We start from the raw sequence: 69,043 nt of genomic DNA, 5'->3' as shown, positions 1-69,043 counted from the left end.
GCAGTCTAAGAGACAGCTAACTAAGTCGCCATGGACTTTTGTCAGAGGTCTCCGCAAGGGGCCTGCCGGGTTGTCTGAACTCCAAATACCCCAAAGAGGTGGCTAGAACTGGTGCCAGTTCCACCAGAAACAAAATGGTCTAGTGTCTTAGCTAGCTTCTCATACTATAACAAAATACCCAAGGCAATTAGCTTAGAAAAAAAACGGGAGGGTTATTTACCACACTGCACAGTTCTGGAGATTCTAGCTCAAGATCTAGTGAGCTTATTGGTCCGAGGCTCTGACAAGGGTGCACACCATGGCAAGAGCACTCAGAGCAAAAACAACCACATCACAAGCCAAGGATGCCGAAGGGGAGGGAAGGGAGAAGCCAAGCGTCCTGGCACACACCTGTAATCCCAGGCTTGAGAAGCTGAGTCAAGAGGGCCAAGAGCTCAAGGCCAGCATGGAGAGCATGTCTCTCCCCTCCAAGGTGCCCACTACCTTCTGACAGTGCTGCCTGGGAACCATGCCTTCACCACACGGCTCTTCTAGGAACGCTTACCCAAACCATAGCAACAGGGGCGGCATCCTTTATCCTGGGACTGCTCTGAGGATTTCAGGAAACTGTGAAGTGCTGGTGTGATGCTGGGGTGCCAGAAGGGGCCATGCCCTTACGGTGGTCACCACAGTCCCAGGAGGTGGTCACGAACAATGAGCTTGGGGCAGGGCGGTGGCTGGCGCTCAGGTCTCACCCATGGGCCTGGTCAGCCTGTTCCCCACATCACCAGGAGTGCACATGAGCTGGGCTCACGCTGTCTGTCACCTCCCTGTCCTTGCAGATGTCCTGCGCTTTGACAACACCTACAGCCTCCTGCACACCAAGAAAGTCGGCTACACTGCAGAGGTGCTGCTCCCGGACAAGGCCTGTGAGGAGAAGTTGCAGGGCCTCAGGGCAGGGAGCCCTCCTCAGGACAGTGAAGACTCTGGCCGCCTCTGACCCTGCTCCATCCAACTCCTTCACACACCCCTGCCCCTGGCCCCCTAGGCAGGGTGGTGCCGAAAGGTGGCTTCAGAGATCTCCAACCCCCATCTCCATCCAAGCCTCCCATGGGACCACTTAGACACAGACCAGCACTTTCATTCCTGTACCTAGAGAATGGGCCCGAGGGTGACACCACACATCCACTAGGAAAGGACCCTGCCCTTGTTCTTGTCCTCTTGAAGACACATACCCACCCAGGATTCAGTCATGCCTGGTATCCCAGCTGGGGTCCAAGACATGAGTCCTGTCCCTCACATGGAGCACAGCTGCATGGTTTCTCTCCAACTGGAGGTCAGCAAGGATGGAAGGGCCAGCTGGAGGCAGCTGGGCAGCCTGTGAAGAAGGGATGAGGTCCCAGCTCCAGCATAGCATCAAGGCCTCTCTAAATTCCGCCGCCTTTGGAAGGAATAGCAGAAGTGGAGAGGCAGGGCGTGGCAGGAGAGCCATTGGAGGGAAAGCCACACTCAGCTTTACAAGGTTGAGCAGGCTGTTGAGTCTAATGAAGAGATACACACATGCGCACATGCGCAATGCACCTCCCCCCACATGCACATCTGCTGAGATCCTGCTGATACGCAACTTTGGCTATTTCTTTTTTCTTAAGGCAGTTTCCCCCTGCCAAGCCATCTTCAAATTCACCATGTAGCCCAGGCTGGCCTTGCATTAGCCTGCCTTCTTCGGTGTCCTGTGTGCTGGGATTGCAGATGTGCACGACTGTGCCTGGCTATCTTTAGTTCTTTCTGGCCTTAGTGGAGCTCAGAGTCAAAGCTAAGCTGCAGGGAGATATTGGTACTGGTGTGCAGGGTGAATCACTCTGGGGGTTCATCCTGACTTCTAACATGCTTCTTGGAGAACTTTCCAGCCTTCTATACATTTGCATGACTCTAAGGAGAGAGTTGAAAGGCAGCTGCCAACATCCCTTCCCTGTGTGACCAGGAGCTGGCCAGTGACAGCTTCTGCATGTAATATCTCAAAGGCTGGTCCTCCTAGCATCCATAGGTAGTCAGCCAGCCCACAATTGCTCTGTTGGGTGGACTGAACCTAACAGAGCAGACACTGCCAAGCTTGATCCAGTGTGGATGGCTCACGGAAGCATTACCTGGAGCCTAGTAGCCTGGGCTGTGCTGTACTGCTTCATTCTGGGCCTCTGGCTGGGACAGAAGACTTGTGTCCCAAGCAGGGTGGCTCAGGATCACTGATAATTGCCTCCTTTGTCCTTCTGTATTGCTGGGCCAAATGTCCCTGGAAGTGAGTGATGAGATGCTCCTGGAAAGGGAGTCCTTATTTCAAAGTGCCCGTCATCCTAGAAGCCTTAGCAGATGCCACCTTGTCTAGGCATCTTGCAAGCACAGGGCCAGGCCCCGGCCCCTCTCCTGCTTCCAGATATCATTTGATTTTCTCTGCTTGCTAGATGTCATCATTATCGAAGACATTTTAATGGAGAAAACAATAAACCTTGAAGATGAGGAAGGGGCTCTTCAGGGTAGCTCCTAGCCACTGCATCTGGACCATTTACAGTCAAGGTTTAGAGTCTGGTAGGAGGACAAATGCCAAGGGGCAGTGCCATGAGAAATTCCTGCCGAAGATCAGCTTAAGCAGGTTGGCAAGAGGGAAAATAATTCTACGGTTTTGCTGGATCCTAAGAGAGCCTGGAACGGTCAGGCAAGAGTCCCAAGGCATTTCAAAGTCCAGGGCTGCTCCTGCATTCATGGTATGGCAAGCACGGACAGCCCTCTTGTCTCTCTGAGGCATTCCAGCTTCTTGGGGTCATTTCCTCACATCATTTGGCAGACTGAAAGGGCTGTCACTGAGTGTGGTTAGGATTATCGTGAGTTCATTCATCTCAGCTCATGTCATGATGAGTACTCAAAACGACTCAACGTGGTCTTCAAATAAAAGGCTTCCGAACTCGAACCCTGACCCTTGCCCTTCTAACCACCCACAGCCAATTTTCCCTGAGACAGAGACAGACCTGGCCTGTGCACAAGGACAGTTGATGCTCCCGTCACAGAGAACAGACACGCAGCATTGCTGGGAGCAGAGGGGTGGGCAGCAGGCACCAAGGAGAAGCTGCAGGTACCAGCGGCTCTGGATCCCAGGGCTGGCACAACATGCCTTCTGGTTGAGCAATGACCACCTGAGGTCACCTGAGGAGGTGATGCAGAACCTGCCTGGCAAGTGGATAGGGCGTTGAGAGCTCGGGAAGTCATGTGTCCTCAGCAAACCTCACTCTTGCAGGCACGTCCAACTCTCTGGCATTGCAACATGATGCTGTCATCTACAAACTTCTTAAGTGAGAACCATGCCAGCTGAGTTACAAAACAATCCAAAAAGCCACGGGAAACACCCACACAACATTTCATGCAATTTTACGGGTTTTGTTTTGGGCCAGGTTTGTAGAGACCCTGGGCCTCACGCAGCCTGTACAGCCAGGTTGGAAACCCCTTACAGAGTGTCAGTTTGTTTTTTTTTCTTTTTGTGGTTCTGGAGCTAGAAGTCACGTCCTTGGACATGCTAGACAAGCACTCTGCTTGTGGGCTGCATCCACAGCCAAAAAACTGATAATTCCTTACAAAAGAAAAAAAGTTTGTGTCTTCACTTATTTACTCCTCATTCTTTAGCATTTGTTGAACATCTGTCCAGCACCAGGCCTTGCAGGCCCTGGGGGCAGTAAGGAGGCTCTGCTGATCTAACTCCGCCCACAGGAAGCTTGCCCACACTGAGGAAAACAGAAATGACCTCGATGATCAGAAATCAAATGTGCATGCTGTCTTCTGGAGTCTTGTGGGGGCAGGAACCAAATTTGTGGGGCACACCCAGGAAAGAATGAGCTTTGGCTCAAGAAAATGACCATGGAAGGACTTGGGGGAGAGGGGGCTAGATGGAGGCACACCTCCAGGGTGAAGAATGGGATGTGAGTGGCCATAAGGTGTTTGGGGCCAGAGGAAAGTTAATAGATATCAATAAATCACACTTTGACGTAAGTTACAAAATGGCTGTAAGAGTGTGTGGTTTGCCAGGGATGGGGTGGCATTTTTGACAAGGGGTTGTAGATCCAAGCTCTTCAAATAGGTACTGGGAACCCTGAAGCCTCCTCTGTCTAGGGGACAGAGACAAGGCTTCCCAGACCACCTCCTAGAGAAAGTCTTCACAGCCTTTGGAAGAAGGCACATGAGGCATTTGTAGGGTGCTTTTCATGGCGGTTCCCCTGGGGGCAGTACCCACCCCCAGATCCCACCTCAGCCAAGCTCATGAAGTTAAAAGGGACACAACAGTCCCTGGTGTTCAGTGCAGGTTTTCAGCTATGTTCTACGGCCTAGCCCTCCACAGTTTACACAGCTCCTCGTGGGCCGCCCTGAAGCAGACAGAGATGAAGTCCCATTTTACAGGCCAGGACATGGAGGCTTAGCAAAGTGGGGGTACTCCTTGAACAAAGCCTGTCTAATAGCAAACTGGGGCAGGTACCCAGGTCAGCCTCCCAATGTGTCCTCATTGCCTCCTGAGAGGAGAGGGTTGACTTGGACACATGGGCCTCTATGAAGGAAGACTGTGTGGGGTGGGGCTTCAGTGTGGGCCAGAGGGAGACACGGAGTTCCAGGGGCTAGAAAAAGTCTAGCTTACTCTGAACTTACTCTGTGCCCAGGACAGTCTGTGGCAGGAAGGTTTATGTACCATTATAGGTGCAGAGATCCAGGCTTGAGGTAGGAAGTGACTTGTCCTGAGATACAACGTAAGACAAAGTATAGCCGGGTGGTGGCGCACACCTTTAATCCCAGCACTCAGGAGGCAGAGGCAGGTGGATCTCTGATTTCGAGGCCTGCCAGGGATACACAGAGAAACCTGTCTTTAAAAAAAAAAATGAGAAGGTAAGATGTGAACTTGAGGAATTAGGCAAGGGCAGGGATACAGTTTGGTGGTAGAGCACTTGCTTAGCATGTGCAAGGCCCTAGGTTAGATCCCTTGGACCACCAAAACAACAACAAAATCCCACAGACTTAAGTCCATCTAGCCTGTGGAAGTGGGAGGGAATAGGCTTGGTGACTTCATAGAACAGCCTGGCCAACCAGGCACTGAGACTGTTCCCGAGCTCCCGTGCTCAGATGCTCCTGTGCTCCCGTGGCCTGTGACCTCCATCTTCCTCCACCAGGGGGCAGTGTTGGGCCAGACATACCTCTGCTCACCAGGAACTCAAATAAGAGTCCATTTGCCTCATGAGGGACCACTCTACCTCACAGGGTGGGGTCCTGGAGGCCAAGCTCACCAGCCCCAGCTGTTTGAGGCTGCTCAAAGTGGCAGGAAGAGGCGGTCCGATCCCACTTCAGATCCTGCCTCCGTTGCTTGTTCTAACTGGACCGCGTCTTCCTCCCACAGGCCCTGCCCTGTCACCTACACCTCCAGCTTAGGTGACTGGCCATTGCTACCTTCCCTCCCAGACTGCAGAAGCTGTAAATGTCCCTGAAATGACAGCTGGATCGCATGTCTCTGTGTAAGTCCTTCCCTGGCTCCTCAAGTGACCCTGTGTGTGCACACACGTCTTATGAGGCCCTCTGTGGCCGGCCACAACCCTCCTTCCTGTCCCAGCTGCACCTGATAACCTGAATCTACCAAGCCCTGATTATCCAGCCTGCTTGAGCTATGCCCTCAGCCCAGGGCTCCCTCTCCCAGCGTGGATCTGTGGAGCCCCCAGGCCTCAGGCATCCCACTTCCACCTTCACCCCGCAGAGTGCGGGTCTCTTTCCCATACTGTAGAGCATCAGGATCAGTTTTCAGCACAAGACAGCACCATCATCTGCCTCAACTCTCTCTCCTACTCATCCTAGCAGCTAGCCTGGGCTATATGCCCTCTACGTCTGGCCGTAGATAATAGTCACCATTTACTGAGTCCTGCCCCGCCTGGTGGCCATCTTTCACTAGGGCCTCAGAGACAGTGACCGGTTCAGAGGTCATACTTAGACTGCAAGTAGGGACATCTGACTCCATAGCCATGGGCCTCTCTTAGCTTTCCACCTCAGTGCCAAAATATCTAAAACAACTGACTTACAAAGAGGCAAGTTTTCCCTTGGTCCATGGTTCTGGAAGTTCCATTCTAAAATCAGGTGCCCCCTTGCTTTTCTGGGCTTCTGCTGAGGGAAAAGCAAGTTAGTTCACTAGTGTATCAAGGCCTGTCTTGGGCTTAGCTCTATTCGAGGTGCCCTGTGGCTGGTCCATTAATATACTGTTTACCTTGGAAGCATGAGGACAGTGTTGAATCAGAAGGATACATGTTCAAAAGCTGCACATGGTGACACAGGCCTGTAATCCCAACATGGAGGAGACAGGTGGGTCCCTGGGGCTGGCCAGCCAGCCAGCCTAGCCTGATTGGTGAGCTACAGGCCAGCGAGAGACTCTGCATCCATAAAACAAGGTGGACGGCCACTGAAAAACAACACACATGCAATTCTGACACATGTCACTGATTGTTTAGTGGGCAGAGAGTTTCGGCTGTTGGTAATAACTGCGTGGCAATTGGAATGTAGGTAACTAACTGAAAGGACTGAGCCGACACAGGAGATTATTTGCCCTAGAGGGACAAAGTGGGGGGTGGATAGGAGACAAGGGAGAGGGGAGTGAGGGGGCAAAGCAGGGGGGGGGGGGCTGGGGAGAGCATATTTGCCCCAGAGGGACAAAGGACTGCCTCTGGATAGAGGGGAGACAGATGTGGCCCGAAGGCCAATGACAGTTTATAAAGGGAAAGGGGAAACCCAGGTTGGAATGAGTTGGTTTGCTTTGATTAGACATGTTAATTAGGGTAGTCAGAAGAGGCCTTTTGACTGCTGGACTTCAATACTTTGATACTGGACCTTGGTGGTCAGCTTCAGGAGGAGGAAGTGGCCAAATAAGGCAATAGACCTTGGTGCCTAGCTTCAGAAATGCAATCTCACTGTTCAGCAAGGACAAGGGAAAGGGGGAGAGCAAGACCTCTCAGAGCCATGTTTGCCATGCTCGGGCCTGCTAGAGAGAGCCCTTGAGTAATGGTACTGAACTGTACACTGAAAATTATTGAATTGGAGCCAAACATGGTGGCACAGGCCTTTAATCCCAGCACTCGGGAGGCAGAGCCAGGTGGATCTCTGGGTTCGAGCGAGTTCCAGGACAGCCAGAGCTACATAGTGAGACTCTATCTTGAAAAAAAAAACAACAAACAACAAAAAGAAAAGTAACGAAGCAGAGTCACATTGCTGAGGAATGCAAGGCTAGGCTGTGCGAACTTGACAGGGGATTTATACAAACGCAGACGACACAGCCCATTGTTTCCAGGTCACAGACAGGCTTACTGAATGAACACTACAGGCAGGTGTAATATACAGCTAAGTATGTCAATCCCTGACTGTATCTAAGTATAGGAAAGGATGTAAAATGCTAGGATTTGGGGGCTGGAGAGGTGGCTCAGTGGCTAAGAGCACTGATTGCTCTTCCAGAGGATCTGGGTTCAATTCCTAGTACCCACATGGCAACTCATAACTGTCTGTAACTCTAAGATCTGACACCCTCACACAGACATACATGCAGACAAAACACCAATACACATAAAAATAATTTCTTTTTTTGTTGTTTGTTTGTTTGTTTTTTGAGACAGGGTTTCTCTGTGTAGCTTTGGAGCCTTTCCTGGAACTCGCTCTGTAGACCAGGCTGCCCTCAAACTCACAGAGATTCGCCTGCCTCTGCCTCCCAAGTGCTGAGATTAAAGGCGTGCGCCACCAACACCCGGCTAAATAATTTCTTAAAAATTCTAGGACTTTGTAAGTTTTCAGCTCCATTACACCCTTCTGGGACTATGATGGTCTGTGCAGCAGACTGTTGACTGAACACTGTTAGGAAACACTGACTGAATTGATACCCAATGTAACTCGGGGGAGCCTCACAAACATCATGTTAAATGAAAGAAGCCAGTCACTGAAGGTCAGATACATTCTGGATTCCATTCATGGGAAATATCTGGATGTGGGAAATCTACAGAGCTAGGATGTTTGGTTTTCAGTCCTGGGACAGGGCAGCAGGGGTGGGGAATGGTTGATGATGGGTTTGGGAATTTGAGGTGGGGAAACAGATGATGTAAATTACACGCCATTACTGGAGTCCTAGACCAGAAGGTCCTAACAGACCGGATTTGAACATTTTCTGCAAAAATCAAATGTAGGGCCTAGGAGGCTAGCTCGGTAGATAAAGTGCTGGCTAAGCAAGCATGAGTTTGGATTACTAACACCCGTATAAGAGGCTTGGCGTGGGGACCCTCATCGGTCATCCTAGCACCAAGGGAGCAGAGCAGGATCCTGGGAGATCCTGGCCAGCCAGACTGATAAACCAGTGAACTCCAGTTCAGTGAGAGACTCTGCCCCAAAGAATAATGGGGAGAAGCCAGGGGGTGGTGGCACTCGGGAGACAGACGCAGGTGGATCTCTGAGTTCAAGGCAAGCCTGGTCTACAAAGAATCCCAGGACATCCAGGGCTACACAGAGAAACCCTGTCTAAAAAAAAAGAAAGAAGGGCTAGAGACATGGCTCAGAGGTTAAGAGCACTGACTGCTCTTCCAGAGGTCCTAAATTCAATTCCCAGCAACCACATGGTAGCTCACAGCCATCTGTAATGAGATCTGGCTCCCTCTTCTGGCCTGCAGGGACACATGAAGGTAGAACACTGTATACATAATAAATAAATAAATCTTTAAAAAAGAAAAAAAGAAAGAAAGAAAAGAAAGAATAAGGTGGAGTTGCCTGATATTGACCTCTGGCTTCCACACAGGCACACACCAGGTGAGTGCATTTGCACACACATGCATATGTACACACACATACATACACACACACACAAAACAGTACTAGTAAGACAGGGGAAGTGTGGGAGACCCGCTCCCACTTTTACCCCAGGGTACTCTTGAGGAGGGAGAAGTGAGAAATATTTAGATAGAAATACAGAGGAGAGAGAGACAGATAGAAACAAAGGATAGCTCTGAGGGCCTGGATCCTTATCCACTAGCCCCTTCTGTCTTTTCTAAAGGGCATTTTAAAGGAATGCCAAGGGGCAGGGCAAAAGACCTCCCCTTGCGAGATCAAAGCATAGTGCACAGCCAAGTGTAGACCCTTCCAAACACCTAGTAACCACGCACGTGATCAAGCAATCCTCTAATGCAGCTCTGCTGGGTAAAGCAAGCTCAGATCTCACTAGGAAACCTTTGTGGGCTCCCACAGGAAGGATTTTATTATCTAGCGTGAGCACACTGGAAGCTGGATGACTACCAACCCATCTTTTAGGAGCTAACCATACAAGGCAATAACAAACTTGGAGGTGGGGGGAGAAGTATGTGTATTATCTGGGCATGTCACAAACCCATAACCCTGGCACATGGGAGGTCTGGGAGGGAGGATCAGGGTCACCTTTGGCTACAGAGCCAGTTTTGGAGAACCTGGGCTACGTGAGACCCTATCTGAAAAAAAAAAAAAATTAAGTATGCATAGTTAGGCATTCTTGGTTAAATTGGTCTGCTTGGTCAGTGTTTCAGTTTTAACTCCTGCAAGGGTCTTCTGGCTTTAAAAACTCATTTCTTGAAGGGACAATTAGTTTCCTGAGATATGATTGTTCTTCCTTGACCAGGTAGCTTCAGTTTCTAACTCAGGCTACTTACCGGCACTCTGGATGAGGGCTGGAACCATCTTTATTTAAGGCAGATCAACTTTGTATTGCCAGTTTTTAGACAGACTCTCCAAGATTGATTGATTGATTGATTGATTGATTTATATTTGATGTTCATTGGTGTTTTGCCATGGGGGTCAGGTCCCCTGAAACTGGAGTTACAGACAGTTGTGAGCTGTCATGTGGGTGCTGGGAACTGAACCCAGGTCCTCTGAAGAGCACTCAGTGCTCTTACCCACTGAGCTATCTCTCCAGCCCCCTAGATTTTTTTTTTAATGTGTGCATGTGCGTGTGTCTGTGTGGGGTATGTGCACATGAGTGCAGGTGTCCTTGGAGACCACAGAGGTCAGATTCCCCCTGGAGCTGGAGTGATGGGCTCTTGTGAGCAGCCCAGAATGGATGCTGGGAACCAAATTTAAGTTCCCTGACAGAGCCTTCTCTCCTGTCCCCAGACAGACACTCCAAACAAACAGCTATGGAGAGAGATGAACTGGAATCTGACCCGACATTTAAGGCAGCCAAGAAGACAGCTACAAAATGAAGGCAGAGATGCCACGGGTTAATCCTTTTAGCTGTTCATTGGGAATCAAAGGCCTGAGTGAAAACTTCATGGATTTTAGCCGAAGCGGCCTCTGAACCTTTGTTGCAGTTAGTCCAGATGTTTGCACAAAACCCCGTGAATATGCTGTAGATGAAGAATGAAGCGTTTCTATTGTGTGTGCGGATCATAGTTCATTAAAATTTTCTCCCGTTTTCTTTGACAAAAGCTCAGCAGTGGTGCTCCCCACCAGCATGCCCTAGTCCTGGGTTTGATCTCCAGCACTGGAAAAAATTATAAAGAAATAAATAGGGCGGCGGTGGCGCACGCCTTTAATCCCAGCACTTGGGAGGCAGAAGCAGGTGGATCTCTGTGAGTTCGAGGCCAGCCTGGTCTACAGAGTGAGTTCCAGGACAGGCTCCAAAAGCTACACAGAGAAACCCTGTCTTGAAAAACCAAAAAAAAAAGAAAGAAAGAAAGAAAGAAAGAAAGAAAGAAAGAAAGAAAGAAAGAAAGACAGGAAGGAAGGAAGGAAGGAAGGAAGGAAGGAAGGAAGGAAGGAAGGAAGGAAGGAAAAGAAACCTGCCCCAGGGTGATAAAGTCCAACAAGTACCCTGCCAGAGGGGCTGACAGAACACCACTGGGTGCATGTGCACCCTCCCCGTCCCCTGCAGTCTCCCTTTCCTGTGGTCAGAGCTCTCTCCTGCCTTCTTCCTAGCAATGTTTGCTCACAGAGAGGCCTCTGCACTCCCTGCAGACTCTCTTAGCTGGTTCCAGCATGATCTACTTAGGGAAGGTGGGCAGGAATGTGTGGACACTGGAGCAGGTGGGGAGCAGCCCTTTCCCATTGCCTAGAAACCTAGGAAGATTCTGGGGTGAGGTGAGGCGGTTCTGTCAGCTCCCCCACCAGTGTTTACTTGTGTGTGTTGTGGTTGTCGCCTTGGTCCCCTGAATCCTTGACAAATGAGTTGTTCAACACAGCCTGGGGGTGTTTACCTGGGAGGGTAACTCTGGGTGTGTACCAGTGGTCTCCTTCCTGGGCTCCTTTGTTTCAAAGGAAGGGAACGTTAAACTTCAGTTGGCTCCACGTACTCTGCAGAGTGTGTGTGGAGGTGGGGCAGACCAACGTACTTCTGCCTGTTTACTTTACCGAACTCTCGAGATGTCGCCAGGCCCGGTGTTAAGGCTTGGGGTGGGGTGGGAGATGGGGGGGCGAGGGTGGGGCTTGCTCTGGTTCCCCTGTAGGTAGCAGAATCAGACAGGCTGGGCTCCAGTTCTAGCTGCACAACTTCTGAAGGTTCCTTGACCTCTGTGAATACCCATTGCTTTGGCTAGGAAAGAGGGCCACCTGTAACTGCTTCCATGAGGACTAATGAGGAAGTGGTCAGCAAACGGGAAGCCAAGTGCTCTGAAGAATCCCTGCCGCCTCCCCCCAAAACAGCTCACGATCTTTAATATTTAGATATGCAGTCCCCCTCCAAAGGCTAATGTGTGGAAGGCCTTGGCTCCAGCTGATGCTATTGAGAGATGGTTGGGCCATCCAGGTATGAACTTCATCAGTGGCTAATAGACTAGTGAGTTCATACAGAATGTCCAGTGGGCAAGGCCTACTTGGAGGAGGTATGTTCATGGAGGATATGCCTTTGAAGGGCATATCTTGTCCCTGTCACCCCCTCCCTCTTCAACTTCCTGGCCACTAGGAGACAGGCAGCCATATGCTACTTCACATCGAGTGACCTCTGTACTGGGTCCCCTTTTTTTTTTCTTTTCTTTTTATTTATTCTTTTCTTGTACAGTATATCCCGGCTGCTGCCTCCCCTCTCTCCACTCCTTCCAGTTCCTCCCCATACCACCCCCCAGATCCACGCTCTTCTGTTTCCTTTCAGAAAATAGCAGCTCTCCCAGGGATGTCAACCAAACATGGCATAAGAAGATGCAACAAGACCAGGCAGAAACCCTCTTATGGAGGCCAGATGGGGCAACCCAGTAGGAGGAAAAGGGTTCCAAGAGCAGGCAAAAGAGTCAGACACTGTACTCACTCACTGCTATGAGTCTCAGAGACACCGTACTCACTCACTGCTATGAGTCTCACAAAACCCCAAGCTAAACAACCACAGCATGTATGCAGAGGACCTCGCACAGACCCATGCAGGCTCCATGATTGTCTCCAGTCTCTGTGAGCCCCTACAAGCCCTGCTTAGTTGATTCTGTGGGCTGTGTTCTCCTGTGTCCTTGACCCCTCTGTCTCCTATAGTCCTTCACCAGTGTGAAGCTCCTGGAGCTGAGGCTGTGGGACAGTCAAATCCCTGGATGAGCTATTTAGCTGCCCCACGTCATGCCTTGATTTACTCATCTGTAGAATACACTAAACAATGGTACCCATCCCTTCTAGGGAGGTTCTAAGTCTGGTAGAGATGCTGTGCTCAGAATTGGACTTGGCTTGAGACATGACTTCACTAAATGTGATCATTCTAGCTATAAGCCACATGGGGGAATTAAAGTTCAAATGAATGCCAGGCCCAGTGGTACAGACCTGTGATCTCAGCTACTCGGGACACTGATCAGGAAGATCACAAGTTTAAGGTTTGGCTGGGCTACAGAGTGAATACAAGGCCATCCTGAGCAATTTAGTGAGACCCTGTTTCAATATAAAAAGTTAAAAGAGGGGCTGGGGTAGTGTAGTTCAGTGGTAAGACACCTGCATAGCCTAGTCTAAGGCCTGGGCTCACTCTCCAGTACCAGAGAGAAAGAAAGGAGTTTGGAGAAGGATTCGGTTAAAAACCACAGGTCTACCAGTCATGGTGCACACTGGTGATCAGCAAGCATCAGTACTGCCCTGGCTAGAGTTTTATGTGCTACAGTGCACACCTGTGATCCCAGCACTTGGGAGATAAATCAGAAGGTTCTCGAGTTTGACGCCAGCCTGGATTACACGGGAAACACAGACTCACAACAACAACAACAAAAACCCAGACTTTGGTTATTCTGTTATTTCACACAGGAGGAGTGGCTACTAAATGCGTTAACCAGGACAGGTTAGATACAGCCCATGCCCGCCATCCCAGGAAGTTCTGTTGACGGCTCATGCACAGTAAACTGCTTGGCACGTTTGTGGTCCAGTCAGAAGGGCTCAGAGTTCCTACAAAGATCCACAGCTCCTGGAAGGACGCTCACCTCTCTTCCTGACCCTCTTTCCCAGCCTGGGGTCCCAGGGCACCTCCCATTAGAAGGATTAGGGAGAGAACAGAGACTGGTGAGAAACAGGCGGGATTAGGAGCTAATGACAGAGCAGCTGTGGAACTCAATCTCCACAGGTCCCCAGCCTGGGGGAAGTGGGTAGTTGGAATGTGAAGTGGGGTGGGGTTGGGCGTGGAGAGTTACCTAACTGCTCCAGAGTGACACACCAGGTCCCCGGACAGAGGGCAATGGACAAAGGTAGCCCCTTCTCCTGTGGACCCAACTGTATCAGGGGCACAAGTCAGGCAAGGTACCAGCAGGCGGCGTCTGGAGCCCCACATCCATCTCCTTAAAGAACCCTGAGATAGCCCAGGGTTGCCCCAAAATTGGACATCTAGGATGCTGAAGGTTAGGAATAGTGGACCTGGGACAGTCTTGAGCAGAGTGGCTTGGGCTAGCCTAGCTATGTTAACTAAGGCTAGCCCAGGATAGTTTCTGCCCATGCACATTCTCTTGAGACAGCTTTGCTTGTTGATTGGTTGGTTGGCTGGTTGGTTCTGAGACAGGGTCTTGCTGTGTAGACCAGGCTGTCCTTGAACTTTACAACCCTCCTGCCTCAGCCTCCTGAGTGCCGGGTTGAAGGTTTTAATAGAGACCGTAATTGACAGGATGGTCTTTCCCTTATCAGGGCTCCAGAGAAGGGGAAGGGAACAATCCCCTAGCAGGGCACAAAAACCCAAGCACTCAGTGTTCTTGTCCATGTAAGCGGGCAGAGCTGGCAGCCCTCTGTTAGGAATGAGTGGCCCCAGCAAACATCAGGCTGAAAGGCTTTACAAGGAAATCCAGAGCAGGGATAGGCCTCAGGCCCATCTGGTGGTAGGATGTCAGAATGAGACAGAGAGCAAACGACACAGGAACCTTCTGGGCTTCCCTGAGCACCTGCTGTGAATGACCTACCAGCTTCTTCTCCCCCAGGTGGATGCCTCTTGCTGGCCATATACGGAAATCCCCCAAAGACATCCTTGCCCCCAAGACCATGCTCCTGCCCCACCTGAACCCTCAATACTAATGGGAGCTGTACATAACCAGAGGCCCCACACACAGGGTTCTAGGTAGACGCTGGCCGGGGGGAGATGTCTGGCCTTTCCCTATGTTCAAGTCTATCGGACCAGTTCCTCGCAATGTAGTTTGAAAGACACCAGGAAAGGTAGCTTTGGCCCTGTGAAAAAGACAGCCTTCACCACGGACCTTTGAGTTCCATCTTCAGCCCTTTTTGCAGTACTGGGACTTGAACCCAGGACTGTGGGTACACTAGGCAAGCTCTACCCAAAATTGCAGCCCATCCCACAGCCTGTCTACCTCCTGACTGTGAGTGTTTGCTACAGCTGAAGCGTGTGAGCTTCTCCCAACTCTGAACATAGTGCAGGGATGCTCAGTAGGTGGAGCACCCTGTAGGAGCCGGGGGAGGCTTGGGGAGCTCCTCCATCAGGAGAACAAGGAGACCGAGCCTTAGGGAAAGGCTGTACCTCTGAGGAGTGGGGCTCATCCGCATGGGACTCCCCCTTCTCCAGGACAGTGGTCACGGCTTGCAGGGAAGGCCAGCCTCCCTCCTCTACAGCTGCCTCATCTGGCAGAGGTCCTGGCACACCCTCGGGTCTGCCGTTTCCTCCAGACCTGTCCCAGGGCCAAGCACGGGACCTCACCTAATCCCAGTTATGTAATGTCCAATCTAAAGAACTGGCCTGGAGGAGGCGCCTGAGCCACACCCAGAGGTGGGGGCAAAAGGCTCCGGCTGGGTCTGGACAGACAGAGGAGGCTGGGCCTCTGCCTGCAGTGGTCACTGCTCCTCAGTCTCAGCCATCACCATGAGTGGCCGAGTCGGAGACCTGAGCCCCAAGCAGGCAGAGACCCTGGCCAAGGTAAGAGATGCCCCTCCTGTAGGCCCTCAGGAGGGAATGACTGGGAGGTGGGGTGGAAGGGATCACCTGGCCCCTACCTCATTCAGCATGTCCTTGACATTGTCTCTTTGCTGTCCCTCTAAAGGGGTCCATCCTACACAGCTCAGTGACATCTGTGTCACCTCTACAGGGGTCAGTCCTACACAGCTCAGTGACATCAGTCCTGACCAGAACAGGTGTTACATGTGCAGAAGTAGACTTGCACTTAGCCAGGAGCTGGACCCAGAGGGCTCTACTTGGCAGTTGCCCACCCCCCCCTGCCCCCTGGGTGGGAGCTGGAAGATGCAGATGTCTGTCCTCTGGTGGATTCTTCTTTCCTGGGACTCAAAGGAAAGCTAGTCTGTAGGATTCAGATGAGAGAGACAGAACAGTGTTGGTGTGCCCACAGCTGAAGGGGAAGAGGACCCTTGATCATGAACCTCTCTCTCTCTCTCTCTCTCTCTCTCTCTCTCTCTCTCTCTCTCTCTCTCTCTCTTTCTTTCTTTCCTTCAGAGACACGTTTTTGTAAAAGATGGGAAGATGAGCGAATGCAGGAAGGGAACTAGGAAAACACCCACAGTCCTCTTTACTCACCCACCGCCCATTTATCTATTCCTCTTTCCACTCACTCACTGTCCTGTTCACCTGCCCATCTCTCCTCTTGCCTACCTATGCATAGATCCATCTGTTCATCCATCCACTGATCAACTGATCCTTTATTTTTTCTTTCTACCCACCCATTCATCCGTCCCTCCATTCTGCCTTTGATCTTACACTCTCCATTCTTCCACTCACCCACTTATGCCACTGTCAGACTGAGGGAGGGAGGGAAGGAGAGGTGATTATCAAATCTTCAAGTTGAGAGGCCAATGCTCAGTGTGAGAAACACATCAACAGGCATCTTTCTTTCCAGTTCCGAGAAAATGTCCAGGACGTGCTGCCCGCCCTGCCAAACCCTGATGATTATTTCCTTCTCCGTTGGCTCCGAGGTGAGGGAAGAGGTGGGGATGTTGAAGATGAGGGGACAGTAAGAAGACCTGGGTCCCCGCAGCTCCATAGCAATCCGTGGCTCTCAGGATCTGACCACACCATCTTGCTTCCCATGCTCAGGTCTAGGAGAGGGGCAGAAGAGGCAGGGTCCTCCTCAAATTCCCAGGGTCCCCCACTGCTTTCACAAGTTAGGGCAAGGCAACGCAGCCCTGTCCCACCTTCCCCTTCCCCCATCTTTCCTCAGCTCGGAACTTTGACCTGCAGAAATCGGAGGCCATGCTCCGCAAGGTAAAGCATCACCCAGGATTTGGAGATGGTATTCATGGGTGGGGGGCAATCAGTGTCTCATACGCCTACCTCCATGCCCTTTTCAGAGTGCTGGGAGCCCCACGGGGCCTAAACACCCTTTCATTTTCAGTATATGGAGTTCAGGAAGACCATGGACATTGACCACATCCTTGATTGGCAGCCCCCAGAGGTGAGCCCCCAACCCTAAACACTTCAATCTCTGTGGACATATCACCCAAGCAGCCTCTGGTCACTGGACACCATAAGGAAAGGACAGCAAGCAGAGATGCCCTTGGAAGCCATTAGCCCCACGGGGCCTTTTCTGTAAGAGTAACACATAATTCCTGCGTCAAGATTTCCAGCCAGCATTGGCCAGGCGGTGGTGGTGCACGCCTTTAATCCCAGCACTTGGGAGGCAGAGCCAGGCGGATCTCTGTGAGTTTGAGGCCAGCCTGGGCTACCAAGTGAGTTCCAGGAAAGGCACAAAGCTACACAGAGAAACTCTGTCTCAAAAAAAAAAAACAACAACAAAAAAAACCCAAACAAACAAAAAAAGGAATTCCAGCATTGGCTGGGCATGGTGGTAGACACCTTTAATTCCAGCACTTGGGAGGCAGAGGCAGGTGGATTTCTAGGTTCGAGGCCAGCCTGGTCTACAGAGTGAGTTTCAGGACAGCCTGGGCTACATAGAGAAACCCTGTCTTGAAAAACCAAAAAAAAAAAAAAAAAAAAAAAAGAAAAGAAAAGAAATAGTCCCAGCATGAGTTCATTTAATCACCTGAACACTGTGAGGCAAGTATTGTCACTCCTTCCATTCAGCAAAAGTCCAGCAACTTGCCCAAAGTCCCACAGTCCCATGATGAGGCTGGGGTTTGAGCTTAGTCCTGTCTGGCCCCCCAAACTTGTATCTGAGCCACTGTGGCCAGTCAGTCCCTCTGTGGCCCCACTCCAGAGTTACAAAGCATCCTGTCCAGGTTAGAAAGCAACAACCTATCAAGGGACTGGTAAGGGTGGTACCCATACTGGGGTCACAGTAACGTGATGGTCACAATGTGGACAGTATACCATGTTTCCCAGCATTTATTACAGAGCAAGAATCTGAGCCATCTTATGCAAGAGGAGGTGGGATGGAGCCCAGAGAGGTGGCATCGTTTGCTCAAGAAGAGGGGAACAGCAGTATCTGTATTTGAACCAGACCTACTGACCTTCAGTATTGACCTTCTCTATCACTAAACAAGACAGAGAAGACATTGCAGGCAGGACCAATGAACCCAGAAGCCTGAAGCCAGGTCTGGCTGGTACTGGGCTTTCGTATTATAGCAATGAACATGGCCCTCCCTTGCAAGACCCTCAATTTTCTCACTTGGGACAGTGTAGGCCAATGTTTTGTCCCATGGCAGGGGACAAAATTTGGGTCTGATAGGTTAGTCAGGTCTGGGGGCCCCCAGAGAGGTGTGTGATGCCGAGTGTCATGTATCTTTCCATGCCTAGGTGATCCAGAAGTACATGCCTGGTGGCCTGTGTGGCTATGACCGTGACGGATGCCCCGTATGGTATGACATCATCGGGCCACTGGACCCCAAAGGGTTGCTTTTCTCAGTCACCAAGCAGGACCTGTTGAAGACCAAGATGAGGGACTGTGAGCGTATCCTGCATGAATGTGACCTGCAGACAGAGCGGGTGAGGTTCTGGCCGGATGGGTGAGTGATTGGATGCAGGAGAAGCTGTCGGGGGCCATGGTCCCAAGAATACACCAGTGTTCTCTCTACTACCATGGTCAGAGGGCTCTCAGGTTAAATAGTGCCACTGCTTATCAGCTGTGTGAACTTGGAAAGTTTCTTAACTCTCTGAGCCTACCTCCTCACCCTTGGCAGGACAGTCTGCAAAGAGTAAAAAGTTGATGACAGTGACGATGTTCCCCAACTAATGATGGGGTTACATCCTAATAAACCCATTCTAAGTTTAAAATACCATTAGTTGGAGATGCACCTAAAATGCCTAACCCACTCAGCATCATAGCTTAGCCTAGCCTGCCTCAAACATGTGCAGAGTACTTTCATTAAACCACAATTGGACATCAGAAGATTACATCGTCCTGAATATTCCTAGTCCATAAAAACAAGGCAAAATTCAACATTCAGACTAAGGATTTGACTGAATTTGTGTTGCTTCACACCATCGTAAATTTAAAAAAATAAATAAATAAGTCCAGCTATTGTCAGTGAAAGGAGGGTGGATGGATGGATGGGTGGATGGATGGATGGGTGGGTGGATGGGTGGGTGGGTGGATGGGTGGATGGGTGGATGGATGGATGGAAGGGTGGATAGGTGAATGGACGGATGAGTGGGGAGATGCGTTCATTCTTGTACTCTTGCTACTCTGAGGACAGAGTGGAGGCTTAGAAGCATCCTGAGGGGTCATGTACTTGGGTCACCAACTCCCAAGACTACACTTTGACCCCATCACTGCCCCTTGCTCATCCTCACAGCTGGGGAGGAAGATTGAAACCATTGTGATGATATTTGACTGCGAGGGTCTGGGACTGAAGCACTTCTGGAAACCTCTGGTGGAAGTGTACCAGGAGGTAAGGAGGCCCAGGGGTAGACAGACGGACACACACACACACACACACACACACACACACACACACACACACTCTTGGGTGACAAGCTTGGCCTGCTTGACCCTTACATTCACTTAGAACACAAATTAATAAAAGGTGGTTTCCTTCCTAGCCCCCGCCCCCAAAGGAAACCTTACTAGGGCTCCTAGAAAGTCCACAGAGCAGACCTTAGGAGAGCACAGGGCCTGTTTCCACAGTCCCAGCCCTGTCATCCCCATGCTCTGAGCCCTGGGCAAGTCATCTGCCCCCCACCGCCCATCTGCCCTGTGACCCCACCATGCTTCAGGTTCCTCACCTCCAGAACGGGGACAGTGAGACCGGAAGGTTTGATGAGGCTGTAAAGCACGTGCACAGTGCTGGGCAGATACTGAACAGCTGACCCGTGTGTAGTCACATGACTATCATCTGCTATTAAAATAATTATTGGCCTTTAATCCCAGCACTTGGGAGGCAGAGGCAGTGGATCTCTGTGAGTTCGAGGCCAGCCTGGGCTACCGAGTGAGTTCCAGGAAAGGTGCAAAGCTACACAGAGAAACCCTGTCTCGAAAAACCAAATAAATAAAAATAAAAATAAAAAACACAATGACTATTGGTTACTATGAGCATTGGTTCTAACAATCCAAGGTGAGGAGGTTCCCTTCAGAGGGCAATGGAGGTGATACCAAAAAAGAAAACTTGTCTAAAATCTTCACGCGGGAGATGGCAAAGGAGGGGAAGGGGAGAAGGTGTGGGCTCTGAGGAGGCTTTCTTGGTTCCACAGTTCTTTGCCCTCCTTGAAGCGAACTACCCAGAGACCCTGAAGTTCATGCTCATTGTGAAAGGTAAGTGAGAAGTGACTTCCCCTGCCCGGGGCCCGTGCCCTCATCATCCACCCTCAAGGTTCAGTGCCTCTCCCAGGGCTGTGTGAGGAGGTTTGCTTGCTGCCTGCATGCAAGCCACTTGGCTCTGGCACAGAGGAAGTGCCCAGGAAATGCCAGCAGCTGGCTTCCCACCTCCTCTAGAAAAGCCTTTCCCCTCTCCCAGCCTGATCAACTCTTCCTTCTTGGACCCTCTCTGGCCCTAAGCTGCCCAGGCTGGCGGTGAACTCACTCCATAACCCACATAGGCTTTGCAATCCTCCTGCCTCAGCCTTCAGAATGGATGAGACTGCAGGCCTGCACCACCAGGCCTATACTCCTATTCATTCTGTTTTTCTTTCTTTCTTTTATTTTTTTTTGGGGGGGGTCATTTTGTGTTTGTTTGTTTGTTTGTTTGTTTGTTGAGACAGAGTCTGAATGTGTAGCTCTGGCTGTCCTGGAACTCACTCTGTAGACCAGGCTGACCTTGAGCTCACAGTGATCCTCCTGTCTCTGCCTCCTGAGTGCTGAGACTAAAGGCATGTACCATCACTACGCAGCTCATTGTGTTTTTCTGAGCAAGTTATCTGCTCGCTCTATGAAGGAATCTAAGCCTATGCCTATGGTGCACATTCCAGGCTTGGCACCATTCTGGGTGCTCACTAGCCATTCAGGTGGCCATTCCCTGGGTAGGTAGGTAGATAGAAGGACGGCTTGTTTGATAGTTGATTAACTCATTGCTTGACTAGTTGTCCAGTTGATTAGCTAATTGGTTGTCTGACTAGCCAAGTAGCTAGTGATGTGTTAGAGAGTTGACTGGGCTGGCTGACTAGTTGACTGGCTTTGGACTTGGTTGATTGCCTGGCTAGCATTTTGGTAATGGATGTTTGGGTGGTTGCCTGGCATATTGGCTGACTGGCTGGTTTGTTCTTCAGCTGAATTTGCATGGTCAGCTGGTTATTTGGATCACTGGCTCTTTGTGTGAATGTTTGGTAGCTGGAGAGAGCAGTTGATTAGCTGTCTAGCTGGTTGGTCAGCAGGCTGATTGATTTTCTTTTTGGCTGACTTGGTAAATTTGACTTCGGTGAGTTGGTGAATTGGGAGATTATTTGTTAACAGGCTGACCAGTTTGGAAGGCTTGTTAGCTTACTGGCTGGATGAGGAGGAGGCTGGTGACCAGCTCATTTATGCGGTGGGTAAGTGGCTGATGAATGGCTGGTTAGTTGGCTATTTCTTGGGTGACTGGGTCAGGGTCTGGGCTGGCCGAGTCCGTCATGATTCTGTATCACTGGCTGTGTCTGTTGTGGAAAAGTGGCCCCGTGGCTTGACTTCTTCCTGTTATTCTTCTTGTGTCCTTCCAGCCACCAAACTGTTCCCTGTGGGCTACAACCTCATGAAGCCATTCCTGAGTGAGGACACACGGAGGAAAATTGTGGTGTTGGGAAGTAAGTTGTTCCAGTGGCCCTGGTTGTATGCCTCACACATCAGCTTTAGAGTGATGTTGGTCTGTCATCCCTTCCAGCACTCAGCATGTGCTTGCAGTCACAGGCTCCTTCTTCCCGCAGTAAGATGGGGCTCATCATGTAGGGCCAAGTCATCTCCTAAGCCTTATTCTCTGCCTTGGTCCTCGGGTGAGTTGGGAGGAAGGCGTTCCTGACCCCTACCCCTGTAAGTTTCTGCTGTGTTGCTCCTCAGCCTTGGCTCTCTATGTGCCCTGGCTTCCCTTCTGCACTTGGACACCCAGTTCTTCTAACGGCATCTCAGGCTGAGGAGGAAAAGCAGGAGAAGTAGCCAAGATTCAGAGAAGGCAGTCGGACACGAAGGGTCTGGATAAATGCAGAATGATGCATCCATTCAGTGAATTCTGGGCAGCTGCAGAAGCTGTGCTGTGGCTGGATATTGCTTTTTGCTGTTTTGTTTTGCTCTTTGAGGCAGGCTATCATGGAGCTCATGCTGGCTTCAGACTCACTAAGTAGCCAAAGAGAACCTTGAACTCCTGGTCCCCCTTCCTCTAGCTGATTACAAGAGTGCACCACCCTACCCAGAAATTCACAACTGAATAATGGAAAAAAAAATATTGCCAAGTGGAAAAAAAATGGAAGTAGATCAGAGAGCCACATGGTGAGCGGGGAAGGCTGACTTAGTGATGGCCTACCTTGAAGCATGGCAGACATGGTTCTCACCTCAGAATTCATGGTGAAAAGAAAAACCTGAGTGTTCTAGCACACACTTTGTAATCCCAGCACTGAGGGTGTGGAGATAGGAAGATTCCCCAGGGCTCACTGGCCAGAAGCCTCGCCTGATTGGTGATCCCAGGCAATGAGAGACTCACATCGGAAAAAAAAAAAATCCAAGTAGATAAGCCCTGAGGAGTGCTGCCATAGGTTACCCTCTGACCTCCATGAAGGTGCACATATGTGCATGCATGTTGATGGGCACACACATGTGCACCTACACACCAGCCACAGGGAAACAATGATTTGTTTTTCTAAAACTAAGTGTACGGGGTCAGAGTGATGGCTGAGCTGCCACCAGGCTGGTGACCTGAGTGCCGCCCGGAACCCACACAGGCGAAGGAGAAAACTGACCCCCACAAGTTATCCTCTGCCTTCTACATGTGTGCTGTGATGTGTGACCCCTTCACACACAAAATAAATAAATAAATATGATTTTAAAAATAATAAAGCAAATGTGTACAAAACAAACAGGTCTCTAGAAGGAAATACAAACAGAATAGATGATGTTTTTAAAGGTATTGTTTGTCTTTAACTGTTTTCTCAATTTTGCATATTAATATGAGTAAGAAAAACAACTTACTTTTATTTTTTGTTTTGTTTTTTGAGACAGAGTGGCCTCAAACTCACCATCTTCCTGCCTCAGTCTCATGAGTGCCGAGACTACAATTGTGTTCCATTGCCCTGACAAGAATTGCTTTTAGTAGTAGCAGAAGTGGGTTGTGGGTATAGCTCAGCCAAGTACTTTCCCAGCACATATGAGGCCCTGAGTTCTATCCGTGGCAAGGTAAAGTAAGTGGATAGATAGATAGATAGATAGATAGATAGATAGATAGATAATTGATAGATAAATAGATAGATAGATGATAGATATTGATAGACAGACAGATAGATGATAGATGATTGGTAGATGATAGATGATTGATTGATAGATAGATAGATTGATGATAGATGATAGATAATAGATAGGTAGATAGATAGATAGATAGATAGATAGATAGATAGATAAGATAAAATGAAGAAAACTAATTCTCAAGCATAAATCAGTGAGCCTGAGCTTAGAGGAAAACCATCTCCCACGCAGAATGTTCACATCATCTAATTATGTGATCTATTATTCCTTATATTCCTTATAAGGGAGTCTTATATTCCTCAATTTCTTTCTTCCCAATACCCCAGCTCCTACCCCTACCCAGTTTCACTATGAAGGAGAGCTTGATGGATGACAAGATAGCCTCGTTGTGGGGAGGCAACAAATCCTGACACAGTATGAACCCACAAGTCTATGCCCTCTACTCCCCTTGGTGCCCCACAAGGCTCAGTACATTAGGCCCCAGCATTCCAGACATTGTGATATTTCCAACTGGAGATAAGAAATATTCCACAGCTATAAGGGTTAATTTAGGTTAGCCACAGGGCTAGGACCACAGCAATCCCCAGGACCCAGAACCCCTAGAGGTTCACATATGAATAACAGTCGTGGGCCTCATATCTGACGGTTGTGGTGATGAAAGGGACAGATGTCTCTCTAGACAGAGCTGCTCCCACCACAAGATCTGACTTACTGACTGGGTAATCTCAACAAGGTCCTGAACTCACTGGGCTTTGCAGTCCTCTTGAGACAATGAAGCAACTTTTAGCTTTACTACTCATGACTGGGAGACCTTCAAGAATGTCCAAGCCCAAAAGCCAAGGGTAAACATGTTTCGATAGCAACTGGATGCTATGAAAGCCATTTCCTATAGCCGGAGGTCCAGGAGACCTGGAAGTTATCCCCGGCAGCCTAACTCCCAGAGAGCTAGCAGACACAAGTTCAGGGTATCCTGGCTGGTGTGGGGGCTGTTAGGTCCTTTCCGCATGTGATAACCACCATTCAATCTCCCTGCTCCCAGACAGCTGGAAGGAAGGTTTGCTGAAACTCATCAGTCCTGAGGAACTGCCTGCTCATTTTGGGGGAACTCTGACTGACCCAGATGGGAACCCCAAATGTTTGACCAAGGTATACAGAGCCCGAGGATAGGAAGGAGTTGGAGGAGTAGAGATGGGTTCCTTTCCCATCCACTATTCATTCCACAAACATATCCAGATAGACCTCTGGGTATAGAGACCAGGTATTGAGCTGGGTGGGTCCAGCTTATTGGGACTTATGGGAGCTCCTGAGAAGATACACAGAGAAAGATGAAATAAGATTTGGAAATAAGCTGGAAGAAGAAGCTTCCAGGGGAAGTGCTGGCCCAGCCTAGAGAGCCAGGAAAGAATTCGGGGAAGGGGAGCAGAAATCTTCCCAGTGATGATAAGAGTGTCTCTGGCAAGAGAAATGACCCTAGACTCCGTTATAGATCAACTATGGTGGGGAGATCCCCAAGTCCATGTACGTGCGGGACCAGGTGAAGACTCAGTATGAACACTCAGTGCAGATCAGCCGTGGCTCCTCACACCAGGTGGAATATGAGATCCTGTTTCCAGGCTGTGTCCTCAGGTAGGGACAGACCGTCGCTCCTCCCATGGCTGGGCTCCGACCCCTCAGGGACCAATCACACTGAGTAGCAACCCGACCTCTCCCAGGTGGCAGTTCTCATCTGATGGTGCGGACATTGGCTTTGGAATTTTCCTCAAGACCAAGATGGGGGAGAGGCAGAAAGCCGGGGAGATGACTGAGGTGCTAACCAGCCAGCGCTACAATGCCCACATGGTACCTGAGGACGGGAGCCTCACCTGCGCAGAGGCTGGTGTCTGTAAGTCCACCCCCGCCCCTGCTGTGCATGGGCTCTGAAGACAGGAGCCACCTTCCATGTGGTTTAAAGGATGAACATGGGCAGTGGCCCCTTTCCCCAGACATATGCCAGGACCTACCGTCCAGGTTAGAGCTTTCATTCACTCCCAAGCCACATTCATGAACACCTAGTATGTGCCAAGGATCAGAAACACTCAAGCCCTGAAGGATTGAGAGTGCTTGGGCCACAGGACATAAGCAAAGGATAATAGGGCAGGTTTTTCCCCCCATGAGGCCATGGGAAGTAAGCCAACTTATGCACAGCTTCAAAGCTGAATGCCATGCTATCTCAGCTGCATGTCAGCCTCAGCATAGCTGCACAAGTGCAGAATTCTGACCTATCTGGGAAGGACTGTTCCTTGGGTCACTCGTGGTCTGAGGGTGAAGACCATTACCTCAGGCTTTGCCCAGCCCCCACTTTATCCAAGAGGGCTAGGGAGCTTCTGTTGCTCTCAAGGTCTGTCTCATCATGTGAGCATGCAGATGTGAAAACAATGGGATGTAATTAACACCCACTGTTCTCACCGTCTGTTCATGCAACTAAAGCCTGGCTTGGATGAATGCCAGGAGGAGGTAATGTCCGTTCACAGGCTCTGCTCAGGGTGGCAGGTCCCACAGGGAGGTGAAAGGTACAGTGGGGAGTTGCACCAGGTTGGCAAGCATGGCCAGTGGGAACTAATCTCCTATTTGTCTCCTAGATGTCCTGCGCTTTGACAATACCTACAGCTTCGTCCACGCCAAGAAGGTCAGCTTCACAGTTGAAGTGCTTCTCCCAGACGAGGGCATGCAGAAATATGATGAGGAGCTCACCCCTGTCTAGGCGGGTCCTCCACTTCTCAGAGACCCCGAACCTCGGTTTTCTCTCTACTCCCCCTTTCATTCCTAAAATCGATCATTAGTCCGGCTGACTATGTGACACCCATGAGTAGAGAAAGAGATAGCGAGGAGAAGATTTATCTGCTGTAATCAGATTTTAAAAGTATGAAAGGTTGGAGGGTATAAAGGTTGAGGAACAGAAAGAAGCAAGAAGGAAGATGAGATACGGGTGTCACTGAGGCCCAAGAATAGGGAAATGACTCTACTTGACCTCATCTATCCTAAGACATTTGTGCTTGGCTCCCTCCCTGTGAGCTGTGAGCAACTTGAGCTGAAGATTAGGTGAATCCCTTTTACTTCCACTCACTATATAGTAGATGCTTAGTGTATTCCTGTAAGTTAAACAGGGGACCAGAAGGCAGGGAGCATGTGGCTCACAGGAGCCATAAGGAAGAGACCAGACAGCAGATTTCAGCACCCCGGACAGAGCCACACTTGGTGGAGATCCAGGCCTTCCAACCTGACAGCGGTTTGTTCCTTTGGGAGTTTCAGACACAAAAGCTCCACACCTCTGGCAGGAGGTACCTGCTCCTGACTTTGCCTGACCCATCATTCCCATAAATACCTCCTTCCTTTTGAGCTCACAGCTCACATTTTAAGCAATTAAAGTAATTTTCCCCAAAGCAAAAGAAGTCACATCCTACTCCCTCTGCTGCTGGGCAAAACAATAACAACAGCTGTTGTTTGGTGAGGATCGTCACTGTTCCAAGTGCTTTACAAGTTTAGCTCACACCGTCTTCACACCACCCCAATACACCTGATTAAAGCCGCTTTATGAATGAAGAAACTGGGCTCAGAGAGGCTAAACTAGCCACTCAATGTCACATAGTCTTAAGCGGCAGATCTAGGACCTGAGTTTTGTAGTTCTTTATTTAGTCAGAAGGCGTTGCTCTAAAGTGCACCATGACGCCCCCTCAAAAGGCCCTGCTCTGACAAGGAGATAAGGAATGGTTTGATTGTCCTGCATCTTTCAGCAGAGTGTACTGGGTATCCCAGCCCTCCAGTCCCTTTTTATAGACTTCCTGCCCCATGCATGATACACAGACACTGGCTTGAATCCCTGGCTCCTGAAACAAATCTTGCCAAGAAATGATCAGTCCAGATGATGAGAATGGGCCAGAACTCAGGGGCCCTGCTGGTACCAGAAGATGCACCGTGGGAATTGGCTGAACGCTGAGTCTGGAGCCTGACTCTCACCAAACCATTGTTATTCTGTGGAGGGGAGCAGAGTCGTGCACACACTTAAGGGCACAGGCTCTTATGCCCATCTTCTAGATGGGAACTGTCTTAGGCTATGATGAAACACCATGACCAAAAACAACTTGGGAGAAAAAGGGTTTATTTCACTTACAGTTCCACATAACAGTTCATCATCAAAAGCAGTGAGGATGGGAGCTCACACAGGGTAGGATCCTGGATGCAGGACCTGATACAGAGGCCATGCAAGGGTGCTGCTTACTGGCTTGCTCCTCATGGCTTGCTCAGCCTGCTTTCTTACAGAACCCAGAACCACCAGTCCAGGATTGGCACCTCCCATCATGGGCTGGACCCTCCCCTATTGATCACTAATTGAGAAAATGCCCTACAGCCAGATCTTGTGATGGTATTTTCTCAATCGTGGCTCCCTCCTCTCAGATGACTCTAGCTTGTGTCATGCTGACATAAGACTAGCCAGGACAGGAACTGAGCTTCCAACAGTACTGGCCCCATTTTCTCCAGTCTGTGGATGGTAGAATTGGACCAGAGCCAAGGTGCTTTGACCTCTAGGTTCCTGAGTGACTTTCCAAACGACTCCTCCTTCCTGAGTAGGCAGGGGAGGGCAAAGTAACTGGAATCACAAAAGAGGGGAGGAAGGGGAAGGAAGAGAAAGCTGTCGGACTTTGAAAGAGAAAAAGGGTGATATTGGATGGTGATTAGAATGTATTCATTATCTAACATTAAAGTCTAACTGAACATCCCATATCTTCTCAAAACTTTTGACTTGTTCCTTGGTAATTTCACACAGAAATACAGTGTGTTTAGATCATGTTCACTCCTCCTTCTCCCATTCCAGCTCCGCCTGGAATCCCCCATGTACACATCCTCTCAACTTCACGCCTCCTTTTGTTTCTCTAACCCACTGAGTCCAGTTAGTGCCGTCCATATGCCAAATGCTCATGGACAGGACTTCAGCCACTGCAGCATGGGCGACTGCCGTGGGTCACACCGTCCAAGAAGATAACCTCTTTCTTCCAGAGGCCGCCAACTACCAATAGCTCTTCAGCTCTGTGGCGGGCCTCATGAGCCCCTTCCCTTTACATTCTGATCTGTCTGATGGTGTGCTGGCAACCACAGCTACTGTGGGTTTATGAGTGCGCTGACATCATTTCCCAGCAACCTTGCCCAGCCTCTGGCTCTTACAGACTTCCTGTGCCCTCTTCTGTGCCTTGCAGTGGAGGGAGTGACACAAATGTCCACAGTCACTTACTCTCTGCACTTTATCAGTTGTGGATTTCTGTATTCACCACCATGTGCTGTGTAAAGAAGTTTCGCTGAGGAGGGTGAGCTGCATATGGCTAAAAGTTTAAGTATCTAAAAGGTATTGTGATACTACATTCCTTTAGCAAAATAACAGTTCTATGACCTCTCCAGCCATGGATCCTTGGTCAGGTTTACAGTACCAGGCACAGTTGACTCCTACAGAATACACCTTAATTCCAATTAGAACACTGTTGGTTACCCCAATAAGATCCATGCCATTATTGCACCAGTGGGCACATCTTTCCAGGCTGCTCACTATTGTAGCTCACAGGGTTCACATCTGGGTAATAAGATTCTTGATGACTTTTCTATGCCGTCAGCCTGCACAGCACCTGCTGACACTGTGGAATTTAGCCATCAAGGAGGATGTTTCCAGGTCGACACCAGCTTGATTTCTCCATGTCCTGTGGTCAAAGTGTGTGGTGTCTTCAGCAGCTGAGTCTTACCTATTCTAGTAAGGTCTGTGTCTGTGGACCAACACCATGACAAAAGGTGTCCCACACCTGGCACTGGCTTTTTAATTATCTACAGCTTCTGGGAGGAACATTCCGGGTAAGGAAATGTTAATGAAACTTTTTGAATACATGTATTTTTTAGGGAGTTTGTAAAACAGTAGTTTTTATATAGCTTTTCCTTTTTTAAATATTGCTTTTTCAAACATCCCTCTCCCTACAGCATCCTGTATTCTATCTGGCAAGCCTATAATGAAGAATGAGGGAGGGAGGTGTGAGGGGGCTGGAGAGATGGCTCAGAGGTCAAGAGCACTTCCTGATTTCCCAGGAAACCCGAGCTTGGCTTCCAGCTCACAAACACCTGTTACTTCAGCTCCAGGGGATCCAGTGCCCTCTTCTGGCCTCTGTCAGCACTGAACCTATGTGCTCACAGATAAAAATATTTTTTAAAAGAAGTGAGAAGGATAAAAAGAATTGAGGAGAGAGAGTGGAAAAAAGAAGGAATAAGTTCACGCAAAGAACACAGTGTGGCTGAGACATGAGGATAGCCGGTCTGAAGACAGTCTGGGCTACAAAATAAGTCTCAGGCCATCCTGGACTACATGGCAAAATCCTATCAAGAGCCTTACCACAGGAAGTGCTGGGTCTCTGGGGCCACTAGGAGCAGTTCACTAAGAGATGCTATCAATGACCAGTTTGATCAGCCAATAAGGGCATGTTGGGGCATGCTGCCCCCTGGTGGAGGTTTTGAATGTTCCCTCAAACTAACCAGGGCTTGCCTGAGGACCCAGGCCAGGATGTTCTAGGACAAAAGCCGGAAGGCCTGGGGGCTGACTGGCCATACCAACTCACCATGGCCACCTGCCATCACTTTCCCCTGAAGATACAGGTGTCCACCGTAAGCCCTGCTAGCCTCCTTTGGGGTAGACCTTACCCTCTTCCTGTTGTACCAATTTCTTTGGGAGGGGCCCCTGCTGGGCATATTCCATGTGAGCCTCAAGGAGCCCAGTGGACTACCTTGAATCAAACAAGAATCCTGCCATAAGGAGAAATTAAGAGTCTTGCAGAGAGAGCTGGGGGGTGGTGGCACCCACCTTTAATCCTATCAGAGGCAGAGGCAGAGGCAGAAGCAGGCAGCTCTCTATGAGTTCAAGACTGCCCTGGTCAATGGAGCAAGCTTCAGGACAGCCAAGGCTACACAGATAAACCCTGTCTCAAAAAAAAAAAAAAAAAAAGTCTTGTGCTGTGAAATAATCCTCTTCTTGAACACTGTAAAGATTTGTCACTCAAATTGGTTTAATAAAATGCTGATTGGCCAGTAGCCAGGCAGGGCAATAAAACTAAGGATGATAGGAAGGAGAAGGGCAGAGTCAGAGGTCACCAGCCAGATGCAGAGGGAGCAGGAGATGAATGAGCCATGCTTATAAAGGTACTGCCACATGGCAGAGCATAAATAAGGAATATGGATTAACTTAAAATGTAAGAGTTAGTTAGTAACAAGCCTGAGCTATCGACCAAGCATTTATAAGTAATATTCAGCCTCTGTGTGATAATTTGGAAAATGGCTACCAGGTATTGGGAATAGGCAGTTGGAACAGAAAATGTCCATTTACAGTCTTGCAGAGAAAGAGTGACCACCAAGCTCTTACCAAGTAGCTCCTGGGATATGGGAACAGCTTGTTTGCCATATGGCATCATCTGGACTGTTAGGTGACTCCCCAGCCCATTTTGGCAGAAAACACCTCAAAAGTGCTGAGGTGGGAGCAAAGATCTGAGGCAGACTTTATCTCCTCTCCTTGGCTCTGCCTGAAGCCACAAGTCAGGTGTCACTAAGACCCTGGCCTGGGTGCTCACAGCCTAGTTCTGCCAGGGAGGCAACCTCATTATGGGAAACTTGTACCCAAGTCTGGATTATCAGGGACCTTTAGGGGTCCCATGACCACTGGTAAGGCTGGAAAGGGGCCCTGGAAGCCAAGTCAAGCTAACTATAAATTTTAAATTTATTTTCTCCTTCTGCTGTGGGATGTATGGCAAATGTGTTGTTGATTAATCAATAAAACACTGATTGGCCGTTGGCTAGGCAGGAAGTATAGGCGGGACAAGGAGGAGAATAAAGCTGGGAAGTGGAAGGCTGAGTCAGAGAGACACTGCCAGCCACCATGATGAGAAACAGCATGTGAAGATGCCGGTAAGCCACGAGCCATGTGGCAAAGTATAGATTAATAGAAATGGATTAATTTAAACTATAAGAACAGTTAGCAAGAAGCCTGCCACGGCCATACAGTTTGTAACCAATATAAGTCTCTGTGTTTACTTGGTCGGGTCTGAGAGGCTGTGGGACTGGCGGGTGACAGAGATTTGTCCTGACTGTGGGTCAGGCAGGAAAACTTAAGCTACAAATGGCATCCAACGTGGTGGCAAGAGTTTCCACCTAAAAACTGAGAAAAAAGATTCTAAAACGGAGCTAAAAACAGTTCCTAATTGTTTCTCTCAAATGAGCGGCAGCTGCTGGTTTGAGCTACTGGTGGATTCCTAGCGTGCACACTCAACCTGCAGTATGGCGGGAATGAGGCCTCTGCAAGTGGCACATTAAGCTGCATGGTGGATTTAGACTTTGCTAGTACAAAATAAAAAAAAAAAGGTTTCTGGACTACACGCTGCTTGGATAAAAGCATAGACCCACGATAACTCCCAGAGCTGGTGGTAAATGTAGCCATGTTGGGAAGCTGAGGTGGGCAGAGCCAGCAGCCACAGCTGCTGCAGTTTAAAGCGATAGATTCACAATAAGACAGATTCAGATGTAATAATTTACAATGTGTGTAAAATATATGTAGGCTTGAAAGAGACAAAAAAGGTGGTATATACAGTTATATAAAGAAATACATAGTTTTAAAAAATAAAGTCTTTAAAGAGACAGTAAAATTAATATAAAAATAAGCCACGTAAAAATGGATATTACACAGAGAATCTGGATTGTGTTGTCTTTGGGATTTTTAACTGCAGAAAAACATTTGATTGTAAAAGCTGTTGAGTTAAACCAATATATATATTTTAAAGATATCTTGACTTCAAAATGTGGATATAAGGATATGTTGCTTTGGAAAGGAGACTCTGCTTTTGTTCCCACAGAAAGCCAGAGGCTATGGATTTGTTCAAGATTAAGATACATCAGGTTTGACCAGCCAAGACCCCCTGAAAGTTCTCTGATGACACCATGGCCCAGATGATCCAACATCCAGAATGGTTTGAAGGCATCTGGCTCAGACAATACAGCCTCATGGACTATTCCATAATTCTAAAATTTTCTTTGTTTCCCCATAAGATACAGCGCCCCCTTCTAGCAGGAAGTAGTAAGAGAAGCTACGCCCAAATTCCCAAATTATATGTAATTTTACTTTAAGGTTAAAACCTTCCTTTTTGAAAAAAAAAAAAGGGGGAAGTGCTGTGGGATGTATGGCAAATGTGTTGCTGATTAATCAATAAAACACTGATTGGCCGTTGGCTAGGCAGGAAGTATAGGCGGGACAAGGAGGAGAATAAAGCTGGGAAGTGGAAGGCTGAGTCAGAGAGACACTGCCAGCCACCACGATGAGAAACAGCATGTGAAGATGCCGGTAAGCCACGAGCCATGTGGCAAAGTATAGATTAATAGAAATGGATTAATTTAAGCTATAAGAACAGTTAGCAAGAAGCCTGCCACAGCCATACAGTTTGTAACCAATATAAGTCTCTGTGTTTACTTGGTCGGGTCTGAGAGGCTGTGGGACTGGCGGGTGACAGAGATTTGTCCTGACTGTGGGTCAGGCAGGAAAACTTAAGCTACATCCTTCTCCTTCTTCTTTTTGCTCTATAGACCAGGCTAGGCTCAAACTCAGAGATCCATCTGCCTCTGCCTCCCATGTGCTGGGATTAAAGGCTTGAGCCACCATGCCTGGCTCAAGTTTGGTTTTGTTTGTTTGTTTTGGTTTGGTTTTTTGTTTTGTTTTGTTTTTTGAAACAGGGTTTCTCTGTGTAGTTTTGGTGCCTGTCCTGGATCTTGCTCTGTAGATCAGGCTGGCCTTGAACACACAGGGATCCACCTGGCTCTGCCTCTCAAGTGCTGGGATAAAAGGTGTGTGCGCCACTGCTGCCTCCTGGCCTGGCTCAAGTTTTTAAACCCAAGAGTTTGGAAGACATGTAATTCTTTGCACCTCCTTCCACTCAAGGAGAATAACCAACTGCTGCCCATTACGCTGTTAAGAAATACTTGTCTTAAATACTGCCTGCCTGGAGTGTCTATTGTTTAACCCTCCTAATAATCCTTTCCTAAAGTCCTCTGCAGCAGCCACAAGCAGACCCACCTCACAGATGAAGAAATTGAGTGAGGCTTTAGGTCACATAGGTTGAAACCTAGTACTGCCATCCCTTGGTTATCCACAGAGGATTGGCTTTAGGACAACACCATCCCAATGATATTAAAATCAGAGGACACTCAAGTCCCTTATAGAGAGTGGCATTGTGATGGTTTGAATCTCAAGTGTCCCCAGTCCTATACTGGTACCTTTAGGGGGCGGGGCCTGCCTGGGACCGTCTTTGATAGTTATGCCCGAGCCCTGCTTCTTGTCCCACATTCTCTCTGCTTTTCGATCCACCGTAGTGTGAGGAGTCTCTCATGGTCCCACAGCCTCCCCTGCCATGATAGGCTAAAACCCTCGGGAAGCACGAGCCTTTCTTATGTTTCTGTCTGGTGCTGTGGTCACACCAAGGCAGAAGCAACTAGTCCAGGTGTGACAGGATCATGCAGCCTGCACATCCACACACTTTCCATCGTGTGATTACCGATCACACAGAATGCAAAAAAGAGTGCCCATTCCTTAACGCAGGAGCAGGCTCCCTGTGGCCTTTCCCAGACTTTTGGAACACCAGAAACCCATGTTCTCCAGCCCAGAGGCCAGGGAGGGACAGACCTGGCTTGTTGACAGCTGTATCCAGAGGTTTCTAGAAGTCACTGAAGGTCGGAGTTCCTAGGCTGCAAGTGGAGGAGGTGAATGCTCTGATACCCATACACATTTTCATTAGCTGTTATCAGTCACAGCGGTGGTGTGTTAGAACAGGACAGGGCAAGAGCTCGGGCCACTATGAAAGCTCAGCCTTCACACAGGGACCCAGGCAGACCAGCCATGAGCAGATCCAAAGCTCCTCTGAAGTGTTAGACAATCCTCAAGCCCAGCAATGCCATCCTGTGGGCATCCTTCTCTATCACACTTGGATGCCATTCCAGGTGATCCTGAGATTGCCACCAGTTGTACCAATCTGGAGGACCTGAGGTTAGCAGAATCCTAGAGGATGGCTTACTTGTTGTTTTTGTTAGGTTGGAGACAGGATCTCACTATGTGGCCCTGGCTAGCTAGGATTCTGTGTAGATCCGGTTGGCCTTGTACTCAGAGATCCACCTATCTCTGCCTCCCAAGTGCTGGGATAAAGGCGTGTGCCACATCACCATGCGTGGCTGGAGGTTTCTTTCTTATGACCCTTTTCTTCTCAATCTGTCCTTGCGTTTTCCTCTATTCCATCAGAGTGTGAAGCCATTACTCTTGACTTTATTACACTTCATTACACACTCCTGTCTCCCATGGTACATTAAGGCCAAGCTTCCAGAAGCAATTATCTCAGATTTGGGCACTGGTGGATCTCAGTAGCGCCTCCAAGGTTCCAAATGCTTTTACCCACTGAGCCACCTCGTCAGTCCGTCGAGATTATTTATATCTACGGTCATCAGCTTCATGTTTTCCTTTCTGTGTAGCAGTTACCTGCAGTCCGCTGCAATCTGAGAACTAAGTGGAAAATTCCAGAAACAATCAGTTTGTAAGTTTTGAATAGCTCTTACTACAGTATGTGCTTACAATTGTTCTAGCTTATTATTGTCCTTGTAGTTTGCTGCACAGGACTCTCCTAAGAGCCAGACTGCCACCATCCTCGTGAGTTCAGCTGTGGCTGCTTACAGATCATCACAGCTGGCCTTTGTTGACAGTTAGCTTTTTTCATAGGACAGTGTCCAGCCATTCCTCTCAGCATGCAAGTCTGTTCTAAGTATACGAGTCCTCAGGGAAGGGCTAGAAATACCTAGATTGGGCAGGAGTAGGGAGGGGCTTCATCTATACAGCCGTGGGGAAGCCATCATCCATGCTGGGTGTGAGCCTTCCTGTGTGGCAGCTTTAGGGTCGGTCACCCATGATCCTGTTTGCAACTCCTCACACATGCTCTCTAAGTTGGCCTAAGGAGCTCATAGGCTCCCCAGGTTAAGTTGGCCCAAGGAGCTCATTGGCTCCCCAGGGAAAACCTCAGTGGAAACAAGCTTTGGTTTGTCACCAGGATCTTATGAAGTGAGTAGATGTTGCCTAGTGCCACCTCCCACCACTACCACCAGAGGGTGGCTTTCAGGACATAGTTGTTATAGGTAATCTTTCTTGTTCCTAATTTATAAATTAAACTTGATCACAGACGTGTATTGCCGGATAAGACACAGTACAGAGGGGCTGATGGCATCTGTACTTTGAGGCATCCTTCAGAGGAATTGCTCTGGCAGTCACCTATATAGTGTGATGCTCCAGCTCGGTTCAAGGGCTTCACTCGGGTGGCTTTAGAGAGGACACGATGGGAGCATTTTCACCATGGAAGTGAATGACAGAGTCCTTCTATCCTAAAGAAGCCAGTGGTTAAACACTGACCAGCAGCATGTTGCTCTGGCCTTCCCACTAACCCAGGAGGAGGGAGGATGGCATGACTCTCCTTTCCGGATCTAAATTCTAAAGATCAGAGAAGGCAAGTAACCTAGCAGAGGTCTCACAGCATAAACAGTTATAAGATTCAGACATGCTCTTCTATCCATTTTCCTTACATTTTAATTTCATTTTTATGGCTAAATAAAAGTCCATTGTGTACTACATTTTTATTACCCATTCATCTGTTGATGGGTGGTTCCATTTCCTAGCTATCGTGAATGGAGTGGCAATGAACATGGATGTGCAAGCGTCTCTGTCTGAGTACAGAGTTCTTTGGGCATAAGCCCAGGAGTGGTATGGCTGGGTCACGTAATCATTCTATTTTTAGTTTTTTTGAGGAGCCTCCATACTGACTTCCAAAATGGCTACACTAGTTTCTGTTTCACCACCAACAAATAAGGGTTCCTCTTCCTCCACATCTTCTCCAAGATTTTCCAACCAGCTTTTTTTTGTTTGGTTGGTTTTGTTTATGTTTTTGGAGACAGAGTTCTCTGTGTAGTTTTGGTGCCTGTCCTGGATCTCGCTCTGTAGACCAGGCTGGCCTCGAACTCACAGAGATCCACCTGCCTCTGCCTCTCCCCCGTGCTAGGATTAAAGGTGTGTGCCACTGCCACCAGGCTTCCAACCACTTCTTACAAGGTCTAGAATACAGTCCAGATTCCCTGCCACCACTCTTGAGCATGCACACGCACACACACACACACACACACACACACACACACACACACACCGCCACCGCCGCCACCGCCGCCCCAATCACCTGGACAATACCACACCACCTTTCAACACCAAACACCCTCCCATTTCTCCCCACCTAAACCTTCATTTCAAACTCTTCCTCCCTCCCTCCCTCCCTCCCTTTCTTTAGGCTTGGGGACATTCCTTCCTTGTTCTCCCTACACCTCTTCCTGTAGAGCCAGGAAAGCAGCCCACCTCTCCCTCAGTTTACCTGCTCCAGAAGTGTCGCTTGTGTGGTTGCATCCCTACTTTTCCTCATGAAGAAAAGAAGACACCATTTTTTAAGGGTTTATTGGGCTAGCACTTGGTGTATGATTGTCCTGCCTCCCAACCAGGCCCCAGCAGCTCCTGCAGCAGGGATGGCTGGCCAGAGACTCTGTCCTGAGTGTCCCAAATGCGGCACCTCTGAGTTTTTCCCTAAGTCACTCAGCCACATTACCACAGTGACTTAGAGCAGCTGGACAGCCTGGTCCTTGGCTTGTCACGTGACCGTAGGAACATTCCTTGCCCTCTCTGGACTTTAGTGTCCTTCTCCATGGGAGGGTTTAACTTTTCCATCAGAAGATAGGCCCAGAGGCTGAGAGGTACTTCAGTGCTTAGGAACACTGGCTGCCCTTGCAGAGAAACCAGGTTCAGTTCTCAGCACCCACATGGTGGCTCACAACCATCCCTAATTCCAGTTTCAAGGGGTCCAATGACCTCTTTAAACCTTCAAGGGTGGTGCACAAACATACATACATGCAAGTAAACACTGATACACATAAAATACTTAAAAAAATATTTCAAAAGACATGCCCAGCCAGCGCCCACTCCCACTTAGTACCAACCACTGCCGCTAATGCAGACAGGGTCGGGTCCCACCTCTGGGACTCAGTGAAGCCACCACTCCTCAAGGCCTTTGTCTCTAAGCATCCATGAGTTTGAACCCACTCGGGTGCCATGGACCCCAAACAGCCAAGCATCCACATTCTCTGGTGTGAGCGGGCCAGCCATGGGCAGCGCACAGGACAGGGTCAGGAGGAGCTGGGCTTCCCCACTGATGGGTACAGTTTGCGCAGGCTGGAATCCAGGAGGAAGTCTACTGACCTACAAGGACAGAAGGTATGGTGAGCAGGCAGCCAACAGTAAGGAAACGCACTGGACTTCGGGAAAGACTCCCAGATATGGGGTACCAACAGAAACCAGGTTGGCACCCATTTTATCACTCTCCTCCCACTTGGGCTACTTAGGAAAGTCAAACTTAACCCCCAAGAATAACAACCATTTCCTTTTCTTTCTACAATTGGGGAAGCCGAGGCACAGTGGGTAAAGTGCTCACTGTGACACTCAGGGTCAGTTATGCCCCACCCCACCTCCAGACGCCTCCTCATACTATATATTGGTCTATTTTGATTGATACCAATCTCTAGTTCTTTTTTTTTTTTTTTTTTTTTTGGTTTTTCAGGACAGGGTTTCTCTGTGTAGCTTTGGAGCCTGTCCTGTAACTCGCTCTGTAGACCAGGCTGGCCTTGAACTCACAGAGATCTGCCTGCCTCTGCCTCCCGAGTACTGGGATTAAAGGCGTGCACATCACTGCCCAGCTTAAGATTTTTTTAAATATATTTCTGTATTTTTTACATATGTTTAAGTATTCTATTTGCATATATGCCTGCATGCCAAAAGAGGGCATCAGACCCCATTATAGATGGTTGTGAGCCACCATGTGGTTGCTGAAACTCAGGACCTCTGGAAGAGCAGCCAGTGCTCTTAACCACTGAACCATCTCTCCAGGCAAGTCCTACCTCTAGTTCTAAGAGCAAGCACATGACCCAGGGTTGACTAAGCAGAAGGACAATGGCTCAGACACAGGTAACCTGCCTGAACGAACCAATGAAAATCTTCCCTGGGATTTTTGTTATCACGATGGAGAAGTTTTCATGGGGCTTAAGATGTTAGAAGAGACAGACACTGTGAGTCACGGGGGAACGCAGCAGGAGAGTGAAGAAGACCAACAAGGAGAAAAGCTTTAGGATGGGAGATCCCTGCCAGCATCACTCGGATGTCTGGATCCAGCCATGCCTGAACACATCCCTCCGGAGACTTTGATTTTTCATTTACTTAGCAAACAGAGTTTGACTCACGCCCCCATCACAGCCCTGAAGGCCACCATTCTGGGCACCGGCTCCGGACTGCCTCTGGCTGTTTCACAACAATCTCTCCTTTGTCCTGTGCCCTCGAGGCACTCTATTTCCTTTTCTGCCAAAACATCTGCCACATCATATGACAAGGGTACAGATGCCCTCTCTACTTCAGCCCTGCCTCTGCTGCCATGGTTCTGTGCCCACAGCTCTCAAAGCCCACTCTACCTGCAGAATGACTGGTCCCTGAGGCCAGAAGGGCACCTACCTGTCAATGGGGTGGACGATGACCGGGATGGCCAGGAGCCCAAGTGTGGTGGTGGTCCATTTGCGGACAGTCAGGGGCCAGCGGGTCATAGTACCCAGGACATAGAGAGAGACAGCACACAGGCGGTTGATAGTGAAGCCTGGGATGGCTACAGAGGCCAGAGACTGCCACACAAAGGTGTCTACCACAGCCAGAGCCACTCTGGTGCTGCGGCCCGCTTCAGGGCTTGGCACCTGGTAGGTACAAAGACATTTAACCCAGCTGGAGCAGAAGCAGGAAACCTGTAGACAGAAGCATGAGGGCCAACCAGGGAGGAGGACAGAGGGAGAGGGGGTAGCAGGGCAGAAGGAAGCTCGGAGGCGGACTCTGGGCTGTGCTACATTCAGGGTTGGGGGTGACTTTCCTACATCCAGAAGTATGACTGTCACTTCCGTCCCATGTGGGTTGGTGGGATGGGGATGCGCTATCCCACAAACAGGATTAGCTTATGGATTGCACGATGTTAATACGGACAGGGCTGTCCCACATGCAAGGCTGCACACTGATCCACACCAGAATGGGGTTGGAAGGGTAAACTCACACTCACCTCTCCCGCCTTCTTGCCTTTGTCTATAGCATCAGCCAGGACGTAGGAGCTGGACACGCCATAGCTCAGCCACACCACCGCTGTAGGCACCAGGGAGCGGAAAGCCTCCCCCACCTCATTAGCATAGCCTGGAGGGAAAAGGTATTTCATTCTCTCGGGCCCGCGGGCTGTTCCACAAGGGGGCGCCACACAGAGAGCTGCTTCTAATCCTAGTCTGTTAAACTACAGTGGGGCAGGTGACCTAAGTCAAGTGACTTTTGGTTTCTGGGCTGTGGACTGACGCCAACCAACAATGAAGTTCATGGCTCATTGATCAGAGTCCCTAGCTGTGGTTCTGGGGATCTGCACCAATGAAGAGGCCAGCGAATGACTGACCGTAGTCTCCACTGACGCTTAAGTGTCAAAGCCTTTCAGGCCTCAGTCCACCCTTACAATCAGCACCGACAAGAGTGCCTCGTGTTCAACCCTTTTTGCAGAAGAGGAAACTGAGGCTCAGAAAGAGCCAGGGAATGGCAGGCTGTAGGAGCCCAGATCCTCTGACCCCGTGGCTAGTGCGCCGTCATGGCAGACGGCAAACCACGCACTCGGCTTGTGCCCCCAGCAGCCCCACCGACAGTGTTGTGTGACTTTGGACAAGTCCCTAGCCCTCCCCTGAGCCCAGTCTCCTGCCCAAGCCGAATAAGAACTAAACCCTTCCCTGCAGACTCCAGCTCCGCATCCCATGACCAATGTTTCCCAGAGTGGTGGGGTCGCCGCGACTCTCACTCCCACGCTCACCCAGGTAGCGCACCCACGTGTCCCGGTAGAGGTCGCGCTCGGCGCCCTGCCGCTGCTGCTCCGACATGACTTCCCCAGCACGGTCCCAGACACTGCAAGGTAGAGCCTCGCTACCACCTCCGTCCCCACTAGCACTCGGCTAACACCAGTCAAGGACCCGCCAGAAGTCCGAGGCTGAAGGACAGGTCGGTCTATCGCCTCTGCAGGGAGTGTCTGAAAATTGCCTTGTACACCCAAGCCCCTCTCCTAGACTTGGATCTTGCAGACAGTCGTGTTTTCTCCGAGCAGTTAGTGCAAAACTCTCCCAGGCGTGATTAGTTTTTGGAGCGAAACAGGTCAGGGTTCCAATCTGAGGATGGCATCTTCTTAGGCGTGGGAGTTGTTGCAAAGGTGTATTTCTCTGAGCCCCACTTGGTGTATAAATGGGAGGTATGCCAGTATTCACTACCTTAGACAGTCAGTCACAAGGACTAATTGTGACAGTCATCATGGATTCAGCCAACTCGGGTTTGCTTCCTTAAGCTCTTGCACTAGCATCCGGTCCCATTTTACAGAGGGGAAATAGAGGCACAGAGAGGAAGGTCCCTCTCCTGACTCACACTGGGATATGGATCTAGACTAGGTGTTTTCAGATCCCATGCTCTGAAAGTGGATTCAGTAACTGAAGCAGGCAGAATCAATGGTGAATGCTCTAGAGAGGTGGGGGCCAAGACCCTCAGTCCCTCCCCTGCAGTGCATGCTTATCGTTGATACGCTCTGAGCTAACTGGATCTTCCTGGGGGCCAGTCATCAAATGAATGACCAAATTAATGAGGCAAGGAATCAAGGTTTGGCAAACAAAACTCCAGGGAAATGAGCAGAATAAAAAGGAGGGAGTTGGGGGAAAGCACTCTGGGATAGCAGAGAGGCAATGGTGTGTCCCCTGGAGACAAGTCCTACTGTGTCACCTTGTACATGTTAGCGTCCCCCTCTCCAAATCCCAGTGTCCATGTTAGTAAACAAAACGGATGAGGCTGGAGAGATCGCTCAGTGGCTAACAGCGCTTCCCAGCACTACACAGGACAGCCACCTGTGACTCCACCACCTTCAGGGGATCTGACACATCTGGCCTCCACAGGCATCCACACACGCATGGTATACATTCATATAGAGACACACACACACATACACATAAATACAAATTGTCTTACATCTTTTCAAAAGTCAAGCATGGTGGTGAATGCTTTTAATCCCAAAATTTAGGAGGCAGAAACAGGCGGCATTACATGAGTTCGAGGCCAGATTGTCTACATAGGGAGTTCCAGGCCTGGCCAGGGCTACACAGTTTAAAAAAAAAAAATCTTTGCAACAATTCCAGGTGGTTAAGAACGGGGTTTCTGTACAGCTATTTTAGCTTTTTTTTTTTTTTTTTTCTTTTACCAGTGACTAAAGATCCGAAAGGTTGATACCGACTCCCTACGGAGGTCACCGTTTTCAGCCTGCGTCCTCATAGGATCTTGAGGGTCAGGGGGAACAGGGCCCAGCGCGGGTGGGGAGGGTGGATCTATCTGCAGGCCCTGAAACACCGGCAGTGCTGGAGTGGAATTAGGAGACGGTCCCTAAAACCACGTGACGCTAATCCCCTGCCTCCCTCCCATTTAGTACCCGTTGCAGACGCAGCACGCGCCAGCCGCAGCCGGTCCGCGCGGACGCACCACCCGGCACGTCTGGAACCACCGAATGGGGCGGAGTCTCCGCCCTCACCGTGAAGGCTGTCGGGAGCATCTTCACGCCATGAACAAAGATGGCGGACGAAGCTCCCTAGCTGAACCAATCAGAAGACAACCTGGTTAGGGGGACTTCGGGGAAAGTTCACGCGAGAGGAGAGGAACAGACCGCCTCTGTGTGCGCGCGTCATCTCAGCCGGAGCCCGCTGCTTGGCTTCTGAGAAGTTGGAGTTTGCATCTAGTGTAAAGAGACCGCTAGGAAGCCGGCGACGGGCAGTGAATTCTACAGCCTTTGCTTTGAAAATTGTTTTATTCATTGGTTAATGTACCTAACAGCATTGTAAACCAAGGCCAGGAAATGCGCCTGAGATATGTGACTAGATCCTGGGCGGCGTCGGCTCTCTGGTCGCGAGCCCTGCACCTGCTCAGAGCTCCCTCTGCTTGGTGGAATGAGTCCTCAGGCTGGGCCGGGGCCTCGTTCCGAGGAGGAAGGGGGTCCCCGCAAGGGCCTGGGGCCCGTTCCGGCATTCTGGGCGGTCTGTAGCCTGGCGTTCGCTTGCAAGTTGTGTAGGGTCAAGAGCTGCTATTGCAAGGTCGCCTGTGGCCGCCCCTTGCCCCTGGCTCATATGCTTGCCTGACGTATGGCCGGCCACCTTCCCGGGCAGCCTCCCTCCCTGGCTACTTGCGTTCACAGGCAAGAGGAACCCTCTGCTGCCCTTACACGCCTCCACAGAGAAGGGCCTGCCAAGCCCTCGCACAGGTCAGGCAGGAGACTGGTTCTCAGGCACGGTGGGAGCCTCCGACTGGGAAGTGCCCACTTCTCATTCTTGTGTAGGGTTGCTCAAGTGGTGGCTTCCTTCGTGAGAGGCTTAGGACCCACCCACAGCCTCCTTGGCCCTTTCAGATCTGTGATCCCTGAGGGTAATTACCCTTGTGCTTTTGGAAGGTTTCTCTTTTCCACTGGACAACAGTGGCTAGGTACCAAAGTCCCACAAAACTCTGGGTCCCTGGCAGCCAGTGGGGCCCAGGAGTTGGTGAGGCTCTCCATTTGCCTTCCAGTGCTGATTTGGGTCACCCCTGAGACGGGGGGGGGGGGGGGGGGGGGGGGGGGGATACTCAAGCCTTTTACAAAAAGTTTGGAAGAGCTCTGGATTCCCATCACGTGTTTAGCAGCCTGCTCCCTTGCACCCATCATTATGATCATGGAGGTTTGTTCCATGTTCATTTCGGAGCAAGTGTCGCCCCAGCAGCTGGCTTCCCTGAGTGTGACATGCCAATCTCTTCGCTTCTTTCTAATTTCTTCCCTGCTGTCACCCTGGGTACCCTTCCCCTCCCTGTCTCAGCTGTCACTGGACGGGTGAAGTTGGCAAGTCTCCAGGGTAGACATTTCAGACAGTCTCTGGAGACCCCTTAGCAGTCTGGCGACAAGGACCCATTCTAGCTATTTGTCCTCTTTGGGAGTTTCCTGTGCGGTCTGAAGTCTTCCCTCCAGCCCAGTTTCTTCGGGCTACTAGGTTGTAGGAAAGTGACTACTACAAGAAACTGAGCGGGGCAGGCCTGCTGCTGCAGGAGGAGCTGTTATTTGGGGGTGGCCGCCCCCTGCTGGTTCATCTTCTCCTCTGCTGCTTTGTCTGGAAGCAGGACCTCCACAGTGAAACTGACTTTCTTGGCATGGATGAAGCTGTAGGTGTTGTCAAAGCGCAGGACATCTGAGGGAGCAGAAAAAGAAACACTCAGGCAGTTCCCACCGGGAGGTGAGGGATGGTGAACAGGACTGGTTTTTACTGACCCCGCAAGACCGTGTGGTGGGAGATGGAGGTGAAGGAGGTGAAGGTGGTCCTTGGCCTTCTGGAACTCAGTCTCACTGGATTGACAATGTGTTCATAAAGTGGGAAAAAAAAATGTATGACACAGCACAGGCCTAGTGAGATGAGTGACAGACTCACATCTGGAACAGCTTGGAAGAAAAAGGCCTTCCAGACCCAAAGTCATGGCTTCTTCAGACTAGCAGAATAACGTTAGGAGCCACAGTGGTTGTGATGATGCTGTCTATGTGTGAAGGCACGGGGTTTGTAGTCTATATGTGTGATCACACTCTTCCTCACGACAACTCTGAATTCAGCAGTAGTCCCACTTGGCACCAGCTAAAAGGGTTCGATGTCACACAGTGAGGCAATGGTGGGGTTGGGCTTCCCTGTAGTTTGCATTCCTGCCCATAGACCTGCCTGATTTCAACCCTGGGAAACCTGGCCCATTCCATTTCTCTGCAGAATGTATGAACCAGGTGCTCACCCTCTAGGAAGATTACTGGGGCAAAGGGTGCTCACTGCCTGCCCATAATAATAAAAGGATAGGCTGTTCATCAAAGGAGAGTTGCCCAAGCAATTTGTGTTGTAATCCATATGCTGGAACACTGTTCTGATATAAAAAGAAAGAGCTTAGCTGGGCATGGGGGCACACACCTGCAATCCAACCCTTAGGAAGGTAAGGAAGTTTGAGACCAGCCTTGGAAAGGAGGGGGGCATAGGGGAGCGTGTCTAAGATACATGCAGAAGCCAGAGTAAACTGCAGAACAGTTTGTAACATTTTTGTTAATTTATGTGTAAAAATAATCTTTTGAGGGGGAAAGCTTTTTTATTTGTCTCCACTTTGAGGTTCTCTGGTGCTAGCACCTGGGAACGACACTGTTCGGAAGGGAAGGTTTTCTCACATCCTGTGGTGAGTTTCACACTGTCAGACTTTCTTCAAACATTCACCGAATAACAGGCATGGTCCTTGCGAATGGGACTGTGCAAGGACTTGCCAGGCTTGTTACAGAAGTGCGCCTCTAAAGGGACGGACAGCGTTTGGTGGGCTGGCAGGTGAGAATGCTGTTGGCTATGGTTTCCTCTAGGAGGGAGCAAGGGCACAGTTGGCAGGGACAGCTTCTCAGCCTTGGCAACGGAACAGGCTTGCTTTCACTCTCACCCTGTTTCTTTGCAAGCTTGTTCCGCCTCACTCAAATGCCCCTTCAAGACAGCTAAGTGTGAACACAGAAGCCCCAGCATCTCCCTTCTGCGCTGCTCTTCTCTCGCTTTCTCGGGGCCTATCCCTTCCCTCACCCAGGGACGAACTGCATTAGGCCAGCAGTCAGCACCACGCGCCTACTCCTTTCTCCTGGTGTCAAGTGTCAGTCATCTGTTTCCCACCTCTACCAGAGGTCCTGCAGATCCCACACTCCCTTCCTCTGAGCACCCAGAGTTCATCGTATGTTGATCTCCTGAGACCATGATTGAGATGCTTTGTTCAGCAAAATATCTGCCTCAGACACAAGGAAGGGCTTTGTAGGAGGCGCATGCACAGGGGAAGTGCAATCACTGTGGCTCCAGGGCCTGCACTGCTCAGTGTGACACTAGTCATGTATTCACAGGCTCATGGAGTCCGTGGGGCCCTCCAGTCAAGGGCTTCACAGCATGTGTTGAGTAACTGGCCCCTTTGAGAACCTTCAGGTATCAAGGGCAGTGTTTCAAAGGGAAAGATGCTGTTCTTTAGGGAAGCAGGGGAATGGTGTCATCTTGCTCTCCCATGTGTTAGCGAATGTAAATTCTGGGTCTGGGGCACTTGCCTAGCATGCAGGAAGCGCTGGGTTGAATCCTTGGTGCCTCATAATTATTATATTCAAATTGACTTCCTTTTGTTTCTCTTTTATATTACAGATAAAGTACATCGGTTTTAAAATTATATGTGTAGGTGGTTTACATTACCTGTGAGTCATGGGAACAATAGACATTATTTATAAGGATTCAGAACCACTTCTCTGGGGAGTTCCTAGACTCCAAAAGGAAATCCGCACTAGCCTACTCCCCTCATTTCACAGCGAGGGAAAGCCAAGTCTATTCTTTAGAGCTCCTTGCTGGGAACACTCTGGGAGAGGTGGTGGAAAGCTAGACATTCTCAGCCAGCAGGCATCGGTGCCTAGTGGGTCTGTTCTCCCAGCACCGTCTGGCCCCTTCCTACAGTGTCTCAGATCTTCCTGTCCACATTGTATCCTGCTCAAAGGCCATTTCATTCTTTTCTCCATTCTTTCCATCCTTCAGTAAGTGTTCTGCACAGTAGGCTCTCAGAAAGTAATTTGGGTCTGGCAGTGGTGGCGCACGCCTTTAATCCCAGCACTCGGGAGGCAGAGGCAGGCGGATTTCTGTGAGTTCGAGGCCAGCCTGGGCTACCAAGTGAGTCCCAGGAAAGGCGCAAAGCTACACAGAGAAACCCTGTCTCGAAACCCCCCCCCCAAAAAAAGAAAGTAATTGGGAGAAGGTGAACCCCACCCAAATGTTGGCCTCCCCTTAGTACACCTAAACAAGGGGCAGAGAAGCCCAGGCAAGGGTGTGTTCCTACCATTGGAAGCGGATGTACCCAAAGGTTTAATTCTCTACGCGGTGGTCATGCTCCACTTTGCAGGGGTTTCCTGGTCCTCAGAGGCATTGCCCTCCCACAGGTGAGCTTTTACCTAATCCTTAGAACTCCAGGCCCTGGTCTCAACAACCTTGCCTCCTAATGACTTCTGACCCTACCTCTCTGCCTTTCCATCTGGGAAGGGGAATTTCATCCTGTGGCCTGACTCTGCTCCTCCATCAAATAAGCAGATCCCAGGCAGGTAAGGGTTCTTGTGGGGAACAGATCCAGGAAGCACTAAAATAAATTGAAGACTTAGTTCCCATCCTGGTTGTATTAAAAGGCTGTTTATCCTTCAGATAAACAGTGTTGGGGCCCTCCTGCTACCTCCATGGCCTTTGAGGAAGTACTTGATCTGAGACCTTTGTCACAGCAAGGATAAATGTCTTAATTTTCTCTCAGACAGTCTGTGACTAGGAGCCTCTAGTACCTTCTCTTGGCATCCACGCTAACTGCTTGATAGGAGAGAGAACATCTCTTATCTGTGCCTCAGCTGCTAAAGAAAAGTCTACCGTGTGAGTGTGAAGTGCTTTCCCCTTTGTGGATGACAGTGCCTGGGCTGGGCCAACCCTTGTTCTGGGTGCAGCACAGAGTATGCTCGCCCCTGCAACTTGGCTGCTCACTATCACGGGTGATCCTGCTCCTCAGGGAGCCAGATTGTGCCCATTGTATCCGTGGGGAGGGAGTACCAGCCTTGCAGGGTGCTGGATAGGAAGGAAGAAGCAGATGTCTGTGGGGCTAGTGCTGACACCTCAGTGGTGCTGCCTCAGCAGCGGAGCCCAGGGATTCTCCCGTCTTGCCCCATGGTCTCTGGGGACAGTCCTGCTCTCCTAGTTGCCCTAATAATAGTAATAATGATGGCTGCCGGTGCCGAGTTGAATGCTCTGTCTCTGGCTTCACACCCATCGCCTCACAGATCTCATCAGGTGTGATCTGGCATCTCTGTAAGATCCCAGTTGCAGCAATCGGAAACACATTTAGGGAGGCTAAGTCCTTTGCCCAAGTTCACGCACTAGCCAGTGGTCAAGTCCAGCTCAGATCTGAGCGTAATGCCCTTGCTTGTCACTTTTCTACCCATGGTCTCCTGGCTCTGTCAGAAAGAAAACTAGAAATTGCCTGGCTTGTGTGTACCTAGTGTGTTGGTGCTTTTTCCACTATACTACATAACACTGTAAAACATATTTGCAGAAACAGAGGAAAATGAAATCCCTCTGTAAGCCCTATTACCCTCATTAGTGTGGATTTCCCAGAATTCCTTTGTTTATGTACTTTTCCCCTCAACCTCAGTGAATATATGCCACACATGCTGTGTTTTGTGTTTACCTGCTTAACATGAATTAAGCTCTTAACTGTCAGTGTGTTCTCTTTAATGACTCCATGGTGTTCTGTTGTATGGATGGACCTTCTTATGGCCATGTGCTGTGTGGCTGGCTTTCTGGGCTGCTAGGAGCTTCGTGGTCCCCTAACTTTATGTGCTTGTAACGGTTTCTGTAGGACACATTTCAGAAGTAGGATTCTGGGTCTAAAGGGGCTTTAACCAATACTAAATGAGCTCGTAAGTGCTTTTGTTGTATGTAAGCTGCCGTCTTGTGTCCTGTACCTGCTCTTTAGTCAACCTGGAGGTGAGTGGTTCTCAAGGTGTTCAAGGCTGGCATTTGGAGGGGGGCATGCTGTGCCTTGTGAGATCCTTACACCCCCACAGTCAGTTCTGACTCTCTGGCTTCTAGAGGACAAGCATCCTTAAAAATGTCTGGCTGCTGTCTCAGGCCTAGTTAGCCTTGGACAGAGCCTGTGTGGCCCAGGCTGGCCTCAACTTCAGTCCTGCTTCAGCCTCCTAAGTGTTGGGATTACAAGTGTGCTCCACCATGCCCAGCTTCCAAAAGCAGGTGTTCTGAGCCCGGTACTTACCTGCTATGGTAATCACCTCTACTTGGGAATATCAGGGGAGAGTCCCATCCTGCTGTTAACTATCTGGCCCCCCTTAAGGAAGTCACTGCATCTCTCCAAATCTAGTTTTCCTCCTCTGTGTCAGGAGAGGTGACCTCGTAGAGTGCCCCTTCCTGTTCTGACACTGAGGTGACCAGTGCACTGAGGAAGAGGTGTGGCGTAAGCGGAAAGGTGATGGCTTTCACGTGTTGCCAAGACCCGGATACTTACAGATGCCTGGCTCACTGCAGGTGAGGGTCCCATCCTCAGGGACCATGTGGGAATTGTACCTCTGGCTGGGCAGCACCTCTGTCATCTCCCCTGCCCGCTGCCGTTCCCCCATCTTGGTCTTCAGGAAAATCCCAAAACCCACGTCTGATCCCTCCGACATAAACTGCCACCTGCAGGGGACATCCACCTGTGTGTGTCCGTGTCCACGGCGACTGGGTTTCTTGCACCCCAGCCCAGCCACTGGCACTGACAAATGCTCAGGTCCCTGGAAGCACCCAGCCCTACCTGAGGACACAGCCGGGGAAAAGGATCTCGTACTCCACTTGGTGGGAGGAGCCTCGGGAGATCTGCACGCTGTGCTCATACTGCTGGTTCACCTGGTCTCGCACGTAATACTGCTTGGGGATGTCACCCCCATAGTTGATCTAGAAGCAGAGCACAGGGTGAGTTTGGGGTGCCCATCTGAGCAAAGACTCTCCCCGTTGACCTCCAGCTGGTGGCCCATACCTTGGATTTACACTTGGGGTTTCCATCAGGGTCGGTCATAGTGCCTCCATACTCCACAGGCAACTGTTCAGGGCTGACATGTTTGAGTAAAACCTCCTTCCAGTTTGCTGGCAGGAGAGGGAAGGACAGAAAGGTGTCACTAGGCAGGACTTCATACCTGGTGGTCAGCCCTGAAGAGGCAGGAAAGGCTGGCCCTGCCTTCAAAGGAAGAATTATGGCTTGGGCATGGTGTACACTTGGGCACTCAAGGGGCTGCAGGCAGGAGAACCGTTAGTTTGCGGCCAGCCTTGGCTCCATAGTGAGACTGTGTCTCGGAGGAAAATGGAGTACTTCATGAGCACGTGGTGCATACGCAGTACTACACAGAGTTAGAAAGAGCCATTACCCAGAGAACAACGCTACCTGGTCCAGGATTCAGAAATCCTGGGCTGCTGTCATGGTGACCGACCACCAGCTCAGCAACCTTAGGGACCCGCTGCATCCTGAGCTGCCTACTGCGCACGACTGTGAAGGCAGCTAAATGAATTGAGGATGCATGAGAGGACTTTGTAAATCAGTGTATTACCACACCCAGGAAAGGATACAAACATTCAAATAAAAGCCGGATGGGGTGGGGGATGGGGGGGGGTCATGGAGAGGAGCATGCTGCAGGGCCAGAGAAGTCTTAAATCACAGGTTCTTATCCAGTTATGCTGAACTCCCATCTTCTCCTACACTGGCTGAATGAGCACCCCACTGGAGAGTGACCCCTCAAATGGGCTGACATGGCTTGACCCAGCCAACCTCACTTCTGTTCTTGTTGTTTTGGGCTGGTTGACTGGTTTTTGTTGTTGTTGTTGTTGTTTAGTTTGTTTGTTTGTTTGTTTGTTTGGTTGGTTGGTTTTTCTGAAACAAGGTTTCTCTGTGTACTTTTGGAGCCTGTCCTGGAACTTGCTCTGTAGACCACGCTGGCCTTGAACTCACAGAGATCCGCCTGGCTCTGCCCCCCCTCCCCGCCCAGTGCTGGGATTAAAGGTGTGCGTCATCGCCACCCAGCTTGTTTGTTTGTTTGTTTTCTAACCAAATCTCCTGATTGGAGCAATTAACTCTTGAGTGTCTGGTGCCAAGAACCATTTCCCCAAGAAATACCAACCTAGCGCAATGCTTTAGTACCGGAAACCACGCTGACCATATAGACCATCTATACCCAGCAGCTCCAGGCCAGGGACTAGCCTAGTATCCTCTGCATAGATGACTGGATCACTGACTGTCCTGTGTCTGCTAACCCTCAGGTGTTTAAGGATTCCCAAACCATGTGACTCTTGAGAACACAGTGCCTGAGCCTTGGGGTGATTTCATCGGCACTGCTAAACTCCAGTGACCAACCTGGAGTAACTTTGATCCCTCCTCTGTTGGAGATCTTGTTTCTACCCAGTCTGCCCAAGGCACATTTGGCTGAAAGAATTTTAAGTGTGGGAAGGAGAACAGACCGAACCTCCTACATAGCTCTGCTGCCAGGGAACCAAACTGCCTCACGCACTTGGTGGGTGGTAGCAGCAGAAAAACCAAAAACCAAAAAAACCTACTGCTTTCATTTTGCTGTTTCTTCTCCCAGCTGAGCTGGAGAGCTGGAAGAAAATCAAGAGAGGTCTTCCCATCCTGCACAGAGCAGCATCCGCCACAGCCAAAGCTGGGCTTCAGTACAGAAGTCCTGACATCCTTTTGTTTGAAATAGGATCTTACTGTGTAACCCAGGCTGGCCTGGAATTCACTGTGTAGTTTCAACCTTCTTCTGCCTCCCTAGTCCTGAGGTGTCTTAAAATGCATTTTTGTTCTTTTAAAATTTTTACCGCTATTACATGTGTGTATGATGTGTGTGTGTGTGTGTGTGTGTGTGTGTGTGTGTGTGTGTGTGTGTTGGGTGATGCATTTGTGGAAGCTAAAGAACAACTTTTGGGGATTGTTTCTCTCCTTCCACTGTGGGATATCAGGGATCAAACAAACTCAGGTCATCAGCCTTGTATGTTTCACCTGTGGAGCCAGCCCACACTGTCTCCCTACATAACCTGGGTTGGCCTTGAACTTAGAATGTAGCCCATACAGACTGGAACTGGAGATCCTCCACCTCCAAAGTGCTGGGAAAATAGACATTCACCACCTTCCCAGTCCAAAGTTGCCACTCTCACTTTGTCTTAGCCCAAAGGTAAAGAAGCAAACCAAAACTGCCCCAGGCAATGTGTTACGTAAAGGCAGCCCCGCAGACACCTTCGGAATCACTATTACGACGGCCAGTTCAACTCCAGAGCCTGTCCGGGTCCACCTCTGTAGCCCGTCAATCTACTCCCTGTCTCCAGTAGGCTGGTTCCTGCGTGTCCGGCTGGTCTGGGGTCGCGCGTTCCCTGTGCCCTGGCCCTCTCCCCACCCCTCTGCCAGCCTCACTAATCACTCCTCACTGTCCCCAGGGGCTCCTCTTGTTCTGCCTGCACTTGAACTGGATCCTCAACATCGGGAGGTCTCGCTCGCACGGTCGGCCTCGATTCATTTTAACCTCCTCTCTGCAGCCAGTCGAACTCCGCTGTTCGGCTTCCTAGGCAGGTTTTAAGTCCAGCCTTTCCTTCTTTTCCCTGACGCCGCTGCCTCAGCTTACACCATCCCTTGCATGGGCAACAGCAAACTGATATCTGGCTTCCATGGACTTTCGCTGCTAAGCACAAGTCCATTGAAAATCTGACCATGGCACTCCCCTGCCAAGCACTTCTCTGCTTCCCAGGGGCCTAAAGAGTCATGCCCCAGCCTCTCAACATGGTGTCCTGGCATCTGTGTGACCTGGCTCCCTCTGCAGCCTCATCTCTCGCTACATACTGCCTCACATTCCATGACGACTGCCTACACCATGCACCATCCGAAGGGAGGTCTTCACTCAGTTCTCCTCTTTCTGCTTTGATCCATGTGGCTTAGATGGCCATGGCTCTCCCCTCAACTCTGGTGGGATGAGTGTTGCTGCTAGGTGTGACTACACACTGTGGTTTACCTTTCTTCCTTGTATCTCATCACGATGATGAGCATGTTTGTGCCTCCCTCCCCCGAGAGCTAGCCAAAGGACTGTTTTACTAATCCTGGCAGCCTGGCACCTAGTCCTGGATCTGGCACAGAAAAGGTGTTTGTGGAAGTGGGGCCACTCCTACTCGCCCCCAGATGATCTCCACGCACCCTCTTGACGCTCTTTCTAGTGCCTTCTGGTTCCTACCATAGCCTTCTCTCTGCACATGTCTCTCCCCTGTAACACTGTAAGCCCCTTAAGGATAAGTGCTGGAATTCCATCCATCTTGGAATTTGCACGGGGAGCCCAGTGCTTGCTTCCAGAGTATATGAGAAAAGATGTCCTGACGGAAACACAAGAAGACACAGATCTGTCTCCACTGGCCCCTGTGTCCCAACCACTCCCAAAGTAGAAGACAGGCCTTTGCCCTGTAGGCGTGACCATACCACCAGAGCCAGACCCAATTTGAGCCACACACCAATGTGGAGCATTTGGGCCACTTACCCCCCAAGACCATAATCTTCTTACGAGTGTCCTCACTTAGGAAGGGCTTGATGAGGTTATAGGCCACAGGAAAGAGCTTGGGGGCTGGAAGAGAGACAAGGCCACGTGAAACAGAGAGCAAGGGTAACTTAGGTGCCAACAGCTTCATCCACCACCCACCTCCGCACACGGGGCAGCTGAGCCTGGGGCTCAGCCAGGCACATCTGAAGTCTAGCCCCCAATCTGTACAAGGGCTGTGGCCAACCAGTCTCCTCCTGTGGCATCACCAACCTGAATGCTATTGGGCCAGGTGGCTCAAATGCTCTGGGAAATGTAAAGCATCTGTACAGGTCAAGATTAAGGTCAAGGTCAGGCTCCTGGACAGGTCCTTGGGTCTCTCCTTTGGCTCACTGTTCACTCAGTCTGCCCCCAGGTAATGGTTTGGGCCTCTTGTTCTCATTTGGTTCCTCACCAGAAATTCCCAGCTTACCTTTAACCACAAACAGACGCTTCAGTGTTTCTGGATAATTTTCTTCAAACATGGAGAGAAACTGTGGAAGCAAAACGGGTCTAGTTTCAGTAGCTCAGGCCTCCAGGCCACGGTGCCCCTGTTTCCTGAGTCAGCCCAGCTGAGCGGTCCCTCCTGCCTCCACTTCCTGCCTCTTACCTCTCCATAGGCCTCCACCGCTGGCTTCCAGAGGTGCTTGAGGCCAAGTCCTTCACAGTCATAAATCATGGTGATGGTCTCAATCTTCTTCCCCAGCTACAGGGAACAGACAGCGGAAGACGGATCACTGGCCTGCTGTAGAACTCACTGAATTCAGGGCCAGTGCTGATTGCACCAGGTACAAACCGAGCAAGCAGCAGAGGGCCGGGCTGGGCCGGACTGGGCCCAGGGCTTTTCAGATGCAGATGTCATCTAGGGTGGAACCTAGACAAACTGTTCTCATTTGGCTAATCACTGGGGTGGCTCAAGATCACATCTGAGGTCCTCACTGTCCTGCGGGTTCTCCTGATGGTCTCTGTCTTGCTGTCAATCACTGTGTGCTCCCTGGACAGCCTTCATAGGGCGGGCGCCTGGGCCTAAACCACCCCTCCTGCAGGCATAGATGCTCCATTCTACCTAAGCTCTAAGGAAGCATCAGGTTGAACCCCTTTTGTGTCCCCAGCCTCTCAGAGGTTCTGTACTGAGTGGGCTCTATTTGTGAACATCTGCAAATAAGGATGCTGAGATGTCCCCATGCTTTAACACATCAACTGTGGGGGGAGGAAGACAAGGAATGGTCCAGCTTGGTCCTCAGGCCTTCCTTTCTTTTTTAAAAAACACATCTCTCTCTCTCTCTCCACCTCTCCCCCACCACTCTCTCTCGTGTATGTGTGTGTGTGTGTGTGTGTGTGTGTGTGTGTGTGTGTGTGTACATGGCACAGTGGGAGTGTGTAGCTCCAAAGATAACTTGGGGAAGTTGCTTCTCACCTTCCACCATGTAGGTTCTCAGGCTTGCTGGCAAGTCCATTTACCTGCTGAGCCATCTCTCCAGCCCCTCAGTCTTTTTCTTAGCAGGGAATTGTCACCCTAATGTCTTGAAAATAAACTTGGAGGAGCAGAGATTCTGGGTTCATCTACACCAGGACTACCCCCATCCCCCATAGCTGCCCAAGGGTAGTTTAGTGCAAGACAAGATCTCACTGGTCCCCACAGAAACAAGAGAAGTAGAAACAATGCGGTGAGGTGGTTTTCTTAGTCTTCCTGGTTTTTTGTGGTACTGAGAATTAAACCTAGGCACTTTGTGCTAGGTGACTGCCTGTCACTGAGTAACATCTCCAGCTGTAGTCATTTATAGTTTTTTGTTTTCTTTTTTGTTTGTTTTGCTTTTTCAAGACAGGGTTTCTTTGTGTAACAGTCCCAGATGTCCTGGAACTCACTCTGTAGACCAAGCTGGCCTCGAACTCACAGAGATCGACCTGCCTCTACCTCTGCTAGGATTGAAGGTGTGTGCCACCACTGCCCGGCTAGTTTTTTGCTTTCTTTTGTTTGTTTTTAAGGTCTCACTGTATAGCCCAGGTTAGCTTCAAATTCAAGGCCCTCCTGCCTCAGACTTGTGAATCGTGGGATTACAGGTGTATACCACTCAACTCCGCTGTATCGGGTGGAAGCCCTGGGTGTGCAGGGTAAGTGTTGTACCCACTGAGCTCCAGCCCTCACCCTAGTGAAGTTTTTATTAAGCCAAGTGTCTTCGATGTAAAGAACTGCTTTTTATTCTCAGATCTTTCCTATACATACCATTCCTGTAGTTTGGGGGATTCATCGGGGCAATAATAGACGGTTATTTTAAGCTTTTACTTAGCAAAATGAAAGTGTGACAAGATGGGGGTAGAGTAGAGATCACTTGCCTACATGCACAAGGCCCTGGGATCAATCTCTAGTCAAAGGAATGGAGAGAGGGAGAAAAGGAGAGGAGAGAGGGAATAAGAGAAGAGGAAAACAGATGGATTGGTGACATCATGTTCATCTAAAACCTTGAGATTTCAGGTCTATGAAACCCAAACCCCAAGACTGGTAAACTGGTGCTTCTCTCCCTGTGTGACATTCCTGCTTCTCCTTGAATGTCTCCACCATGATCAAATCACTCTCTATGGCAGACAGACCACCCACCTTTGTGGTCTGGTTGGCACACTCCTGCAGAAGCAGCTCACAGTCTCTCATCTTGGTCCTGAGCAGGTCCTGCTTGGAGGCGGAGAATAGCAGACCCTTGGCATCCAGAGGCCCAATGATGTCGTACCAGACTGGGCAGCCATCCAGGTCATAGCCACACCTGCCGCCTGCCAGATACTGTTGGATCACCTGGCCAAGACATAGTAAAAGCACCTCGTGGACAGGCCTAAGACATCCATCCATCCCTTCCTCTGGCTCACAAGTCTCTCCCTTCACATCCTCCCCTGGGTACCAAGAGATGCCTGTTTTGGAATTATAGTGACTCCTCTGGCACTGTCAGACCGGTCCTCTGAGGCTCCCAGTCCAGTGGACCAGGGTACAGACTGTGAGTCTAATAAGCATCCTTACACACGGATGGAGTGGGATAATTTGTCCTCACCTCTGGTGGCTGCCAGCTGATGATGTTGTCAATGTCCTTTTGCTTCCGGAATTCCACATGCTGCAAATACACAAAGATGTAGGAAGCACAAGGTGGAAGAACAGGTGTGTGGTGGTAGGGGGTTATTGAATAGGAATGAATAGGTGATCGCCGCAGATGACCCCCAGAAGGAACTGGACAGAAGTGGAAAAGGAGGCCCCAGTTTCTTCTGATATCTCAGCAAAATATCATTCCCAGCTGGTCAGGACGTAGGAAAGCCCAATGTTTCCAGGGAAGGAAATGCACTTTGTCCCTCAGGGATAAAGCAACAATTGTTGGCTAATAGCTGTGTCACACAAATCAAAACCTATGATGGGGCGGGTGACGGGTAGGCAGGAGAAGTCCAGGCAAAAAGTGGCTCTGACAGGAGGAACCATAGCAGAAGAAACTCACCTTCCGGAGCATGGCCTCTGACTTCTGCAGGTCAAAGCTTCGGGCTGTAACAAAAGCATGACCGGGGGTGGCCATCAGACTGCATGTCTAAGGACCTGTTCCCAGGCTGGGGCCAAGTCCCCTCGTGGGTTCCCCCCATCCAACTGTCAGATTCGTAAAACACCATAACCCTGGGTTTGTGGGGTAGACAGGTCAAGTTCAAAGCAGTTGGGAGTAGGCAGTATTGCAACCCCGGGGTCAGAGTATTCTGATAGATAATCAGGTGAAGGGTCTTATCTCAGAGAAAATGAACCCTGGATCCTTTTATCAATTGGCCATTCCCCACAAGGACAAAATACATCTCCTCCACAGTATAACATCCATCCCTGAGAAACTGACCCATGGTTCAAAGATGAACATAGCTGCCCCAGGAGCTGGGCAGAGCTGGCCAAACACCCTGGAGTGGTAGAGGAGTCAGTACGCCTCTAGGCAACCCTGACATTTCTCTAAAAGACCCACACATTCCTGAAAGGAGCACACTGGGTTCTTGAGTCCATTTACCTGGACCCACCCCAACAAGTTGTCCTGCTCAAATCTGAACCCAAGATGTCACTGTCCCCCGAGGCCATGTGCAGATAACCAGAGCTGCCATCTGCACTCACTTGTTGTAAGCAGCAGCCTACTCCAGAGGCACCCCAAGAACAGGGTTTATCCCCCATCATACAGCAGTCCTCCCAAACATGAATTCTCTGCTGCCCCCCTGGGCCTGCCCTCCCATTGTGCTGTCCGTCCTTCGAGCCTCCGTTTCTCACACTCAGCTCCACAAACATCCTAATCACTTCCCTTTGAATGTTGTCCCCCTGGTCAGGGCCCCTCCTAGGTGAACTTCAAGCTAAGCCCGGGTGTTGTTTGCCCCTTCTCCAATAAGTTCTAAGAACTCTCTTGGCAACAGTCACACCTTTAGTTCAGGTGGAGCTTAGAGTCAACTGAAACCCCAAATCCCTCACACCTGTGCTCTGGCTAAGCCTCCAATCCCTCCATAGACAGAGAGGCAGACTCTTTACTGCATCCTTCTCACATTTCACCGCTGGAGTTTACTTCATTCCATCATTTAAAGAGTTACTGAGATTCTGATGGGCTTGGCCTCTGAGCTATGTTTGTAGGTCATATATCTCTCCTGATTGTACATCCTCCATGGATTTAATTGGCATCTAGATCTGCTGATAGCCCTGGAACTGAACATACAGGCTGCCCTTTGGGCTATCAGCTGTCCCTTCATCATTGCTCTCTGGAAGTAGGGGAGCATACTCCCTGATTCTGCACTCATGAAGTCCCGTCCTCCATCTGAGTCAGGACGGTTTGTCTAAAGGTCTGACCAAGCCTAGGTGTAGTGCCTGGGTAACCAGGCCTGGGTGTGGTTCCTTGGTAGGCTGAGACACCAGGGTCTCAAGTTTGAAGTCAGCCTGGGCCGCATAGGAAGTTCATGCTAACTTGGGCTACATATTGAAACATTATCTTAAGAAAGAAAACAAAATAGTCAGTAAGATGGTTCAGTCGGTGGGCTGGAGAGATGGCTCAGCGGTTAAGAGCGCTGGCTGCTCTTCCAGAGGTCCTGAGTTCAATTCCCAGCAACCACATGTTGGCTCACAACTATCTATAATAGGATCTGATGCCCTCTTTGCCCTCTTCTGGCATGCAGGCAAATGTGCCAACAGCACTCATACTTAAAAAAAAAAAAAATACATTAAATTAAAAAAAAAAAAGATGGTTCAGCGGGTAGAGGAGCTGCTCTGCAGCCTGGCACCCTGACAATTTGAGTTTGCTCCCCAGAACCTGTGCAAAGGCAGATAACCCCACAGCCACCCTCTCACCCCCACGTGTGCACTGTGGCATGCACTGCCCACCCCATCTCTCTCCCCCATCCTCCCCCCCCCCACCACTACACATTTTAAAATACTTCTTAAAAACAAGAGAAAGGGGTGGCCAGGCCACCACCACTGTGCATGCCAGATCCTTTCTGGCAGACCTGAAAAGCCACTCTGGCAAGTTGGGCTTAGGCGTTTCCTGTGCCACCAGCAGCCCAGGGCAGCTGTTAGAGGAGTTTAATGGGAGTCTTCATCTCAGCTCTCCTGTCTTGTGTGTTTACAAGATACTATGTATGCGCGACCATACCACTGAAGAAGCTAGAACTGAATGTCCTTTGTAACAGAGGAGCTAGACCATGAAAATGAGAGTTTCTCACAGAAAGGACAACCCTCTAGAGAGGAGAGCCCTTATCTCCATAAGAGCAGGGATCCAGGAGTAGTAAACTGAGTGCCCTTATCTGGGACAACCTCTCTAGTTAACCCTATCTGCCAAGGTCCAACATTCAGGGTCTTCCCCACCATGTCTGCTGAATCAGGTCTTTCTAGGCTCCTGCCGACCTACTCAGAAGCAGCTGAAAGCCTGGCATGGGGCATTGCTCAATAACCTGGCCCAGGAACAGCCAGGGTGGGCTCTGGTTTACCCGTACCATAGCCCTGTAAGTTGTGGCTCACTCAGTTATGCTCACCTCTCTCCCAGGGCTCCTCCCACCTCTATTCTGTCTTGCTCACTGGCCTTCCTTGCTGGGGTACCCAGATCTCACTTTCAGCCAGAGAGAGGCAGTGGACACTTGTGTGCCTGCTGGGGAGGGTCAGCAGAAAACTGAACCCCAAGCTCACATCACATTCTACTGCAAAGGACTCCTTTAGAATCAATGGGATGGGGTGGGGGAGTGCTTTTCTTTTTAAGGCAACAAAACCCCAATTCAAATTTGTAATAGGGCGTGAGTAGGTCAGAGCTCCTGCCCAGAAAATGTGAGGCACAAATGAACTGCAGAGGGGAAACTTCTCTGCTCTCAGAAGCAGAGTTTGAAACCGGGAGTGTAACTCAGCGGTAAAATGCTTGCCTGGCATGCCCCAGGCCCCGGGTTCGATCCTCAGCAGCTCAAAAACAATTACGAAGCAATGCTTGGCCTCAGGAGCAGTTCGCTGGGAAGGAGTCCGTGGCTTACTGGAAAAGGTGCTGGCTAGGAATCCAGAGCCCTGGTCTCCACTCTAATTGGGCTTTCCGTTTCCTTGTGCCTTCGGTAAGTCCCTTTCCCTATCTGAACCTAAGTTTTCTCCTCTGGAAAATGAGACTTACCATCCTATGAGGGTGGAGCTGGTGCCTGATGTGGGCCCTGACTAAACTATCAAGCCTTATGCAAATGGTTTCTCCCATCCCAGGACTCTGATAGTAAAAGTTTAGTGTCTGGGGGACCAGCTGCCACGACCTCACACTGGCCTGTGCCTAAATAAAGTAGAGCTGTGGGGCTGTTCAATGGGCCTCTCACGCCGTCCCTTCCTTACAGCAGCAGCTCCATAGTTGGTTGGATCATCTTGCAGCTGGCCCTTTAAGGAGGCTACTACTTCCCACTCTCTCCACCCGTCTGCTTCTAGCTGTAGCCTTTCAGCAAATGTTAGGCCAAAATTTCCTCCAGCATAGACAGACTTCATTGCCACCCCCACACTACCCTCCACCCTCTCCAGGTGGGCTGGGAGAGGGTCACATTACAGGGAGGTGGGGCAAGGGTGAGCAGGTGATACTTCCAGGGGACCATGAGCCCCATAGGGCTCTCCTGGGTACACCTGTCCTGGGGTGTTGCTAGCAGGCCTTCAAGGATATGCCAGCTTCATTAAATTTCTGGAAAGCAAAAATTACATCTTTTTGTCTATTGCAAGTCTTCCCGAGCTGGGAGATGTGTGAGTGTGTCTGCAGAGAAGTCTCAAGGCAGGCCCTGTACTCTAACACTTACAACAGAGCATAACTGGAGCACTGCTAGTCAAACGCAGTAGAATTCTCTCTCTCTCTCTCTCTCTCTCTCTCTCTGGTTTTCAAGACAGGGTTTCTCTGTGTAGTTTTGGTGCTTGTCCTGGATCTCACTCTGTAGACCAGGCTGGCCTCGAACTCCCAGAGATCCGCCTGGCTCTGCCTCCCAAGTGCTGGGATTAAAGGTGTGCACCACTACCTCTCGGCTCTTTTTTTTTTTTTTTTTTTTTTTTTTTTTTTTTTTTTTTTAATGTCTGGTAATAAAGTTTCTACAGAGAAAAATGAACTTGCGTCAGAAGAGCTCGGAAGGTGGCACAAGCCTTGGATGACAGATAAGGAGAGGGAAGAGGACAAAAAGGTACAAGGAGTGGAGGTTGAGTCTGATCTTGACACTACCAGCAACATGTTCCCATCATAACACAAACAGACCTTGTCTTGCCATAGCTTGCAAAAAATCTGGGCACCGTATCTAATCCACATCTCATAGGAGGAGCCTAGATAACTGTGACCTTAGCCTAGGTGTCATAGCCAAGCTGGCACATGGCTGGGACTAGAACTCAAGACCCTGGCCTGTGGGGGGAGGGGGCACCCTCCTCAGTCCCCATGCACAGTGTCCTTCATTCAAGCTGACAGGGCCAGGACCCTGGTTCTAATCTCAGCTCTGCCTCCAACTTCCCACATAGAGGGGCCTTTCTGGGCCTGGATTTTCTTTCATCTGTCTGCAGAGCAGATTGACGGGGTAGATGAAAAGGACCGTAACAGTCCATACCCAGAGGTTTGAGTCTTCTTTCTGACTGCAGCTCACCCAGCAAGTCCCTTCACCTCTCTGAGCTTCCATATCCTGTAGAAGGGCTGGGGAAGGGGGGGGGGTGCCAGCCATTTTTTTGTGTGTGTGTCAGCTTGCCAGGGTTTCCAGAGGACATGAACATGCCCCTGCCCCAGCCCCCCACAGCCCCTCTTCCCTCACCTCGGAGCCATCGAAGGAGAAAGTAGTCATCTGGATTGGGCAGGGTAGGCAGCACGTCCTGGAGATTCTCACGAAACTATAGGGAGAGACAGCTGGGTGAGTGGGAGCCCCCAGCCTCACTCTCCCCAGAGTGGCCCTCCACTGGGGGCCTTTGCCAGAGACCCCCCTTACATACTGTTATAGCTGCTGGCTGAGTGAGGTTGTGGGCTGTGTTGCGTGAGTGCTGGGTAGGAGGGGGGCACAAAAAGTGACTGGGACACTGCCGAGCCTCACTTATAAGCATGTCTCCACACTCCTCTGGTGGGCAAGTGGGTGTGTTCCCAGCTAACAATGATAGATGGCAGGCGCTCTGGTCAAGCCACAGTGTGTGCCGTCTGTGTACCTAGCACCTGTTCTGCACATGGCACTGATGAGGACTCTGTCTCTTCCATGTCCCCCAGAGCCCCTAGAGGTGTCACTGTCCCATTTTACAGACAAGATATGAAAGCACAGAGGCTCGGCAACACACCCAACAGCTGGGATGGGAATCAGAGTCCAGATCCCCGGCTCTTCCCTGGGCAGTCTTCCCGCCCTCTTGGTAACGGAGTGGGGAGCAGAGGGAAGGAAGGGGGTAGTCTCAAATGACTGAGCTGAGTTTGAAAGACCACAAAAGCAGCAGACGGAGGGAGGAGGGAGATGGACAACTCAGATGGAGGGGACAGCTCCAGCGGGTAGCCACAAAAGGAAACGTACTACGAGAGCCACCAAGTGAGGTGGACAGTGACCCCAAGGGGCAGCCACACCTAACTCCAATCCCTCACTACCCAGGAGTGAGCAGCCCCCTGCTGCTCTCCCCAAGCCTCCTGCCCCAGAAGTGACCTTTATCTGGTCACTGAACTGTAGGACACCCCCAGAGGGGACCAATGAGGACTGGCCACCTCTGCCCTTTGCCTTAGGTCAGGTAGGTCTGGCCAGACCCTCCCATCCCCCAAAAGCAGCTCCCAGCATCAGGGCAATGGTCATCTAAACAGCAACGGGAGGTCACCTAAACTAGCCCCTGGCTTAAGCACCACCAAACCCATGTCTACCAGACTTCTCCTGCAGGTCAGCAGTACACTTGACATGGAGAAAAAACAAAACAAAACACCCACAGCAGCCACATCTGCTGCTACACTCTAGAATAAATAAGAAACTTCCTGGCTGTGGAGCCTCCGAACATTGGGGCTGGACCCCACCAGTTCTGATCCAGTGCAACTGAGGAGATTAAGTCTTTTGGGCAGAAGGGCCAGCCCCTGAACTTGAGTGGAGTAGATAGGTCCCTCTCTGCCCAGCTGCCAAGGCAAAGCCTGGTCATGCCCTTTCCTTCTGAGTGGCAAGGGTCTGGGTTGCCGGAGGGAAGAGGGCTCTTTTCTTGGAAAGTAAGCCAACCTAGTTAGTGCCGGCATCTTAGACTTCACGCACAGAGGTGCCCCGCGGCCAGCCTCTTCTAATTTCATCAAAGAGCACACAGGACAGGGCTTGGCCCAAGGTCGCACAGTGACTTGGTGCCTCGCAAAGGCTATGGGGAGTTTGCCAAGGAGCTGTCCAGGACCCTTCCATATGCCACTGCCCACGCAAGAGGAAAACCTCCCGGAAATGGGAGGAAACCTGGGGCCCTGCCCCTGTCCCACGGCTCTGCTGCCAGTCCCTGCCAGCCCCGAGGATGAATGTTGCCTTTGTGCCCTCAGCTGCTTCTGAGGGCTTCCAAGCAACCACTTCTTCCCAGGGGGCACCGCCAGGGCTGCCCGTGCTGGAGACGGCGATGACCAAACTTCCCGAGGTTCTCACACTGAGCGAGAAGCGGCCCTCTGGGCACTGTCCAAGCGGGGGCGACCGGCCGGCTCTCCCTCGGGCGCTCGCCCGCGGGGACCGTCCCTCGCAGCCGCTTCCAGCAGGAGGGCGAGGGCCACAGCTGGGCCAGGATCAGGCTCACCTTGGCCAATGCCTCCTCCTGTTTGGGGCTCAGGTCACCCACTCTGCCGCTCATCGCGTCTCAGCCTCGGGGCGCGGCGCCTGCGGCAGCTGATGGAGCTCTAACTGGTTTGCCGCCGCAGCCGCTCGAGTAAAGTCCCAGTCTTTGGCGGAGGCCCCGGGGCTGGCGGCCAAGACCCGCCTCTTAAAGGAGCCCGAGAGGCGGGGCCAGACGCGCAGAGGCCCTGGAGGCGAGCCAGGATGCCTACTCAAGACACCTGAGCTTCTTGGGCGCACTCCTCATCCGATCCAAAAGGAGGCTGAGAAGAGCTGGCTAATGACCTCTCCTAAGGAGCGACTCCACAGGGCTGGACCGAGCTGCTTTTTCACTGCTTTCCTTACCCCAAAATGTTGACAGCTCTCCTCGTGCCCACGGGGATGGGATGCCCCCTACACGGCGTCGTTTTGCTTCTAGGAACTGTGGTGCTGATTGCCATCTGCTTATGATCACTACTACCAGCTCAGCTTGGGGAACATTCAGAGTTGACACCCAGGGTTCCGATGTAACTCAGTTGGTGGTAGAAGGCTTGCCTAGCATGCACAGTCTTGAGTTGGATCCCCAGCACTGCGTGGTCAGGATGGCACATTTCTACACTTACCTGTAATCCCAGCATTGGGGAGGTGGAGGCTGAAGAATCAGAAGTTCAAGATCACCCTTAGTTACTTATTGAGTTTGAGGTTAGCCTGGAATACGAACAAACAAACCAGAGTTGGTATCCTTTTTCCTCTCCCTGCAGAACAGGCATGGTGGAGAACATGGTATCTGGCTGAGGGGCAAGGAAGAACAGCCTCCCCACCTAGGACCCAGTTCTCTGTGTCTGACTTTCCCTGCATTCTGGGAGCTGGCTACTCCCAAAGCTCTCACGTCTCAGCATGTGCTGCTTCCTCTCTGGAAATCTGGAGGCTTGGGTCTGAGTGCCCACGTTCCACAACTTTCTACAAGTCCCTTTGCCTCTACATTGTTGTTCCTTCACTCATCAGGGGTGATTTGGGGCCTATAAGTCAGCAGGAGGCTAGAAAGAGTTAATATGCATAATTCTTCGACTTGACTTCTGGTGGCCACTTCCTAGCTGGCCCTGCACAGTCATCCTCTGCTGGCTGCTTGGTCAGAACTCAGCCACAGGCTAGACAAAGAGGAGAACCACAGCACCCGGGGCCTTCGGCAGCCCTACCGTAGCTTATCTGCTTCCCAGCACTGGCCAAGGGCCTGTGGGCTCCCCACTAGTGACAAATGTGACTTGTGGGCGGACTCAGAAAGCCACAGCCTAGCAGCTTCACGTCTAGCCTATGCCACCAGACTGCCCCCCCACCCCAGTTACTGCCTCTGCCCTACACAGTAAAACAATTTCCTCTTCTCAGAGTCCAGCTGCCCCTCCTTCTGCTGGAGTCCCTGCTACTCTGATCTTATTTCCATGCATCTGGCACCTGGTCACAAGTCCAGGGCCACTTTTTCTTCCTACTGTATGCCAAACAGTAGGCACTGTTCTGGAACCCAGCAATGTTCGCACACCACCCTTTGGTCCCAAACATACTAGAGAGAACGTAAAAGCAAGGCAGATGGCCAAGGAGAGGATCAAACAGTCGGAGATTGGAAAGGACAATGTTTGCTTTGGATGAAGGGACCCTAGAAGGCTCCACGGAGAGAGGAGACTCTAACCTGCACCCTAAGATGTGGGGGATGTGGAAGAAGACCCTCTCAGCCTATATCAGCAGGGGTAGCATGAGCGAAGTTCTGGTGGTAGGTGCAAAGTGTGGCTACAACCAGGGATGCAGAGGCAGCATGGGAGGCACTTAAAGCCTTGGTGTGACCTTGCTTAGTAAAATCTACCTTCTAGACCACACTTCCTTGCTTCAATTACCAGAGCCCCCACAAATCCTGTATCCCCCAGCCTAGGCTCCTGTAGACAGGGATGGAGTGTGGTGGCACGTATATGCAATACAGCACTCAGGGCTGAGGCATGAAATCACAAATTTAAGGCCAGCCTGGGCTCAAAAAAACTGGAGGGGAAAGAAGGGAGGTGGGGGGGTGGGGGGGGGAGAAGAGGATGTGGTGAGCTTCAAACCAAAGCTCAGTGCTGGGAATGGCCTGGAAGGAAGGTGAAACAAACAGCTTCCCAGAGATAGTGTGGCCTCACTTAACAGCGGGGGAAACTGAGGCGCAAAGAGGCCATGGCTTGCCCAAAGTCATTAGGAACACAACAGATGTAGAGTGCCCAGTGGCTGGTCAATGGGAAGTACCAGTCGGACCCGCTCCTTCCTGCCTGGCATTGATGCAGAAGTAACCCTCGGCTACCTCAAATGCAGGTCTGCAGGACTATAGGGAGCAGAGTGTCCTTCGGGTCTCTCCTCACCCAGAGTCAAGGCAGGTAGACTCCGGTAAACTCCTCCTGAACGCATAAGAAAGGACTGTGCTGTGCCCCTGGTGTGGCCTCCTCCTAAGAGACCTGATGAAGGGTGATGAAGAGACCCCCAGCCTGACCTCAGCAGAGTTTCCAGGCAGTGCGGGTGTCCCTGCCCTGGTTATGGCTTCTTGGCTTCTGACTTAGCCCAGGACAGAGCTGCCTCTTGGCTGGAGGTGAGACCTTTAAGAGCTTAAGAGCCTCCCAGGGACAGTGTGCTCTTTTCTGGGTAGAGCCTACTAAAGGAAAGGAGACCACCAGCCCCCTCACAGTTTATAACGCCCTTGCAGATGGCTTCCTTTAGAAGGGCTGGCCAGGCCTCTAAAGTGGCAAGTCACTTGATGTGTGGAGGCACCCGAGGAGGGGGGAGGTTACAGAAAAGCACTTTCAGTCAAGACAAACCTGGCTGTACCCTCTGCTGCAGGGCCCACTCAGAAAACCACAAGGGACATGTTCATCCCAAAGGACGAAGTTCCTGGAGTCACTCCCCAAGCCCGAATCTGTAGCTGCCTAAGCGAAGAATTCTCCCTCTTGTCTGTCCCTTTCCAGTCCCCTGGCTACTCACTGCTTCCACTGAGATTTACTGTGTCCCATCCACCGGGAAGCCACTGGTTAATCTGATAATATAATCCTGGATAAATAGTCCGGTAAACTCCTCCGACCTGGTTCCTGAGATGCTCCTTCCTACACTTACCTTTCCTCTGCTTCCCACCCTCTGCCCTACACTTCTCCCTCCCTGAAAGGTATATTGTTTCCCTCTGCTCAGAACCATCACTGGCTCCCTAATTCCTTCAGAAGTCACCCCAGTCCCATTGACGTGCTTCTAGGCCTACTCCAGCTCTTCCCAGCATCCCTTGTGGCTTCAACTGCCAGAGTGCCCCTTTCCATATACTTTCTTATCGGTCAGAGATGTCCCTGCTGTTCCCTAAACACACTTCTACCTTCTGCCTCTGTCAGAGTTATCTTCTCTTATTTCTTCTTATTTGGCCCTCAAAGCCCTGACCCAAAGCTGTTTCCAGAAACTTCTCTCTTATCTGCCACTGAAATGGGACCTCTGCCAACCAGAAGCCCTTTTCTCCTGACCTTAATAAGGACTCTTCTACATTGTGACTATCACCTGAACTGACAGGAAGGACCTGGCCTCCAGGGTCAGACAGCCTGGAGGTAAGCTTTGGGAACATGAGTGTGCATGGCTCCGAGGGCACCATGCTGGGAACTGAGGAAGTGGGGACTAGCAAAAGAGGAACTTGGGAGTCTTAGTTTTGGAAGTCAGGGCACTGGAGTTTAGACTCTTCTAGGGAGCAACTCTTCTAGGCAGAATTCTGGACGGGGAGTCCCGAGCGGCAGGCTTGCTCTGTGTCCCAGAACTAATGTGCTGTGGGGACTATCCAGCCCCAGCATGCACAGGGGTGGGAGTGAGACTGGAGGCACCGTGTTCCCTTCATGGCTGCTCGCTCGTACCTCCAGGGCCTCCGTGGCTTCCTCATCAAATGGTGAACATTGACCTCAGAATCAAAGTCCCTCCCCTGGTGCCCTGACCTCAGATCTCCTGATGCCCATGGCAGGTAAAGTGCCACAAAGATTGGCACAGTGACTTGGGACAAATATTTGTGGAACACTCTACTTCGGCCTGCGGACTGCGGAAGTAAGGAGGAACGGCCAGGGCCGTTCTAAAAGCCCTTGAGCTCAGAGGGCGGCCCCCTAGGAAGGTCCCCTCCTCTTCACCCTGCCTTGTGGGGCTGCAGCTGCCTCAGGCTACCTCTATTCTCTAATAGAAATCTAATCCCTTGCCTTTCTCCCCGGGGCCACCGCGATGATTCCAAGTGGCTGGGAACGCAGTGGGTGCACAGGGTGCAGGCTTGTTGTTATTAGTGCCTCCCTGGGTTATTTGTGAAGTCACAAGAGAAAATGAGAACCCGAGTCCATCCCTCTCCTCCCCTGGGGCCCACTTCCTCCTTACTTCCGCAGTCCACCCTGGCTTTGTCAAGAGATACAAATCCTCTCCCAGCCTCACTTCCCCGCACCTGAACTCCCCTGATTAAGTCCTTTACCTTCCCGGGGTATCACTGTTTAATCCCTAAGTCTTTCTCACCAGTCTCCAGTAGTCTCAGGGAGAGTCAAATCCCTTTAGAATGAGGTGGCCCAGTTAGCTGCCAAGGGAGAGGCTGGGGGCAGGGAGCTGGGACCTCTGTACTACTACCTCAGAGGAGACTGGAGGATAGGAAGGGCCTCAAGGGCCTGACTTCAGTTCTGGCACTAGCTGGCAAGAGGCCAGAGACTTCCCTGAGGGGAGGTGGGCCACCACTGTACCCTGCATCCAAGATAGAGGCCAGATCACCCCACACCCCCAGGCCTGTTCACTCTACACCAGGGACTTCGGAAACAGAATGGTGGCCCATCAACTCTGGAACCAGACCACCTGGTTGTGTCATCTAACAAAGAACAAAGTTAGCTGTCCTCATCCTCAGTGTCCTATTGAGAAAACGGCCTGACAATCTTACTACCTTGTCGACTGGGATGAAGTAAAGAGAACTAGTTTCTGAAACATGCCTAGAACCTGGAGAATGCAGCAGTTTCTGTCTGCTTGCACTTCCTGTTTCCTGCCCCAGACACTCTGTAGGCGTCCACCCACACTCCTGGAGTGCCTTTCCTGCTCCTGTCTTGAGACTGAAGTGACCCCTGATCCCCATGCCTGTCTCATTTTGTTATTCTCCCCGTGGCACTTAACTGTGGTCTGAAATGACGTTACAGTGTATGTGGCTGGTTTATTCTCTGCTCGCAAGGGCAGGAGCCACTGTGGGGCAGGGCCACCACTGTGTGCCCAGTGTCTGGACCTCAGGTGGACTGACAAAGGGAGGAGCAGGTCTCTTCTCCCACCGTGTGACAAGTGGCTGCTGCTACCCTCCACCTGACCGGTGTGATCCTCTCTGGGCATCCAGGTGAGTAGAGGGAGCTGTGTGATGACACCCAAGGGACAGTTAACGATGCTCCTGTTTTGTTTTGGGTCATGTCTGCAAGGTGAAGAGACTTCTGAATTCTAAAATTACCTCCCCATCCTCCACCACAACCTAGCTGTCTCTTGCTGGCGCTGAATCTCAGGCCCCTTGGCCGGGGATTTGATCCTGTGAGCTGGGCATTTCTTCCCTCCAGGCCCTTTCTGTGTAAAACAACACATCAAACCATGCATTCCAAAGTGGTAAGCTTTCCCCTGGGACTGGGATGCCACCTGGTGGCAGGGGGCTGGCAGTGGCCCTTCCTGATCATAAGCGTGTGTAACCTCCAAGTGGATTTGCACTCCTTACCCTTCCCCCCGGCCAGCACCATGGTCCATGGCGGGCCTCACCCACCCCAGTGGCATTTACACAGCCTAATAGCCAGTGGCGGAATTCACTTCACAGTAAAGTGAGTGATCAGAAGGGAACTCTCAGAGGAAGCTGTGCTCCCCATTACTGGTACCCATCCTTCCATCTGCCATTGGGGACATTTCTTGCCTCACCCTAGATCTTCCTACAGCTTTAGGGCTTAAGATAAGACAGGAGCTGGGGGCCTCTCTGTGCAAGTCAGCTCAGGCCAGGGCTAGGAAACCTGGTATGACCGGAGGAAACAAGGTAGTTGGAATCGGAGTATGTGTGGTGAAAAGGCCCAAATCTTTTCATCGAAGACCCATAAGAGCTGGCAAAGAGGGGATGGCCTGCTTGGAGGCACATGCTGAGAGAATGGCTGTCCTGTCCCCACTTGCTCCCTATCCTGTCCTAGAAGTCAAGCAAGCTGGGGGCTGCAGGCCTGACTCCTTCAAAGAGGTTGAAAGAGTTGAGCATCCTGTCTATCCATTCCTGGGGGCAGGTGGTCTGTCTCACTCCCGGTCCAC

The 69,043-nt window shown here is 50.6% G+C and overlaps 4 protein-coding genes across 8 annotated transcripts in view; 2 read left to right on the top strand and 2 right to left on the bottom strand.

Moving 5' to 3' along the window:
- Window positions 1-2,938, top strand: part of LOC131920592 (SEC14-like protein 4) — a 7,390-nt gene extending 4,452 nt beyond the window's left edge. The window contains exon 9 of the mRNA XM_059275022.1: window positions 822-2,938. Within this exon, the coding sequence (XP_059131005.1) occupies window positions 822-979 (158 nt within the window). The 3' untranslated portion in view covers window positions 980-2,938. The remainder of the gene's footprint in view (window positions 1-821) is intronic.
- A 12,333-nt stretch (window positions 2,939-15,271) lies between these two features.
- LOC131920591 (SEC14-like protein 3) lies at window positions 15,272-25,915 on the top strand. Of its 4 annotated transcripts, none has more exons than XM_059275020.1 (12): window positions 15,272-15,325; window positions 16,257-16,332; window positions 16,578-16,621; window positions 16,752-16,811; window positions 18,113-18,301; window positions 19,111-19,206; window positions 20,006-20,066; window positions 21,443-21,526; window positions 24,208-24,314; window positions 24,655-24,794; window positions 24,881-25,050; window positions 25,787-25,915. In XM_059275020.1, the coding sequence occupies exons 1-12, from the start codon at window positions 15,272-15,274 to the stop codon at window positions 25,906-25,908; spliced, it is 1,203 nt and encodes a 400-aa protein (XP_059131003.1). In that variant the 3' UTR covers window positions 25,909-25,915. The 4 variants fall into 4 exon arrangements, with proteins under 4 accessions (XP_059131003.1, XP_059131001.1, XP_059131000.1 ...); XM_059275018.1 differs by having other exon boundaries at window positions 21,443-21,530; window positions 24,212-24,314; XM_059275017.1 differs by having other exon boundaries at window positions 21,443-21,533; window positions 24,212-24,314.
- Window positions 25,916-37,328: 11,413 nt separating this feature from the next.
- Mtfp1 (mitochondrial fission process 1) lies at window positions 37,329-40,361 on the bottom strand. Its single transcript, XM_059275047.1, has 4 exons — window positions 40,184-40,361; window positions 39,407-39,534; window positions 38,821-39,053; window positions 37,329-37,521 (listed from the first exon to the last, which is right to left on the bottom strand). Exons 1-4 carry the CDS (start codon window positions 40,248-40,250, stop codon window positions 37,449-37,451), a joined length of 501 nt encoding a protein of 166 aa, XP_059131030.1. The 5' UTR covers window positions 40,251-40,361; the 3' UTR covers window positions 37,329-37,448.
- Window positions 40,362-42,986: 2,625 nt separating this feature from the next.
- Window positions 42,987-62,883, bottom strand: Sec14l2 (SEC14 like lipid binding 2). Of its 2 annotated transcripts, XM_059275601.1 has the most exons (12): window positions 62,739-62,883; window positions 60,788-60,863; window positions 56,011-56,054; window positions 55,579-55,638; window positions 55,140-55,328; window positions 53,154-53,249; window positions 52,977-53,037; window positions 52,508-52,591; window positions 48,985-49,091; window positions 48,763-48,902; window positions 48,478-48,647; window positions 42,987-43,598 (listed from the first exon to the last, which is right to left on the bottom strand). In XM_059275601.1, exons 1-12 carry the CDS (start codon window positions 62,790-62,792, stop codon window positions 43,468-43,470), a joined length of 1,212 nt encoding a protein of 403 aa, XP_059131584.1. In that variant the 5' UTR covers window positions 62,793-62,883; the 3' UTR covers window positions 42,987-43,467. The 2 variants fall into 2 exon arrangements, with proteins under 2 accessions (XP_059131584.1, XP_059131585.1); XM_059275602.1 differs by lacking the exon at window positions 48,478-48,647 and having other exon boundaries at window positions 43,473-43,598.
- Between the last annotated feature and the right edge of the window lie 6,160 nt (window positions 62,884-69,043).

This window comes from Peromyscus eremicus, chromosome 10, assembly GCF_949786415.1.
Source record: "Peromyscus eremicus chromosome 10, PerEre_H2_v1, whole genome shotgun sequence".
Taxonomy (NCBI): Eukaryota; Metazoa; Chordata; class Mammalia; order Rodentia; family Cricetidae; genus Peromyscus; species Peromyscus eremicus.
This window is presented reverse-complemented; position numbering and strand designations above follow the sequence as displayed.

Bases quoted from the DNA above. Each gene is read 5' to 3' on its own strand.
- LOC131920591 (XM_059275017.1), top strand. From the start codon at position 15,272: ATGAGTGGCCGAGTCGGAGACCTGAGCCCCAAGCAGGCAGAGACCCTG. The intron at 16,812-18,112 runs GTGAGCCCCCAA...TTCCATGCCTAG, and splicing joins TTGATTGGCAGCCCCCAGAG to GTGATCCAGAAGTACATGCC. The intron at 20,067-21,442 runs GTAAGTGAGAAG...GTGTCCTTCCAG, and splicing joins GTTCATGCTCATTGTGAAAG to CCACCAAACTGTTCCCTGTG.
- Sec14l2 (XM_059275601.1), bottom strand. From the start codon at position 62,792: ATGAGCGGCAGAGTGGGTGACCTGAGCCCCAAACAGGAGGAGGCATTG. The intron at 53,250-55,139 runs GTGGGTGGTCTG...TGTTCCCTGTAG, and splicing joins GTGCCAACCAGACCACAAAG to CTGGGGAAGAAGATTGAGAC. The intron at 49,092-52,507 runs GTAAGTGGCCCA...CTCTCCTGCCAG, and splicing joins GAAGATTATGGTCTTGGGGG to CAAACTGGAAGGAGGTTTTA.
- Mtfp1 (XM_059275047.1), bottom strand. From the start codon at position 40,250: ATGTCGGAGCAGCAGCGGCAGGGCGCCGAGCGCGACCTCTACCGGGAC. The intron at 39,535-40,183 runs GTGAGCGTGGGA...TTTTCCCTCCAG, and splicing joins CACGTGGGTGCGCTACCTGG to GCTATGCTAATGAGGTGGGG. The intron at 37,522-38,820 runs GTAGGTGCCCTT...CTGTCCTTGTAG, and splicing joins ATCGTCCACCCCATTGACAG to GTCAGTAGACTTCCTCCTGG.